At 49.2% G+C, this 71,023-nt stretch overlaps 1 protein-coding gene, 1 long non-coding RNA gene and 1 pseudogene across 6 annotated transcripts; 2 read left to right on the top strand and 1 right to left on the bottom strand.

Annotated features, from left to right (window-relative positions):
* Positions 1 to 312: 312 nt before the first annotated feature.
* On the bottom strand, positions 313 to 28,058 carry HDAC11 (histone deacetylase 11). Of its 5 annotated transcripts, none has more exons than XM_009200173.4 (10): positions 27,631 to 28,058; positions 25,911 to 26,059; positions 24,030 to 24,130; positions 9,960 to 10,076; positions 8,300 to 8,342; positions 5,900 to 5,976; positions 4,772 to 4,834; positions 3,727 to 3,823; positions 2,434 to 2,612; positions 313 to 2,238 (listed from the first exon to the last, which is right to left on the bottom strand). In XM_009200173.4, the coding sequence occupies exons 2-10, from the start codon at positions 25,975 to 25,977 to the stop codon at positions 2,023 to 2,025; spliced, it is 960 nt and encodes a 319-aa protein (XP_009198437.2). In that variant the 5' UTR covers positions 25,978 to 26,059; positions 27,631 to 28,058; the 3' UTR covers positions 313 to 2,022. The 5 variants fall into 5 exon arrangements, with proteins under 5 accessions (XP_009198437.2, XP_003894111.2, XP_009198439.2 ...); XM_003894062.5 differs by lacking the exon at positions 27,631 to 28,058 and adding an exon at positions 26,971 to 27,104; XM_009200175.4 differs by lacking the exon at positions 27,631 to 28,058 and adding an exon at positions 26,211 to 26,311.
* LOC103881899 lies at positions 27,896 to 30,342 on the top strand. Its single transcript, XR_643484.2, has 2 exons — positions 27,896 to 27,987; positions 30,232 to 30,342. It is a non-coding gene; the product is annotated as an uncharacterized LOC103881899 (long non-coding RNA).
* Positions 30,343 to 44,956: 14,614 nt separating this feature from the next.
* Positions 44,957 to 48,275, top strand: LOC110742470 (annotated as a pseudogene).
* Positions 48,276 to 71,023: the final 22,748 nt, after the last annotated feature.

The following is a 71,023-nucleotide window of genomic DNA, read 5'->3' on the forward strand; positions in this document are numbered from 1 at the left end:
GCCACCATCACAGCCCAGCTGTGCCTGCCCACCTGTTCCCAGGCTGTCCCAGACCCCGTGACCTTATCCCCCAGGGACCCTAGACCCGTCTCTGTCCAGAGAGTAACTCCCCCCCACCCCACCCCACTGCCAAGTGTGAGGCAGCTGAGAACTTTTACTTTGGAATCTGGCAGAGCTGGATTCAAGCCTGGCTCTACCACTGTTGAGATCTGCTGAGAGGTGTGGCCTGGGGCGAATTTCTCATCCCTGCCAAGCCTCAGTTTCCTCACCTGTGAAATCGGAATCATTACCAACTCCACGGGACTCAGAGGATGGAATAACACACTAGCATTTATTGAGCAGCTACCCACGTCAGGCCTTGCACTACAAGAACTTTCCATTTTCATTTCCTTCCACCCCCAGAAGGTCGGGATTCTTCACCTCCAGCACACACAGCAGCCTGGGCCAATCACGCCTCTAGGGTTCTCTAGGAACAGAAGCTCAACAGTGACAAATCATGTCTGTGGCTGAGCCCCAGAATTCGCTGGCCTGAGTTGGGTGTGAACGGATGTTAGGTGCCTCGAGTCAGCGACAGAGACCAACAGCAAGGGTAGGGATCTCAGAGTGCATTGTTAGAGCCTCGGGGTCTGGTCCAGGAGGCCAGCGTTGTTGACAATTTGTGATCTTGGAACCCTTTCCCTGCAGCAGAGGGAGCATGAGGGAGGGCGGGAGACAGTGGGAGCACCCCCTCACTGTGATGAACATAAGTCCTGTAAGGGGCTGATGGAGCAGGGACATCTCAGCGGACCCACTTTCCCTCCCCAGCCCCTGATTTGGTCAGGGCCACAGCTGCTGGCTAGCAGGGGTGGATGTTCCCCCGCCCACTTCCTGGAGGCCCCTGAATGTCCCCATGAGTAGGGCTGAGGAACAGGCCAGAGATCCAGCCCACCTGGGGGCCCTGGGCACGGACAGGGATCGGGGCCCAGGCACTTTGGTGAGGCCAGTGGAGGCCACAGTCCCACCCAGGGCCCTGCCCCGGCTACCTATGCTCACAACCCCCAGGGCAGATAGAGATCCTCACTGCCCTCTCTCCAGGAAACCCTGCCCCACCTCACCAGTACCTGGGTCCCTCCCTGGGCCTGGGTTCCTACAGGACCTGGCTTGGCCACCAGCCTGCATCTCTGATTTCCACCTGTGAGCCTGGCCTGCTCATGTCTCCCACCCTTCTTCTGCCCCCTCCCCACCTGGGTCAGCAGCCCCCTGGAGACAACAGGGCTGAGGCCTGTCCCTGACCTAAGAATTCCTCCCCTAAAACCTGCCCCTTGCACTGAACAGGCAAGACTACTGCTAAGGCAGTGATCCGGGGCTGCAGGCCTTCCCACCTTTAGCCCCAAAGAAGGGCCTGGGAAGGCAGGTCCAGACCTTGCTTTATTGAGGGAGAACTGCAGATGAGGGAACCCACCTGTACCCCTTCCTGACCGCCCCTCACCTCCAGGCCCAGGGTTTCCACCTGCTGCCTGGGAACCAGGTCCACCTGGAGGCCTAGCTGCAGCACCTCCCGGGCCATCCACACCAGCACCCGTAGCTCTTCAGCTCTGGGGCAAAGAGGGCAGCAAATCCCACGACCAAGGGGAGGGAGGGAGGCCAGTCAGGATGGAGGTGGAAGCTTCCTCACTCTGATCTGGGTCTGCCATTCTCAAAACCAGAACACCCCAAGCCCAGGGCCCTTGCTGTGCCTGGGACCTAGCCTGTCCTCTCCGATTCTCAGTGAACTGCCTGCCTCCCTCGACCCATGGACCCGTGACTCTGTGTGGGTCCCCCTGGGACACAGGCTCTGCCTTCTGCCCCCACCCATAGAGGCCTCGAGCCCCTCTGGCTTCCAGCAGGGAAAAGTGGAGGAAGGGCCAGCTCTAGGCCTCAGCCAGGGATGGCCCTGCCCCTCCATGCTCACTGAAGGCTGCCTCCACCACCCCATGAGGTTAGAAAACAAAAAGCACTAAGGGGCGGATAGGCGGGGCCAAGTGACAGGCGGGGCAGCGAGGGTCAGGGCACTGCAGCGGGAAGCAGCGGTGTGTCTGAGTTCTGTGCTGAGATGCTGGGTGACTCAGGCCCAATGAGCCCCAGGCCAAACAGATTAAGGATGGAGTCAGCAATGATGCGGGCTGTGCGCTTCTGGTACCCGCCTGAGGTCACCATAAGGATGGGCACGTGGCGGCCACGGACCATCCGGAACACAAGCTCATCCCGCTTCACAATGCCCTGTTGGGGGAAGAGGAGGGTGACTCAGGCAGGCCAGACCCCCATGGTGTCAGGAAGTCCTGCTGCAGGGCCAGCCCTGCTCCAAACTGCTGTTGTTTCAGCCCATCTCCTCCCTGACATGAGGCCGACCACCTTTCCTGCTGCCGCTGAGTCCACAGAGCAGACCCTCCCACAGTCCCCAGAGTCAGGACGTACCGCTGGGCTGATGGACAGCCCCCCAAGTCGGTCCCCCTCGAGGATGTCGGTGCCTGCATTGTACACCACCACGTCGGGCAGGTGCTCCTGGAGGGACTTCTCAATGTTCCTCCCCACCTTATCCAGGTATTCATCATCCTCTGTGCCCCACTCCAGCTCCACCTTCCGCCTGATGGCCTCTGGGAGAGAGACATGGATGGCCTCAATTTATAGAGAAGGGAAACTGAGGCTCAGGACAAGACTGTGGACACTAGACAAGACTGGAAACTGGTCTGTTGGATTCAGCACTGCTCGGTCTCATTCCACCCAAAACTAAGCTGAAAAGAGAACCAAGAGCTGCAAAAAGGGGGACTCAAAGGAGAGAAGGGGCATTGAAGCTGAGACAGTGCCCTGGGGGTGTGGAGATCTGTGTAGGCAATGTAAGATTTCACTGCCTCCTCCAGGCCTTCGCTACACATGTGGACGCCCTGCCCTGCCCTTAAGCCCAGGCTCAGCACATGTGAGCTTCTGTTCAGAAACTGGTTCCTTGGGCCATACTAGCTGCTGACTTATCCACACCAGACTCACCGCAGCTGGTGCAAAAATGTCCCCTACCTGTGGAGGTGGCAGCCCTGTCTTCAAATCTCATCTGAGAGTCTCTGCCTTTTCATTGATGAGTTTAATGCATTTTCATTTTAACAGTTATATGTGAATTTCTTTCTTTTCCTTTTGAGATGGAGTTTCGCTCTTGTTGCCCAGGCTGGAGTGCAATGGCGCGACTTGGCTCACCACAACCTCCACCTCCCAGGTTCAAGCGATTCTCCTGTCTCAGCCTCCTGAGTAGCTGGAATTACAGGCATGTGCCACCACGCCCGGCTAATTTTGTATTTTTAGTAGAGATGGGGTTTCTCCATGTTGGTCAGGTTGGTCTCAAACTCCTGACCTCAGGTAATCTGCCCGTCTCAGCCTCCCAAAGTGCTGGGATTACAGGCATGAGCCACCACGCCCGGCCTATGTGAATTTATTTCTTATTTCATATTTTCAAATTTATCCTATTCTTTTTTTTTCTTTCATCCTTTCTGGTTTTTTTGCCAGGCAGATGCATGTTTATTGGACAGGGTTATGTGATCTTGGGTGGGTCGAGTGACTTCTCCAGGTCTCGGTTTCCTCATCTGTAAAATGGAAAGGATCACCTCATAGGGATGCTATGAACCACCGCAGTGGCTTCTGCAGGGCCTAGCAGGCAGGAGACACTCAGGAGAGAGCCTCACCCACAAGGACACACTCAAGACGAGGGTAGGGGCAGCAGCTTACGCTTGGCAAAGCGGTCCCCGGGGTAGATGTGGCGGTTGTAGACATCCATGATGTACACACGCTTGTCATCCATGAAGTCTCGCTCATGCCCATTGCCCTGTGGGGAGGTCACAGTAGCCGCTCTCAGGCAGGTGCCCTAGGCAAGGCTGGGGCTCCACCACCCCGCCGCCACGCCTCAGGAAACTCATTTGCCAGGGCAGCACGGCCTGCTCTCAGGGACAGCAGGTCTCACGGCTGTTAAGGAGCAGAGCTGGGATTCAACCTTAAAACCAGGCCCCGACACCTTCTAGCATGGGCTTGAGCAAGCCCAGGCCTCTTAGGTTCCCTAACAGAGGAAGAAATTCGGCTCTGCTGCCCTCTCAAGTCTGTGGTGGGACTGGTTGGGATCAGGGATGTGAAAAGCAAACTATAAAGGACTGTCTACATGTAACCTGGCTTAGGAGTTCAGGGTCACAAGAACCCAAGGCAGCTCCCCAACTAGCACAAAGCCACAGCAGTAGCAGTGCGGGGGGTGCCTTCCGGAGCCCACCGGGTACCCCTCCTGTCTGACCAGAGGCACTGGCCTCATTAGCGGTCCTGAGGAGGGGGTAACCCTCTGCTTTGATGCTTTACTCCCTAGGTGCTGAGTTCTTAAATGGCGACCCCAGGTGCCCAAGCCAAGCCATGTGTGTGGGCATCCACCCGAGGGGCAGGTCGCCAGTGCTCAGCAGCTCTGGGCAGGGGGCAGTGCCCCAAATTATTCGTAAGCAATGGGGACCCACAGCAGAGCTCTGCACACGAGAGCAGTCCCATCAGAGTGGGCTTCAGGAAGAGCCTCATGTGGGGGCAGTTGGGAGGAGGAAGGGAGGACCCTCAGGAGCAATGAGGAGGATCTACTGTCCTGGACAGAGCAACAAAGACAGACCCTGCATTTGTAGCCCAAGAGATAGAAGACAGAAGCCGTGAGAGCCGTGGGGGCATGAGGAGGAGACTCTCCTGGCCCGGGGAGATTCTGGAACTGGGGGTGGCAGGTCCCCCAAGAGTCTAGCCCCTGCAGAGCACTCACCTGATGGGCATCAAGATCAATGATGGTAGCCCTGGAGATGCCCTCCACACGCTCAAACAGAAACTGCCAGGGAGGAGAGGGTAGATGTGAGGACCTTGGGAGGCCAGAGGACCCAGCCCTACAGCAACTCCCTGACGGGGCGGGGGGGGCCCTAATGCTTGTGGGTATCAGGCCACCCAGCAAAGATGTCACTTGCCAGGGAGAGCTGTGCAGCGCCAGCTGTGGGGCTCCACGTGTGCATGCAGGAGGTGGTCAGGGAAGTCTCCCTGGAGGAGGGAGCATGTCCTGTACCCTGAAGGGTCATAGGTCACGAGGTAAATGGGTCACTCAGGCCCTGCATTTTCCCAGATTCCCTAGGAAATGTGTAGGGGTTAAGGAGAGAATCCCCACAGCCCTGGGACTTCATTCCCCAACCTCTGCCTCATCCTACAAGGCCAAGTCCTAAATGCCCCCTCTTCCAGGAAGCCTTCATTCCCTCCTCCCCAGGAAGGTCTCCTGTGCTTCCCCCTTCTTCTAATGGCCTGCCTCCCCCATCAGTCTATGTGCCCCGTGAAAGCAGGGACACATAGGAACAGGTCAGCCTGTTCCTGATGCCCAGCACGAGGCCAGGCACAGAGTGGCAGGGGAGTTGTGGGGCCCCACAGATCAGAGGCCAGCACCAGTTCTGCCCCTGCTAGCTGCATGCCCTCACCTCTGTGGGCCCCGTCTGCCTGCGAGGATTCAGGGAGTAAGTCCTGGAGCACAGCGCGGGTTGGAGCATGCAGAAGTGCCAGCTGCTATCAGCACCATCATTCTTTCCACTCCCTACTCCCTTTGCCAGCCATGCCCTTCTTCCTACAACTTAATATGTGGCTATACAGCAGATCCTGGCCCTGTGTCGTCCCCTGGCTGTGGGAGGCTGGAATAACTCCCTTCCACCACAGGCAACCCTTCTAAGCAACATGGAAGAAGAGCAAGTGTCAGATCTGGATTCGGTTCCAGCCTGGCTGAGCAATCCAGACAAGCCCCCTCCCTGCTCCAGCATAGGCTCCTTGTCTATAATTCAGGGTGAGCACAGTTCATTTGGAGCTGTGGGGAGGATTCCAGGAGGGCTCTTGGAGGTGAGACCCCACATGCTCATAGACACACCTTGATGGCGAGTGTGATGTCCGCATAGGCACAGAAGCCCCCGCCACGGTCGCTGGAGCAGTGGTGGAAGCCACCCCCTGCAGAAGGGCAGAGAGCGGTGCTGCTCAGAGCCAGGCTCCCAGGCTCAGTCCAGGAGCTCCTCCATCCCTTCACCTCCCCCAGCATCCTCCCTGCTCAGCTCTCAGGGACCGGCACCTCGGACTCCGGGTTGGCAAACCGAGCTGAGTGCCGGGGCATGTCACCATCCCCAGGCCAGAAGGCAGCCACGTCTTCAGGGTGTCCCCAGCAAGTCCCCAGTGCCACTCACACCCCCAAGCAACAGAGAGCTCATCATTCCTGAGGCAGAAAGCTGCTTCTTGTCCCCACCAAGCTGGGCCTGCCTCCATGTGGCTCCCCAAACCAGGAAGGAGTGGTGGCATGGGGGCCACGCGGATACTGCCAGCGCCCAAAGCGGATGGTCAGAAAGGGCACCCTCTGCTGGTCATGACTGCCTACAACCACGAGGAGGGCCCTAGAGCCCGGGATCCATCACCCCTCAACCCTGAGACATAGCCTCAGAGTCCCAGGGCCCACAGAGACCCCTTCCCCTGCAGCCCCTGGGATAGCCTGAATTGCAGGGGCCCTCTGCAGTTGAGCCCAACAACTGCTCCATCAGACAGTGTGCAGCTGGCCCCATGGATACCAGGAATTTGCCTCTCCCACCACCCAGGAGGCTATTGTTGGCTCATAATGATGAGACGACAGCCACAGTGAACACCTGACTGAGCAGTGAGCTTGCTGAAGATTCCCTCCAGCCCTACAAGGGGCATTAGTATCACCATTCCCCATTTTACAGATGAGGAGAGTGAGCCACAGAGGAGCTCAGCAACTTGCCCAGGGTCACACAGCCAGGTAATGACAGAACCAGGATCAAACCCAGGGTGGAACAGGATCCAGGCTCTTAACCTCTACCAGGCAGTAACACCTGCCATGGGGAGGGCCATCCGGGCCCTCCTGGGAACCCTGCTGTAGACACGCAGGGCACAAATCACTCCCATATCTGACGTGGGATCCTTGTCTAAGGAGGTCCTCGGCTGGCTCCCCAGCCCCGCCTTTGCACACTTCCAGTGACAGGGAGCTTCCTCCCTTCCAGAGAGCCTGTGCCATCCCTGGGCAGCTCAGCATGGTCTGAAGCCTGCCTTGTGTCTTCCCTGAAGGACTCCACCTGTGTCCTGGGGCCCAGGACAGCCCACAGAGGCTTGGTCATGTTGGGTTGGGTGCAGCAGAGTACCATAACATCACCACTATGCCAGACCTAATGCTAACCAAGCCCCTAGAGAGTGGGGCTCCCCCTAACTGTGCAGTGGCCCAGGGTGGCCTCTCCCTTGCAGAGTTCACAGCCAAAGGCTGGGGGACCCTGCTTTAGGGCTCTACACAAGCCAGTAGGCATCTCTCCATGTCCATTTCCTCATCAGTGAGACAGGCCTGACAATTATGCCCAGCTCAAATAAGAGTCTGGGTGAAGGCCGGGCATGTTGGCTCATGCCTGTAATCTCAGCACTTTGGAAGGCCAAGGCAGGCGTATCACCCGAGGTCAGGAGTTCAAGACCCAGCCTGACCAACATGGAGAAATCCCATCTCTACTAAAAATACAAAATTAGCCAGGCGTGGTGGTGTATGCCTGTAATCTCAGCTACTCAGGAGGCTGAGGCAGAAGAATTGCTTGAACCTGGGAGGCAGAGGTTGCAGTGAGCTGAGATCATGCCATTGCTCTCCAATCTGGACAACAAGAGCAAAATTCCATCTCAAAAAAAAAAAAAAAAAAAGAGTCTGGTGAAAAAGAGCTTTCCAAACGTCAAGTGCTGTGCCTACAGGAGGGACAATGACAGGGACAAGGGAGACTCACGTGCAGCCCTCCCATGAGACAATCTTGTGGGAGAGTCAAGGGGGCTAGGGAGCATGGGCCCTCCAGACCCTTGAGAAGGTGGTGGTATTGACCCTGGGTGTGCCCACCCAACCCAACATGACCAAGCCTCTGTGGGCTATCTTGAGCCCCAGGACACAGGTGGAGTCCTTCAGGGAAGACACAAGGCAGGCTTCAGACCATGCTGAGCTGCCCAGGGATGGCACAGGCTCTCTGGAAGGGAGGAAGCTCCCTGCCACTGGAAGTGTGCAAACGCAGGGCTGGGGAGCCACCCGGGGACCTCTTTAGACAAGGATCCCACGTCAGATGGAGGCACTGGTCAGTCTCTCCCAGGTACTAGGAGGCTACATATCAACCTCCAGGCCACTTGACTAGGGGACACCAGAGCTTCTGAATTCACAGCTGCCACCTCCAGGATCCTCCTGCCCTCCTCCAGCCCCCTTTCAGGCCAGTTCTACCAATGGCTGGACATTTCTGAGGACATTCCCAGCACTCACCCACGTTGATGGCCCAGCCTCGCTCCACAGCCAGCTTCCCCGCCTTTGGAGACAAGCAGAGGGTGAGTGGGCACAGGCAGCCCATCTTCCACTCATTCATTCACTGATTCATGCACTCATTCCATAAACACTGCTTCTAGCCAGCTCCGGGGGAAGGATGAGCTGAGCTACAAGGTAGGGGTATAGAAGGAACTCCCTACCCCAAGCAACAGTCTAGGAAGTAAGTGCCAGGTTGGCTGGCATATGAGATGTACAGTGCATAAGCACCTTTGCAATTGTGCAAGGAAACTGGAAAACATAAAAGTACTTATCATCCATCACATATGAGCTGACAATAATTTTGACGTGGCTTTCAAAGGGAAAATAGGCAAAGTTTTGCTCATAGAAATATAGTAGACTGGGCCGGGCACAGTGGCTCACGCCTGTAATCCCAGCACTTTGGCAGGCCGAGGCAGGTGAATCACTTGAGGTCAGGAGTTCAAGACCAGCCTGGCCAACATGGTGAAACCCTGTCTCCACTAAAAATACAAAAATTAGCCAGGCAGGTTGGTGTGTGCCTGTAATCCCAGCTACTTGGGAGGCTGAAGCAGGAGAATCACTTGAACCCGGGAGGCAAAGGTTGCAGTGAGCCAAGATGACACCACTGTACTCCAGCCTGGGGGACAGAGCAGGACTCTGTCTCAAAAAAACAAACAAGCAAAAGAAGAAATAGAGTAGACTGAATACTGAAATATTCTAGGAAATCATAGTTTTGGGGATGGGCAGTAATATTCTACTAAGCTAAAAAAAGTACAAATTTACAAAGATAACAGAACAGTAGGGGATCAGTAGGTAGTGATCCAGGGCTGGGTTAGATCCTCATACATTTGCATGTAAAACATTCCTCTATCTGCAAATAACTAGGCAGTCTGTGGCACATTTTTTTAAAAAAAACACACACACAATGTGAAACCTAATTTTGCTGCAGGGATTTTTTGTTGCCACACCCACGGTGGGGGAGAGGTGGAGCCTTATTCATCACTGAAGTCATGGAGGATCAGTTCTCCATCTTAATTTTGGGTGCATTAGGGCTGGGCGTGGTGGCTCAAAGCCTGTAATCCCAGTGGATCATTTGAGGTCAGGAGTTCGAGACCAGCCTGGCCAACATGGTGAAACCCTATCTCTACTAAAAATACAAAAATTAGCTGGGCATAGTGGTGCACACCTGTAGTCCCAGCTACTCAGGAGCCTGAGGCAAGAGAATCGCTTGAACCTAGGAGGCAGGGGTTGCAGTGAGCCGAGATCACGCCACTGCACTCCAGCCTGGGCAACAGAGCGAGACTCTACTCAAAAAAAAAAAAAAAAATTGGCAGGGGGAGGGGGGTGTGCATTAGAGCCATAGTGCTAGGGTATCCGCTTTGGTGGGTGGAGAGATATATTATATACTAGCAATTACGGTAACCAATAGGAGGTCATAGGAGAAGGAACGATGAGAATGCTAATGTCCCAAGATGTGGAAAAAAGGCTTTTGGAGAAAGGGTCATTGTTGCCGAGCCTTGAGGAATATTTAGGATTCTGTTCAACTACTAAGTGGGAGGAGGGCATTCCAGGGCAAAGGAAGTGAGAAGGACCATGCGGTATGGGAGCCCCCAGCCCGGCCGCGCCCCCCCACCCCACCTACCATTATGGTTCCTCCTGTCTGGGTCCGAAGGGGCCTCAGCACCTTCCTCTGCACAAGGAAGTTGGGGAGGAAGATAACAGGGGGGATTTCTGTGATGGTAGCAACAGCAAAGGACCACTGCGGAAAAAGACAGGGGCTGTTGGCCTCCGCTGCCCCACCCCGGGGCAACCCGTGAGAAATCAGATCCCCAGGAAATGCCTTGAGGACAGTTTCCAGGTACCCTTGGATGAACTCCCTGGTCAAGCACACTTCCTTTGGTAGAAATGAGAGCCAGAGCCACAACCCTACCAGGCTCCTGACAAGCTCTGGGCTCAGTAAAGAGCAGTTTGCACAATGCGTTTCTTAAAGCTAGTGGGCCAGGGTTCCTCAGCGTTCTGAGGCCCTTGGCTGCCCTCTTGTGCCCAGAACAGGAGCTGCAGAGGGCTCCAAGTCAGCAGCGCAGGCTGCTGCTTTGGGATAACAAATTGGTCTAGACCATCCACTGTACAGAAGGGGACACTGAGGCCCAGGCAGTGAGAATCTTCCCAAGGCCACACAATGAGTCACTGACAGAGCTGGGACGGGAGCCCTGGCCTCTTGCTCCCTCACACTGCATTGCCTCTTTGTCCATTGGGAATCAGACCTTCCTGGCAAAAGGGATGCACTACCCTCATCTCCAGCTGCTGGGGCTGGGGGGTCTAGGGTACCTGAAAGGTATCAGCACTAAGATCAGGACAGAGTGTGCCCTGTGACCTCCAAGTCCACCAGGTAAACATCCATAGCACTGGCTGCCCAGCTGCACCCAAACCCCAAGCCATCTCCTGGCTGAAAATGCATCCCTGCTCCCCACCCACGCGAGGCAGAGCCACTCACTTTGTAAATATTTACTAAGTGTCTGCTAGGTGCCCCAGGCGGGCACTGGCGGGCCCATTCTCATGCCAGGACACTTGCAGGCACTTATTTGCAGTGTGATGAGTGTGGTGATGAGGAGGAGAACTGGGTGGGGGTTATTAGAGAGGCTTTCTGGAGGCGGTGGCATCTGTGGGAGGTGAAGAGCGAATAGGAGTTATCCAAGTGCGGAGGTCAAGGGAAAAAGGTAACTGGGCAGAGAAGTGAGTCCATGATCCAGAGAAGGTGAGTGCAGCTGGAACAGGGCAGGCTGAGCTTATCACACAGGGCCTGGTCTGCTAGCACAGGCTCACACATTGTCGTCAGAGCAGTAGGGAGCCATAGATGGTGCTGTCTCAAGCTGCTCTAGCTGCAGCAAGGAGAACCAATTAGGGGAACAAGGATAGAGAAGCAGCAGCCCCAGGAAGGAAGTGTGAGATAAGAAGGGTCTAGGGTGGTAACAGGGGCAGGTGTTAGCCGGCAGCATGTGGGGACAAGGGGTGGAGGGCTCAGGTGTCGAGTCTGGGGCCTGTGAGGGTAATGGCACTCAGAGGTGAACCTGAAGCAGGGTAGAGATGGCACTAGGTTCTGCTCTCCATGGGCCAAGTCAGCCCCTGGGGCAGCCAGGTGAGACAGCTGAGGTTTAAGTGAGGCTGGAGCTCAGAACAGGGGTGGGAGAGTGGGAGGTGAAGGGCTGGATTGGGACTGCAGGATTCCCACGCTGAAGGGCAAGGCCCAGACAGAGAACCCCCGGGGACAATCAAGGGCTTCCCTGGGACAGGGTGAGGCGTGGAAAGACCTGAGGCGCAGTGCTCAGGAGGCCAGGTGGAGAGAGGGTGGCTGGGAGGAGCGGGTGGAGGGAGGCACCAAAGCTGCGGAGACATTCCATGAGAGGAAAGTGGGAAGTGTGGCCATTGCGTTCACCAACCAGGAGGAGGAGTTTTAGGATGAGAGAAACATGAGCATGTTCAATGACGGAGAGCAGGCAGCAGGGAGGGAGAGGATGGCTAGGGATGGTGTGATGGCAGAGTGGGGACAAACCTCAGAGGGCCAGGAGGTGCTGTAGCCAGGCTGCTTGGGGCCGGACAAGAGGCAGGACACACCCTAGGTCAGGCCCCAGGAGGGGCCTCATGGCTTAGGCCCTGGCCACCAGGGGAGGCCTCCTGTCATGGTCCTAGGGGTGCCAGGCACCAGGCTGCTGGGGAATGCCCGTGGCCACCGGCCTAGGCCTGTAAGGGCAGCTGAAGGCAGGGGAAGCTGGCATCACTCCCTTACTCTGGTAGAGAAGCCAGTGAGCAGGGTCCCACGCATGGTCGGGAAGGAGAGGTGCCCATGGGGCACCACTTCCACAAGCCCAGGCCCTCTGGCTGTAACATGGAGGCATCGCAGGGCCTGGGAAGGGGTGAGAGTGTAAGAGCTGGGACCAGCACAGCTGGACAGTTGCAGGACACACCCATGAGTGTGTGTATGTGTGTGCATGTGTGTTGTGTATACGTGTGTGCACAGGTATGTCCGTGTGTGTGTGCATGCATGTGTGATGCGGGACAGACCCAGAGAAGGAAGGTCCCTGCCCAAGGTCATCAGCTCCTCTTGTTCACCACACTCATCCCACTGCCCAGCACAGGTCCCACGTGTGGCCGACATGGAATCACGGTTTTCCATGAATGAATGAGCAAACAAACGAGCTGCTGAAGGAGCACATGGAGTCACAGCCTCCCTCCCTCCCTGGGAAGCCAGCAGCGGACAGAGACTGGAAGACAATGCAGCCGAGAGCCCAGCATGGACACCAACCACGAGAAAGGCATTCTCTCATGTGCTCCACAGTCACGGGTCTCGCACAGCACTCCTCGAGAAGGCTTCCACCGGCAAGTCGCTTGGGAAGCACCCACTGGCAAGTCGTTTGGGAAGCACCAGCTTATGCCACCTGCCTCCTGGATATTCGCAGCGCACCCTAGCATGCTAAAGGCTCTGAGAAGTTCTGCGGCAAATAATCCATTCTAACTTTGCTCCCCCGAGATGTCAGGAAGTCTGCCTGCCCTCTTTGCTTTTTAAGTCACACACACTAACCTTCTGCAAAACTGCAGTGGTATGGGACACACTTGAGAACCTCAAAGAGGTTCCTTGGTATCCTCCACAGACTGGGCCTGACCTGGTCCAGGGGCCAGGTGCAGCCACCCAGGAGCATGCGTGGGACTTGGCCAGCGGGACCAGCCCCCACAGGAGAAAGCATGTGTGTTTGCTGTGCCAACGTTCCTGGGAGATGAGCCCCTCGGCGGAGCAGCAGGCTTCGGGCAGTGAAGAGGAGGCTGGCACTTGGGCCTTCTCCTGGTGCAGCAGTGGTTTCTGCACAAGGCAGTGATGTGGTTACCAACACCCTAGACCTGAGCACCATCCAATCCACTGGCTGCCAACCACAGGTGGCTACTTACGAATGATTGTAAATTCATCGAAATTTTTAAAATTCAAGTTTTGTTCCTCAGTTACACTCTCCATATTTCAAAAGCCATGTGTGGCCAGTGGCGACTGGACTGCACAGAGCAGGTCTGAGCATTTCTATCATTGCAGAAGGTTCCACAGGGCAGCACTGCTCTAGGAAAAACCACCCATCAGTGGCCAAGGTGAGAAATAAACAGAGCGGATGGGGTGGACTAGTGGCGGGGCCCTGGGTGAGGGGAGGAGAGGGAAGAGGGCCTGGGCTAGAGCAGGCTCTGTATGGTCAGAGGAGGTGGCAGGTAGGAGGAGCTCAGGGCACCACCAGGTGACATCTGGAGATTCACTTTCTGACCAACACTTCCAGGAATAGCCCTGGAGGGAGCTGTGGATGGGGCGGGTGGGGGGTGCAGCGCTGCTGACAGATACCTTATCTGGGACGTGCAGCAGGCTGCGGTGGGACTGCCCAGATCTGCCAGCAGGTCGGGCTCCCTGATAGTCTCGCCCTGGGCAAGGGCACTGTGGGTGAGGCTAGGACTGGTGTGGACAGGCCCAGAAGTTCCCCAGAGTCAAACCAGTCCAAGTCTGGGTTCTGCCACTGGGTATGTGAATTTAGACTTCACTTCTCTGTGCCTCTGTCTCATCTATAAAATAAGGCTTTGGATGAGGACTTAGAGGTGGAAACCAGTCAGAGAGGCCTATCCTCGCCATTTAATCTAAAATGCCCCCACCCAGCCAGGCTTGGTGGCTTACGCCTGTAATCCCAGCACTTTGGGAGGCTGAGGCAGGTGGATCAATTGAGGTCCAGAGTTCGTGACCAGCCTGGCCAACATGGTGAAATCTGGACTCCATTAAAAACACAAAAATTAGCCAGGCATGGTGGTGGTTTCCTGTATTCCCAACTACTCAGGAGGCTCAGGCAGGAGAATCGCTTGAACTGGGGGGCGGAGGTTGTGAGACGAGATCGCGCCACTGCACTCCAGCCTGGGTGACAGAGTGAAACTCTGTCTCCATAACATAACATAACATAACATAACATAACATAACATAACATAACATAAATAACATAACATACCCCCACCCAGGGACCCCTGGAGCCCACACCTTGGCTTCGTCTTCCCAGATAGCACTTTTCTCCCTGAGGCTACAGACTGTCCTGATTAGTATCTATCTCCCTCAAAAGGATGCCAGCTCCAGGAGGACAGCATGTGTCTGCTTACTGCTGTGCAGACAGTGCTGAGGCCACGCCTGGCACACAGTAGGTGCTGGCCATGCATGCCATTGATTCCCTTTTCTGGCTGGTGCACCAGAGCCCTTCTCCTGATGGAGGCCACCTCACCTGCACCATCCCGGGAGAGCCATGACTGACAAGGGCCTGTAACAGCCAGGCCACATGCTTCTGGGCAGGGCAACCCTGTGGTGACAGTCACACCCCAGAGCTCTCCGTGGAATCAAGCTGAGGCCACATCTCCAAACCCACATCTGTACCTAGCTGCTCACTCTGCCCGCTCCACACTGCCTATGCCTCTTGCAGATTTCTTTTTTTTTTTTTTTTTTTTTTTTGAGACGGAGTCTCGCTCTGTCGCCCAGGCTGAAGTGCAGTGGCCGGATCTCAGCTCACTGCAAGCTCCGCCTCCCAGGTTCACGCCATTCTCCTGCCTCAGCCTCCCGAGTAGCTGGGACTACAGGCGCCCGCCGCCTCGCCCGGCTAGTTTTTTGTATTTTTTTAGTAGAGACGGGGTTTCACCGTGTTAGCCAGGATGGTCTCGATCTCCTGACCTCGTGATCCGCCCGTCTCGGCCTCCCAAAGTGCTGGGATTACAGGCTTGAGCCACCGCGCCCGGCCAGCCTCTTGCAGATTTCATCTGAAATCGCCTGCACCATCTCAGACTCTGTTTCCAGGGATGTGGTTCTCAGACCAGCAGCATCATAGCACTTGAGAATGTGTTAGAAATGCAGATTCCCAGTCTCTACCCAAGACAACCTGGATCAAAAACTCTGGGAGGGCTCCAGCCGTCTTCTGGAACAAGCCCTCCAGGTGTTTCGGATACTTGCTTGGGTCTGAGAGCCACCATCCTAGGGAATCCGACCTAAGGCAGTGCTGGGTGAATGAGCACACTATGTGAGCATGGGAGGTCTGCCCCAGACTGATGCCACCACCCGCCAAAGGGCATGGCCTGCATGTGGCCAGCTATCAGGGCCCCCATAACACGTCAGCCTCTGAGGGACCCCACAGAGAGCAGGACATGACTGGGGCTGGCCACACCTCTGGTACCTACTGCCCCATCCACTCAGCTCCACAAGCCTCCACCTTCCAGACATGTGGTTTCCTCAGGCGGACCCCCTACCCTCAGAGGTTCAAATCAAGAACCGCTCTCAGAGAAGAGCTAGGCTGCAACCCTTCTAGGGCCCCCACTGTTTGCTTTAGGTGGGTCCTTTCTACCAGTAGAAGGGGAGCAAAAGCAGAGAAGGGGAAAACACGATCTCCCAGTTGACGCACAAAAAGCCTTTGACAAAATTCAACAGCCTTTTGTGATAAAATCACTCAACAAACTAGGAACAGAAGGAAACTCCCTCAACAGGAAAAAAGGCATTAAAAAATTTAACCCCGCAGCTGACATTATATTCAACCGTAAAAGATGGAAAGCCCTCTGTCTAAGATCAGGAATAAGACAAGGATGCCTGCTCCATTACTGCTATTTAACATAGCACTGGAAGTTCCGATCAGAGAATTAGGCAAGAAAAAGTAATAAAAGTCATTCAAATTGGAAAGGAAGCTACCTCTCTTCACAGACAGTATGATGTTACATATAGAAGATCCTAAAGAATACACACACACACACACACACACAACTATTAAAGCTGAGAAACAGGCCAGGCACAGTGGCTCATGCCTGTAATACCAGCACTTTGGGAGGTGGGAGGCTGAGGTGGGCGGATCATGAGGTCAAGAGATCAAGACCATCCTGGCCAACATGGTGAAACCCTGTCTCTACTAAAAATACAAAAATTAGCTGGGCGTGGTGGCGTGCACCTGCAGTCCCAGCTACTCGGGAGGCTGAGGCAGGAGAATCGCTTGAACTGGGAAGGCGGAGGTTGCAGTGAGCCGAGATCATGCCACTGCACTCCAGCCTGGTAACACAGTGAGACTCCATCTAAAAAAAAAAGCTAAGAAACAAATTCAGCAAAGTTGTAGAATACAAGATCAACACACAAAAATCAGTTGTATAGCCTAGCAATGAACAATCTTAAAAGGAAATTGAAACAATTTCATTTATAATAACATCAAAAAGAATAAAATGCATGGGAATAGATTTAACCAAGAGGTGCAAGATTTGTCCATTGAAAGCTACAAAACATTGCTGAAAAAAATTAAAGACATACATAAATGGAAAGACATCCCATGTTCACGGATTGAAAGACTGATTACTGTCAAGATGGCAAAACTCCCCAAAGCAATTTACTCAATGCAATTCCTATCAAAACCCCAATGGCCTTTTTTGCAAAAAATGGAAGTTGATGCTATAATTCACATGGAATCTCAAGGGACCTCAAATAGCCAAAACCATCTTGAAAAAGAACAAGGTTGGCCAGGCACAGTGGCTCACGCCTGTAATCCCAGCACTTTGGGAGGCAGAGGCAGAGGTGGACAGATCACGAGGTTAGGAGTTCGAGACCAGCCTGACCAACATGGTGAAACCTCATCTCTACTAAAAATAGAAAAATTAGCTGGGCGTGGTGCCGGGTGCCTGTAATCCCACTACTCAGGAGGCTGAGGCAGGAGAATCACTTGAAACCAGAAGGTGGAGGTTGCAGTGAGCCGAGATTGCACCACTGCACTCCAGCATAGGTGACAAAGTGAGACTCCATCAAGAAAGAAAGAAAGAAAAGAAAAGAAAAGAAAAGAAAGAAAGAAAGAAAGAAAGAAAGAAAGAAAGAAAGAAAGAAAGAAAGAAAGAAAGAAAGAAAGAAAAGAAAAGGGAGAGAGAAAGAAAAGAACAAAGTTGGAGGCCTCACAATTACAAATTTCAAAATTTGCTCCAAAGCCACAATAACCACAGTAAGCCACAGTAAGAATACCAAAATAGTGTGGTATTGAACAGACATATAGATCAAATGAATAGAATTGGCTGGGCACAGTGGCTCACACATGCCTGTAATCCCAGTACTCTGAGAGGCTGAGGTGAGCAGATCACTTGAGGTCAGGAATTCAGGACTAGCCTAGCCAACATGGTGAAACTCCATCTCTACCAAGAAACACAAAATTAGCCAGGCATGGTGGCACACGCCTGTAGTCCCAGCTACCTGGGAGGCTGAGATGGGAGAATCGCTTGAATCCAGGAGATGGAGGTTGCAGTGAGCCGAGGTGGAGCCACTGCACTCCAGCCTGGGCTGTCGAGAGAGTGCAACCCTTTCTTAAACAAACAAACCAAAAAAATGAATAGAATTGAGAGTCGTCCAGAAATAAATCCATACATCTATGGCCAGTTGACTTTCTACAAAGGTACCAAGACCATTCAATGGGGGAAAAGCAGCCTAACAAATGGTGCTGGGAGAACTACATATCTGAGTACAAAACAATGAAGTTGGACTCGCCTCACACATACACAAAAATTAACTCAAAATTTATCAAGGCCTAAATATAAGTGAAAACTATAAAACTCTTAGCAGAAAACACATGGGGTAAACCTTCATGACCTTGGGTTTGGCAATGGATTCTTAGATATGACACCAAAAGAAAAGGAATAAAAGAAAAAAAAAAAGATAAATTGGACTTCAGCAAAATTAAAATTTTTTGTGCATCAAATGACATTATCAAAAAAAGACAACCCACAGAATGGGAGGAGTTATTTACAAATTATATAATATCCAGAATATATAAAGAACCCTACAACTCAACGAAAAGGCAAGCCAATTTTAAAAATGGGCAAAGGACTTGAATAAACATTTCTCCAAATGAGATATACAAATAGCCAACCAGCACATGAAAAGATCCTCAGTGTTAATTAGCCATTAGGGAAATACAAATTAAAACCATGAGATACCACTACACATCCAGTAAGATGGCCACACTGGGGAAAAAAAATAAAACAGAACAAACAAACAAACAAAAACACCAGAAAATAACAAGCATTGAAAAGGATGTAGAGAGACTGGGACCCTGGCACATTACTGGTGGAAATGGTGCAGCCCCTGTGGAGATCACCTTGGCGGTTCTTCAGAAAATTAAACAGAATTACCATGTGACCCAGTAATTCTACTCCTAGGTATATACCCCAAATAACTGAAAACAGGTATTCTAATAAATACACGTATGCACATGTCCACAGCAACACTACTCACAATAGCCAAAAGGCCTATAAACTAATGAAGGGATGAACAAAATGTAGTGTTTTTTATTTATTTATTTATTTATTTATTTTGAGACGGAGTCTCGCTCTGTCGCCCAGGCTGGAGTGCAGTGGCCGGATCTCGGCTCACTGCAAGCTCCTCCCGGGTTCACGCCATTCTCCTGCCTCAGCCTCCCAAATAGCTGGGACTACAGGTGCCCGCCACCTCGCCCGGCTAGTTTTTTGTATTTTTTAGTAGAGACGGGGTTTCATCGTGTTAGCCAGGATGGTCTCGATCTCCTGACCTCGTGATCCGCCCATCTCGGCCTCCCAAAGTGCTGGGATTACAGGCTTGAGCCACCGTGCCCGGCCCAAAATGTAGTGTTTTACAATGGAATATCATTCAGCTGTGAAAAGGAATGAAGTACTGATACATGCTACAACACAACACAGATGAACCTTGAAAACGCTGTGCTTAGTGAGATAAGCCAGACACAAAAGGTCACATACTGTATGACTCCATTTATATGAAATATCCAGGATAGGCAAATCCATAGACAGAATGCAGGTGAGTGATCACCAAGGGGACTTGGGGGAATAAATGGGGAGCAACTGTTTAAAGGACACAGCATTTCCTTTTGGAGTGATGAAAATGTTTGGGACTAGAGATGATGGTTGCACCACTTTGTGAATGGACTAAACACCACTGAACTGTACACTTTAAAGTGGTTAATGGCTAATTTTATTATGTAAATTTTACCACAATTAAAAAAAAACTTTTTTTTTTAAAGGAGAGAGGAGCCCCTCTCAGGGAAGAAGAAGAGAAAGAGAGTTGGAGACCAAGAGGAGCTCATTCCCCTAGAGACTCTCCAGGGTCCCTCCAGGTGCTCCATGGAGCTATGGTCTGTGTTGCCTCTCCACACTATACTGGAACTCATGGGAGATAGTTCTGCCCTGGGATCTTTGCACTTGCTGTTCCTTCTGCTTGGAATGCCCTTCCCCGGATGACCACATCACCCACTCCCTCACTCCCTTCCTGTCTGATTACACGTCACCTGTGATCACAGTAGTACGCCCTTTCCTGACACTGGTTTAAAACTGCCACCCTCTCACCAGCTCTCCCCACCCTCTTTCCTGCTGTCCCTTCCTTTCTTCACGACACTTAGCACCATCTAACATATTATCTCATTACTTAATTATTACATTTATTATCTGACTCTCTCACCTAAATGCCAGCTCCACCAGAAAAGGGATCTTGTCTGTTGCTCCATCCCATCCCTGCAGCACCTAGATCACAGAGGGGTGCCCTCTGAGCACTTGCTGGATCCATGGGTCCTGAGCACCGTCCAGTGCAGAGTGCACAGGGGCAAGATGTCAGATGCTGTCCAGCACTAACCCACACTCCATGGCAAACTGTCACCCAAGAATCAACCAAAGGCAAGAGCCCAGTGCTGGGGTGTTGGGGAGCTCAACCGCCACCCTCAGAGGGGCCAACCCTGGACCTTGCACACAGTAGGAGCTTGATAAACATAGGTTTCCCTGAATTGACGTCTTGCAAACATCAAGCTCCTGCTTCTCCTTCAGTGCCCTGTTTATTAAGTATCAAAGGCCACACCAGCACAGAGTCAGGCATGAGCCCTAGGTAGGGGATGAGGGCAGAATGGGATGAGGCAGGGGAGAGGGTGGATGTTACACAGTACACACAGAATGACCAGGGAAAAGCAGCCTGAGAAACCTGCAGGACTCTCCAGGGTACTCTCTGGACACCCACAGCAGAGGAAGGAGAAAAAACATTGCAGACGTCTGCGGGGAGGTGGGAGATGTTCCTGAGCTGCAGCCCTAGCTGCCAGATGATGTCTGAAATGGGCTTGGGTCCCACCTGGGCAGCAAGGGCATGTCACACCATATCACCCTCCTACTGAAAACCCTCTTGTGACTGTCCAAGGTCCCTGGAACAAAATGTACACTCCTCCCACGGCCTGCAAGACTTATGTGGCCTGGGGCTCTGGCCTCCCTGACTGTGCCATGTACAAGTACAATGTTTTATTCCCTTCCATCCAGCCTCCCAAGCATTCTTCTCCCCTTTGGGAGATCAAGTCCCCTCCACCCTCCAGGCCTGGGATTCTGAAACATTCTTCCTTCAAAGCTATACACGAGGGCCAGGAGTGGTGGCTTACACCTGTAATCCCAGCACTCGGTGAGGCCGAGGCGGATGGATTGCTTGAGGTCAGGAGTTCAAGACCAGCCTGGCCAACATGGTAAAACTCCATCTCTACTAAAAATGCAAAAATTAGCTGTGTGTGGTGGCAGGTGCCTGTAATCCTAGCTACTTGGGAGGCTGAGGTAGGGGAATCACTTGAAGCAGGAGGCAGAGGTTGCTGTGAGCCAAGATCACACCACTGTACTCCAGCCTGGGCGACAAAGTGAGATTCAGTCTCAAAAAAAAAAAAAAAGGCTCCACATGAGTATCACCTGCTCCTTTTAGTCTCAACTCAAACATTACCTCCTCTGGGAGACCCTCCCTGACCACCCAATTACCCTCTATTTTTCACTTTCTTCACAGCTCTTGGTGCTCTCTGAAATGCTCTTGGGTGGTCACTTCTTTAATTTTAATCTTCCACAACTCAAATGCAAATCCATGGTGACAGGGAGCCTTGCTGTCTTATACTCTCTGTACTCAGCACACAGTTGGCATTCAATACAGACATGTTGAATGACTACTTCTTCATCTTTTTTTTTTTTTTTTTTTTTGAGACAGAGTTTTGCTCTTGTTGCCCAAGCTGGAGTGCAGTAGTGCGATCTCGGCTCACTGCAACCTCTGCCTCCCAGATTCAAGTGCCTCCTGAGTAGCTGGGATTACAGGCATATGCTACCATGCCTGGCTAATTCTGTATTTTTAGTAGAGACAGGGTTTCTCCATGTTGGTCAGACTGATCTCGAACTCCCGACTTCAGGTGGATCTGCCCACCTCGGCCTCCCAAAGTGCTGGGATTATAGGCGTGAGTCACTGCACCTGGCCTACTTCTTCATCTTAATAGGTGCTATAGAAACCATTATGTTTCTCCTTTTGCTCTGGCTGCCAGGGAGCTCCAAGCCAAATATGCAGCTGGATCACCATCTTGGTTAACTTTCTCAGTGGACATATCTGAATTCTCCTCCTACCCTCGACCTCAGTTTTCTACTTGGGACTCTACCTGTTAATACTTTTATTGTTTTATTTTAAGAGACAGTCTCACTCTGTCATACCAGCTGGAGTGCAGTGGTACAATCATAGCTCACTACAGCTTCAAACTCCTGGGCTCAAGGTCTTCTGCCTCAGGCTCCCAAGTAGCTAGGACTACAAGTGCATGCCACTACACCCAGCTATTTTGTATTATTATATATCACATAGTAAGCTGCTTTCAGGCTTTTGGGGGACCAAGGCCAGGCATGCGGCCTGCCCTACACAGTTCCCCTGAAGGCCCCTCAAATGGGTGGGACCCTGGAGCCTAGGCCCCCGCCCCCAGCTGATTCACTCATACCCTGGCCCCATTCTGTTTTGGTTTCTCCCTGCCCCAGCTGAGCGCCTTCTGTCCCTGCCTTCCCCTCACCCACGGGACTCTGGCAGGCATGTCCTCCTGGCCCAGCCCTAGGCTGCGGACTGTGACCACGCATGCCTGGGCCCCAGGAAACCAGGGCAGCCAAGCACTGGGCTTCCTGCCAAGGCCTCACACCCCTCTCTCTCCTAGAAGCCAGGTTTCAACCTCTTCCTGGTAATCTTTCATGCGTTCACACTGTCGTGGCCCTATCTAGAATTCTCACAGCTCAGGCTGGGGTTGGAAAGCAGGGAGGCAGCAGCCCTGACTGGGAACCTCGAAGACTGGACTGGATGACCGTCCAGGGTCTCCCCTAGGCCCGGCCAACTTCCCAGGTGACCTTGAGCGAGCACAGTCTCTTTCTGGACCTAGGCTTTTCCACCTGTGGAGCAGAGAGGCCTGCTGGCCTCAGGCATCCACTGTGGCTCTGAGTCTAAGGTGAGCCCAGCCAGGGAGCCTGGGGGTCGGGGCTCCCACACTCTTGGGGCAGATAACCTGAGGCATCCCTGACCGCAGGGCAGGCTGGCAGCACCACATTCCAATGCAAGCCCCTGCCCCAACCTCCCCTCTGTTCCCACAAAGAGCACTGAACTGAATGCCTCAGCCCTCAGAACTTCAGCCACTAATGGGAGCTGTGTCCTCCCCTGGAAAGAGGTCACAAGCAGGCAGTCAGTGTGCCCAGTTCAGTCTACAGGTGGGCTTTTACAATCTTATAATGAGTGCCACATTAAGAAATCAGAGCCGGGTGTGGTGGCTCACACCTGTAATTCCAGCTACTCGGGAGGCTGAGGCAGGAAAATCATTTGAACCCAGGAGGCAGAGGTTACAGTGAGCTGAGATTGTGCCACTGCACTCCAGCCTGGGCAACAACAGTGAGACTGTCTCAAAAAAAAAAAAAAAAAAAAATCAGGAAATGTCACTTAATAATCTGGATTCCTGGCTTCTCTTTGAAGACCAGGTGCTCTGGCCATGCCGGGTCCACAGTGGAGCTCAGTAGCAGCCCCTTGGGAAGGGGCAGGAGTTCTCCAGTTCACCCCAGACTCTACCACCGGCCCTCCCACTTGTTTCTGTTCTCTGCTGAGCCCTGAGGGTTTCAAATTAGTTTTTAGACCAACAATTTCAACAAATCTTTAGCAGAGGTACTTAGATCAGTGTCTTAAACTTCAGCCCAATATAAAAAATCGGGTGGGTGCAGTGGTTCACGCCTGTAATCCTGGCACTTTGGGAAGCCAAGGTGGGCAGATCACCTGAGGTCAGGAGTTCAAGACCAGCTTGGCCAACATGGCAAAACCATATTTCTAATAAAATACAAAAAAAAATTGCCAGGCGTGGTGGCACACGCCTGTAAACCCAGCTACTCACTCAGGAGGGTGAGGCAGGAGAACTGCTTGAACCCGGGAGGTGGAGGAGCTGAGATCACGTCACTGCACTCCAGCCTGGGCAACACAGTGAGACTCCATTTCAAAAACAAAAACAAAAAATAAATGAACAAACAAACAAACAAAATAGGCCAAAGTGAAAGAGCTATGGTTGGAGGAGGACAGGGGCTGGGGTCTCTGAGGCCTGTCGACAGAGCACAGCTTGAAAGTCATAATGTAGAGCCTAAAATCCTATGAAGGCTTTCATATGCCCTGGAGAAGGGGAGGTCACCACCCTCAGAGTGGCCTGGCCCAAACTGAGGTCTGCCTTTTTATGACCTCTCTCCTCTTGGGGACCACAGACTCCCATGTTCCCCGAACACTAGGGACATGAACGGGTGCCCTGTGGGACTGTGCTTCCCCAGGCTGAGCCGCCTCCTGCCTCTGGACACTCCTGGCCAGCAGCCCCCTGCCCCAGGCCCGCAGCCCCCCAGGCCCGACATCCTGTACCTTGAGCTCATTAAGATAGCGCCTCGTGTGCACCACCAGCAGGTCCTCCTCCGAGGCCTCCCGCGCCTCCACCAGCATGCTGTCAGACAGAAGCTTCTCTTCTGAAACCACAGAGGGAGCACCCTGCTTCCCCACTGACCTCAAGGCCAGGGCCAGCCCCAGACCCTCCCGCAGGCTGCAGACTTGGCCTGTGGCAGCCCCTGCCCCAGGGGTAGGTGGGCACTGCTGGCTTCTGGGCCTTCTGAGAAGGGGCAGCCTCCACAGCCATTGTGGACGGTGGCCAGTCCCTCTGGCCAAGGAGCATTGAACATTGTACACACAGCGATCCCCATGTTTCCCAAACCACTAATAGTCACAAGGAGGGCTCAGGTGTGCCAGACAACCTTCAGGAGCAGGTGACACAAGGGTCAGGGATGTTGACCCTCAGAGTGAGAAAAACTCTTCTTAGGAATTCTCCCTCCACCTTTTTTTTCCCTTTTCTTTTTTTTTAATTCCTTTAAAGAGACAGGGTCTTGGCTAGGTATAGGGGCTCACGCCTGTAATCCCAGCACTTTGGGAGGTTGAGGTAGGTGGATTGCTTAAGCCCAGGAGTTCAAGACTAGCCTAGACAACATAGTGAGACCTCATGTTACAAAATATCAAAAACTGAGGTAGGAGGATCACTTAAGCCAGGGAGGTTGAGGCGGCAATGAGCCTTGATTCCACCACTGCACTCCAGCCTGGGTGATGGGAGTGAGACCCTGTCTCAATAAATAAATAAACAAATAAGTAAATGTGAGACAAGGTCTTGCTCTGTAGCCCAGGCTGGAGTGCAGTGGCACAACCATAGCTCACTGCAACCTCGAACTTCTGGGCTCAAGTGATCCTCCTGCCTCAGCATTTCAAGTAGCTAGGACTATAGGAGAATACCACCACCCCCAGCCAAGTTTTTTTATTTTTATTTTGTAGAGACAGGGTCTTGCTATGTTGTCCAAGCTTGTCTTAAACTCCTGGCCTCAAGTGATCCCCTAGCCTTGGCCTCCCAGAGTGCTGGGATTACAGGCATCAGCCACTGCACCCGGCCTCCCTCCACCTTCTGATGATATCACAGGAGGCTCAGTGAGGCATGGCCTCGCAACACCTGCCTGTGCTTTGCTCATCTTCTGTTCAAACCACCAATCAGTCTCACAGCCTGCAGGCAATAGTAACTAGCCTGGATTAAATTATACTGTTGTTTTCATTCCATTTATTTTTTTTACCATGACCTATTTATGGCAAGTGAAACTGCCTTTTCCCATTTTGATGACATAATGTTTCCTTTTAAAACACGTTTAAGTGAATTTCCCAGCTAAATCAGGCCCCTTGATTACAAACCACAGTTAAAATGATGTGCTCTTTGAAGCATCATTTTGCTCAGGGGGATGAGCCCTAAAGGTGGGAAGCCTGGAGCTCTGAATTTCAAACCCAACTCCGCCTCTTAGTCACTGTGTGACTGTGTGCACGTTTCCTAATCTTTCTGGGCCCCAATTTCCCCCATCTGTAATCAAGGGAGGTGCAGTGGAGGTGCTCTACCTCCTGACTCTCTGAATCTTAGGGAATGGACTCCTCCAAGCTTCACCTTCCCTGTGCCCATCAGTAATTAGCTGCCTTTCCACTAGGCCTCTTGGGCAGAGGCGGGACTTAGGTCCACAGCATGGGGAGCCAAGGAGAGTCTGAGCCAGGGACATCATATCATGAATAGGAATCTGTTCAAAAAATCCTTTTGGGCTGAAGCATGGTTGGAAGGCAGTCCGAGGGCTGAAACTGAAGATGGGAGAGCCTGAGGCTTATGTTGGGGATGAGGACGGAGAGGACAGGTGGGTTAGAGGAAGCAGATGATAGTCCAAGGGGGGCCTTCCATACCTTTTAGGAAATTGATCACTTTGCCCCATTTTCCGGCATCAAAGGGATGCAGCTTCTCCAGGCCCATGAAGGTGATGTTGTAGCGCGGCGAGTACACGATTGGCCAGCGTGTCTCTGGCACATGCTGGTACAGCTGGGTTGTGTGTAGCCTACCGTGTGGAAAAGGACAGACGCACAGCTGGGACAGCCTCAGCAGAAAGCAGCTCCCTCCCGAGCCCGCCTGTACTGACCCACCAGCCTTTGCCCAGCACCACTAGCCCCTCAGCCACAGACAAGGGCCGCTCAACAACAGCTGCTTACACTGGTTGTCTTTCCCTGAACCCAATTCCAATCCGGTCCTCACAGCAGCCCTGGGGGTAGGCACCACAATCGCACCAGAGGCTTAGAGAGCAGACCAGGTGTGCCCAAGGTCACAGTGCAGGTCTGTGGAGAAGCGGGCGTGCACTCAGGTGTGCCTGGCTGCAAGGCCTCCGCGCATCACCTCTGCACTGTAATAACTGCCCCCACAGCTGTGTGGCACAAGGCTTCGGCTGCAAAATGTGTGGCTGTTGTGAGGACTCAGAGAATGAAACTGAGGAGCCGAGCACAGCAAGCGCTCAGAAACGCAAATCGGGACCCAACCGGAGCCAGGGCGGGGGTCAGGGGTCCCCTGGCCCCGCTGCGCGGCTGACCCTTCCCATCACACCCTGGCAGTCGTCACTCAGAGACAGAAATCCGCCCCCGTGGCTGCCTCCGTGGGGGCGTCCGCGCAGCCAGGGGGCTGGGCAGCGCAGACGTCAGACCCGCGCACGTCGCCCGACCGCTCCTGGTCTGGGCCCGGGCCCGCGGCCGGCGCGCGTCCCTTGGACCACCGAACAGGGGCGCGGGGCTGGTCTGGCGCGCCGAGAGGGCCTGGAAGTATCCGTCCCGAGCGTCCCTCACCCGCAAACCTAGGCCTTCACCTGGCGCGCCCGCCCGGCCGTCCCCGCCCTCGCCCTAGCGTGCCCGCCCACCGGGACCCCTGGGAGCCCCTGGGGTTGGTCTGGGCGTCCCACCCCCGCCCTCACCCCGCAGCACTCACATCCCGGGGCCGGCCCTCCCAGCGCTGGCCGCGGCTCCGCGACCGGGCGGGGCGGGGCGGGGCGGGGCGCGGGTGGGACCAGCCCAGGACACGCCCCCGGGCTTAGTCGCGTCCTCTGGGGGCGGAGCTCTGGCCGACTTGGCCCGCCCCGCCAGTATCGGCGTCACAGAGGGCCCGCCCGCCAGAAGGCCACCCCCAACGCCCATCAAGCCCGAAGTCCCGCCTCCGCAGGCAAATACCCGGTGGAATCCCGCCTGGCTTGGAAGCTCCGCCCCCTGGCGGGAGGGCCGCGCGGGTTTCACACCGGCGTCGCGGAAGGGGCGCGATCACCCTAGGTCCTGTTCCAGCGCTCCCCAAGCTGGGCAGAAACAGCGAGAGGCTGAGGGTTAAAAACGCTAGGTTCCCGGCGGGCTGTGCCGGGGCTTCGCTGTGTGACCTTGGGCTGGCGTCCGCGCTCTCTGGGCCCTTGTTTCCGCGGGTTAAACGTAGGGGCGGGGGAGTTTCTCTGGCCCTGCCGCCTGTGACCTAAGGAGCCCCGTGACTTCATCGACCCGAGCCCACCCCCGGCCCAGTCTGCAGGAGCTCCGAGACAAGCACTTCCGGCAAAGGCATGTAGGCTCCCAGAGCCTGTGTTTCCCTCTGTAGAGCAGGCCTAATTACCGTCTTCAGGGTGCACGCGTCTTCGTCCCGGACCCGCACCCCCACCGCCGGGAGAAGCTGAGCCAGGCCAGAGGAACAGCTGGGGGTGTCCGCGGGGCTGCAACCCAGGAGGAGGCCCCAACAATGGAGCCCCAGAGGACAGAGACAATGGGCTTCTCTGTCGGCCCAGCTGTCCCCGCCAACCAAACAGAAGCAGCTGACGAAGGACTGCCGGGCTGGGATCCCTCGGCTCCGCAGGGGCGGCTGTGTGCCAGGGCGGGGCACAAGGGAAGCGCACAGACGTTTGAAGAGTGGCCCCCGTGTGCCTGCCGTGGTTGCATGATGGCATTTGAGCCTCACAACCTAATCCTGAGAGAGGTGACATCATCACCCCAACTTTATCATGAGGGAACTGAGGTTCGGGCCTGGGTTAAACCCAGACTCGGCCACCCGCCAGCATAGTGGCTTTGGGCAGTTTGCTTCAGCCTTCTGGTCCTTCATGTCTGCATCTGAAAATGAAGTACTGGGCCGGGTGTGGTAGCTCACGCCTGTATTCCCAGCACTTTGGGAGGCCGAGACCAGTGGATCACCTGAGGTCAGGAGTTCGAGACCAGCCTGACCAACGTGGCGAAACCCTGTCTCTACTAAAAATACAAAAAATTAGCTGGGCGTGATGAAGGGCGCCTACAATCGCAGCTACTCGGGAGGCTGGGGCAGGTGAATCGCTTGAACCCGGGAGGGGAGGTTGCCGTGGGGCCGTGCCATTGCAATCCAGCCCGGGCCACAAGAGTGAGACGCTGTCTCAAAAAAAAAAAAAAGGAAGAAAATTGCAATTCATTCTCTGGATTTCATGGGCAAGTCCAGAGAATTAAGAGAAAATAATGTTGATTATTATTCAGAGACCATCCGCCATGTGCTAAGTTCAAGTGCAAATGCTTTTTGCTCCTTGAACTCTTCTAACAGTCCTAGGAGGCAAACTATTGTCATCCCCATTTTATAGATAAAGAAATTGAGGCACAGAATGGTGAGGTAACTCACTCAAAGGTCAGGGATGTGGGCAGATGTAAACCATAGCCACAGAAGGAATAAGTACTATTTTATAAAGTGACAGAGTGCATTCAGTGGCCCTGTGGCATTCGTGAGAGACCAGCTTCCTCTCAGGGAACTTGCTCTGTAGTTTGGGAAGCCACACAGATGATCCTCTGGTTGGGAGAATAAGGATCTGGGGCAGCCTGGACCTGAAGCTGAAGCCAAAGAGAGTGGGATTGGTCTGGATAAGAGGGTTGTTTTTTGTTTTTTTTTTTGTTTTTTTTAATTACTTTTTCAGAGACACAGCCTCACTATATTGCTAAGGCTGGTGTCTAAGTCCTGGGCTCAAGCAGTCCTCCCACCTTGGCCTCCCAAAGTGTTGGGATTACAGACATGAGTCACAATGCCTGGCCAAGGATTTTTTAAGTTGTGTCCTGGTAGCTGATGAGTTAAGTGGTCTGGGGAGGCCTTGGAGCTTGGGAACACCTTCAAACCACCATGACAGCCTGGGCCAACCGGCCCGCATTATCACCTGTGGGAGAAATAAGTGTTATGCATGATGCTGTCTTTGGGGGCCTCTTTGTTACAGTATCATAGCATGTCTGCTCACTAAGACACAGCACCGGGGACACAGCTGCATGAGGTCAGAAAGCCTTTGTCAAGCTCATAGTTTAATGGGAGAGATAAGCCTTAACCTAAGAAAGAAAATTGTGATTACAAAATATGGTAACTGCTGTGAAAGGCATAGGCTGAGACTGTGAGAGAGAGAATAATGGGGTCCCTGATTTGGACAGTGGTCAGGGAAGGCCCCTTTGAAGAAATACATTTTTTCACTTTTTAACCATATGTATTTTATTTTTAAATGGCATTTAATGAAGCAAGACACTGACTTATTGAATATTATATACTTACTGTTTTTCCCCTTTCATGCAATATTGAAATATATTTCAACTTAAAACAAATTAAAAAATCCCAAATATAACACTTCTTTTGAAAAATACAGGCACGGCTGGGCGCGGTGGCTCACGCCTGTAATCCCAGCACTTTGGGAGGCCAAGATGGGCGGATCACCTGAGGTCAGGAGGTCAAGACCAGCCTGGCCAACATGGCAAAACCCCATCTCTGCTAAAAAGTACAAAAATTAGCCGGGTGTGGTGGCAGGTGCCTGTAATCCCAGCTACTCAGGAGGTTGAGGCAGGAGGAGCTTGAATCCAGGCGGCAGAAGTTGTGATAAGCTGAGATCGTGCCACTGCACTCCAGCCTGGGCAAGAGCAAGACTCTGTCACACACACACAAAGAAAAATACAGGCACACAAAGGATATTACAGAAATGCACCAAACATGAATTATTGGCACAGATATAATATTTCAAAACATTAGTTAATATTAGCTCGAGACATCCTATTACAATATTAAAACCATGCCCCTTTCAATTCAAGTGAGCACTTCTATTTCCATTCCAAGACCCTGTGATTTTATACACATTTAACACAACAGCAACAATAACAGTAATGCTAGCTACTATTTGTTATGCCCTTAATGAGTGCCAAGCTTGGCTAAATATGTAAAACATGTTTTGTTTTATTGGTGAAGAGATGATTTCTTAAATGACCAGAAGATACTGCAAGTTCAAAGTCCTGGAGGCCAGAAGGAGCTTGTATTCAAGAAACAGAAAAGGAAATATAAGAAAACATATTTTCTCAAGGAAATATAAGTTGTATTTCTATGTAACTCTATGCACCAGGAGGGCCCCAGCAAGAAAGAGGTCTCACTCCACAGGGATTTCTGAAAAAAGTCCCTGTGGGTGAGGTTAAGGGGACCAACAGGAGATGGTGCAGCACCTGGGCTGGCAACAGAGGGGAGGGAGCTCTCACCCCTAAACCTGAAGGGAGGAGAGGGAGTGGTTTCCTGGAACTAGTGAGAATAGCTAGCTATGGGCCACGGGGAAACCTGAGAGGAGATTTGAGGCCACAAAGTCACTGCCAAAACTGGGGGTACATGGGGGAAATATCCCAAATTTACTCTTCTCCCAGCCTCTGATGCCCTGCTGGCACTTCCCATTGGCTGGATCGAACTGGAACCCCAAGATCAAGGAATCCTCTGTGATGGCATCCATGGGGGTCCGCTTCGTAGGGGAGCACCGAGCAGGGTGGAAAACCCTGGTGAGTGGGTCTGCATGTTGGGGGTAAGCAGAGAATGACCACTGATGTTCTGAGTGACCTTGGAGATTCCTCCAGCCTCGTGAGCCAGCTCTATAACAGGAGTGAGCGGGCTTGAAAAATAACCCTGCCTCCTGTCCCCAGTACTGCCTGCAAAGGTCTTGTTGACCTGGGACACTCACATATCCTGTCACCATGGAAACCTGATACTCACTCTTGGCTATCTCTGCCTACCATCTATACCAAACTGTTGACCAGGTGATAGCCAAGGGGATCAGAAATCACTGCACTGCTAGAGCCCCTGTGAGAGGCCCCAGTCTTGGTCTCAACCAGATGAGTGGAGCAGGGCCTCTGGAGGCCAACTGGGATATCTGGACACCCTGGGTGGGTGAAATCATCACTCCCCGCTCTAGGCTCCTGGCAACAAGTGGTTTGCTCCAACTACGAGGACTGGCCCCAAGGGAACTCATTAGTCCACACCATTACCAATGACAAACCCAGCACACACACTCTGGGGTGTTCCGTCAGCTGCACAAATGGAGGGTGACACAGCCCACAGCTACAGGCACACACCCACGGTGCCAGATTCAGATGCACACACACAGGCATAGACAGAGACGCACCCCTACAGTGAGTGCTGCCACGCCCCAGCCCCATGCCTAGCCATCCCTGTCAATCTCCTAGTCTCCATCTCCCTGATTGTCCCAGGATAAAGCTGGGACACGCCAAAACACTGAGTGTCTTCACTGCTGTGTCCCTTCCCCAGAAAGGGAAGTTCCTGGAGCACAGATATGAAAGGAAGGCACAGATATAGATGTGAATCTAGATATACATATGCCAAGGACAGAGTCAGGGCTTGTCAGGCCTATTGTTCATACAATGAGGGAGGGACAGTTTTTTTTTTTTTTTTTTTTTTTTTTTTTGAGACAGAGTCTCGCTCTGTCGCCCAGGCTGGAGTGCAGTGGCGCGATCTCGGCTCACTGCAAGCTCCGCCTCCCGGGTTCACGCCATTCTCCTGCCTCAGCCTCCCGAGTAGCTGGGACTACAGGCGCCCACAACCGCGCCCGGCTAATTTTTTGTATTTTTAGTAGAGACGGGGTTTCACCGTGGTCTCGATCTCCTGACCTTGTGATCCGCCCGCCTCGGCCTCCCAAAGTGCTGGGATTACAGGCGTGAGCCACCGCGCCCGGCCGGGACAGTTCTTTTTAAACAAAGGCCAGGTATGGTGGCTCACGCTTATAATCCCAGCACTTTGGGAGGCCAAGGCGGTGGATCACCTGAGATCAGGAGTTCAAGACCAGCCTGGACAACATGGTGAAACCCTGTCTCTACTAAAAATACAAAAAACATTTAGCTGGGCGTGGTGGCAGCTGCCTGTAATCCCAGCTACTCAAGAGGCTGAAGCAGGAGAATCACTTGAACCTGGGAGGCAGAGGTTGCAGTGAGCTGAGATCGCGCCACTGCACTCCAGCCTGGGCGACAGAGGGAGACTCCGTCTCAAAAAAAAAAAAAAAAAAAAACTACAAATACAAAACTAGAGACCTTGGAAGGAGCCCAACTAAGTGAGGAGCCCCGGAGCTTAACAAGAAATCAGCTTCTGTCGCATGCAGGAAACAGAGAGATGATCCCACAATTACATGTGGGAGCACAGACACAGGCACCCCAGGCTCCTCAAACCACACACGCTAACACGCACAGACACAGGTATGCACACGCACACGCTCTCCGTGCCTCAGGCGTTCTCAGGGCAGCCTAGGGAGGCCTCTGTGCACCAACCTTCAGAGAGGCCCCTGCAGCCCTGGCTTAGACCTTAGATTCCCCCAGCTGCTTCTACACCCACAGGCATCCTCTGAGACCCTGCATTTTGCTGTTTCAGAGGAACCAACCCTGCTCCCCACTCCAGCTTTCTCACCCTTCACCTCCAGCCCCAGGACAAGATGAGCAGGAGGAGGGGCAGCTGCCCAACACTCACTGAGGAGTCAGCCTCTGGACCTCAGAGCCAGCAACACCCGCTGCACTCACACCCGCACCTCATCCTGCTGCCTTCTCCTGAGGAGGGGAAACTGAGGCCCAGAGAGGAGGGCATGAGCTCTAATTCGAGTCCTCTGGGATGACAGCCGTACCTCATCACATGCACACCGAGAACCAACACACATTTTTCTGGACCGCAGGATATTTTAAAAGGTTTTCTTTTTTAATACAGAAAAGCATAAAGACGAAAATGGTCTGTAATGCTGCCACACAGATAATCCCAGTGGTATTTTTTAAATAAAGTTAATGAATGCCCATGTTTGCAAAATTCAAACCATACCAAAGGATTATAAAATGAAAACTAAAACCTTTTCCATCACAGTCGCTCTCCCCAGAAACGATGCTGCTTTGTTTCCTTGCTGAAGACATTGGCATGCCAGCATTTTTTACCTATAAAAAGAAAATCACTCTGCCCACTATTTTGGACCTTGCCATTTTTTCACCTCAAACACATCTTGGCAGATCTTTCCACATCCACACTGCTAATCCGCCTCCTTCTTTCTAACGGCTGTGCTGTACTCTGTTGTATGATTGTGTCTTCCGTGGGTGTGTATTTACCGTATTTCCAGTTTCTTTGCTCTTACAATGAGCCAGCAGATCCCCGAGGTACCTGAATATACTGCACATATTTCCACAGGGCCAGGCACGAGCAGAAGCGCCAGGTCAAAGGATATGTGCATTTTTAATTCTTGGTGGGGCTCTCAGCTCACATCTGTAATCCCAGCACTTTGGGAGGCCAAGGCAGGTGGATCATTTGAGGTCAGGAGTTCGCGACCAGCTTGGCCAACATGGTGAGGCCCTATCTCTATTAAAAATACAAAACATTAGCTGGGCGTGGTGGTACGCACCTGTAATCCCAGCTACTTGGGAGGCTGAGGCAGGAGAATCACTTGAACCTGGGAGGGGGAGCTTGCAGTGAGCCAAGATCACGCCACTACACTCCAGCCTGGTGACAGAGTGAGACTCCGTGTCAATAAAACAAACAAAAATCTAAAATAATAATAATAATGATGAACTCGCAGCAGACCTGTTTGATCTGTATCTTCTTCCACTCCCACCTCTGGCCCCTATTCTGGAGCATATCTCAGATAACCTATCCTGAAATTCATCTTTAATCACTACTCTTTCCATACCAGAGGACATTTGTGAAAAGATGACATGTAGCTATTTAAGATAATGAGCACCCTAGAGCCCGCAGTTTATGACCTGTGGACACACACTCCTCAGAGTGGGAATTCATTCACATACAGACCTTTCTAGTCCCACAGGTTGAGATAAATGTGAATATGTTTGCCAGCCGCAGTGGTTCACACTTGTAATCCCAGCGCTTATGGAGGCAGAGGTGTGAAGGTCGCTTAAGCCCAGAAGTTCAAGACCTGCCCAGGCAACACAGCGAGCTCCTGCACTCCACAAAAAAAAGACAAAAAGATATATGCATATGTTTATAAGTGTATATTAATACACATATATTTCTTCATGTTAAGGAAATATGTGTCTATTCTGATTCTACTAAGGACTTGATTTAATCAAGGAAAGGATGTTGGATTTTGTCAAATAAATTTTTTTTAATCTGTTGAGATAATAGTTTTCTCCCTTTGATTATTTAATATGCCATATTATAGTAATAGATGTCATCTAGTGAGCTCTCCTCATATTCTTAGGGTGAACTCCATGAGGCCATTTAAAGAACTACTGAATTCCATTTGCCAGTATTTTATTTTGGATTTTGGCAATATGTATGAGATAGGTCTCTACCTTTAATTTGTATCCTATATTGGTAGAATTTTGGTATCAGTGTTAATATTGGATTTATAAAAATAAATTAAATCATTTAATGTTCTGGAAAAGCTTAAATAACATCTGCATTTTTTGCTCTTTGAAGTTAGAAAGAATTCTCCACAAAACTATGTGGGCCTGGAACTTTTTGGGGGAGGTTTTAATAGCTTTCTCAGTTTCTGGGAAATGGTAGATTCAAATGGGATCTTCACATATGCTCTTCCAGCCACCACAGCTGTCCCTGCAACACCGTAGCTAACCGGCTCCTTCTTATCCTTCAGGCCTTGGGGTAAATGCCACCTCTGTCTTAGTGTGAGCTCCCCAACAATGAGGCCCTGAGACACAGATTTGATGCAAAGAGTTGATTTGGAAGGTGATTCCAGAAGTACTGGTGAGCAAGTGTGAGGGGGTGAGAAAGGGACAGAAGGGAGCCAGTACGAGGGATGTCAACAAGCAGAGGACAGCTGTGGGCACGCAGGGCTCCAGTGGCTGGAATATTCATCCTCTTAACTCCTGTCCATCATTGGCTGAGGGCTACTGCCAGGGGTGTTAAACCCCCACAATTCTGATTTGCCTCACACTGGCCAAGCATGCCTCTGAAGCCAGAGGAAGCCCACAGGCTGAGTCACAGGGACATGCAGTCAGAAGCCACCAACAGTGAATGCTGAAGGGTGGGGACTGCATGCCAATAACTGTGCTACGTGACTGGAGAGGTCTTCCCTGGCCACCAAATGTAAGCAGGACCCCTCCATGCCTGGTGTTCTCCATTGCTGCATCCGTTCATGCCCTTCAGAACATTCACCAAACTTTGTACCATTACCCACCCATACACAGGCATATTTGTTTACTCACCTGTTAGCTCACTTCCTCCACTAGGTTGAAAGCTCGAAGGGGGCAGAGGTGACACCTCTGTTCACTGCATGTACCCAGCACAGTGCCTGGCACCAATCTGCATCCACTAAACACTCGTGCCTGTTGAACACAGCCTGCATGGGCTTCATCTTCATTATTTGTTCTTATGTCTGTCTCCACCACTAAGTGTGACCTTTCAGAGCCCAGGATCCAGATCCAACCTGCCTATGGATCCAGACCTAGCTCAAGACCTTAAAGATGGCCGGGTGCGGTGGCTCACACCTATAATCCCAGCACTTTGGGAGGCTGAGGAGGGTGGATCGCTTCAGGTTGGGAATTCAAGACCAGCCTGGCCAACGTGATGAAACCCCATCTCTACTAAAAATTAAAAAATTAGACAGGCGTGATGGCACATGTTTATAATCCCAGCTACTCAGGAGGCTAAGGCAGGAGAATCGCTTGAACCCGGGAGGTGGAGGTTGCAGCGAGCTGAGATCGTGCCACTGCACTCCAGCCTGGGTGACAAAGTGAGACTCTGTCTCAAAAAAAAAAAAAAGAGAAAAAAAAAAAAAAAAAGACTTTGGGTTTGAGAATAGTTAATCCTCAATAAATGTTTATAAGTGAATGAACTCCCATCTCCCTCCAGCCTGGTCTAAAAAGAGTAACAAGTTGTCTTGGGCAAACGTGGCTGAACCTTGCAAATCCATTTCTATAATCAAAAATAGTTGTTTCCCACTAGTAAGGGACCGAAACGTGATGACTTTCTTCTTTTCTTATTTCTCTGAGATGCCTCTGGTCCCCAGAGGCAGACCCGGCAGTGGTCTGCCCGACATCCCTTCTCCCTGCCCCTTGCTGATGGCACCCCAGCTTTGTTCAGGCCGGCACTGAGACTTGCCTAGGGGACACCCCCGTGTTCCCAGCCTCAACTGCACACAATTTTGCCCAAAAAGGCCTAAGCAGAAGTCTGCAGACACTAAGGAAAGCAACATTCTAAGACAGGAAAAGCTGACCCACAGCTGCCCACCTGCAGTTGCACGAAGAAAACAAACCCCTGTGCTGAAACCTCAAGAAATGGGCTTCGGCCAGGCGCAGTGGCGCACACCTGTAATCCCAGCACTTTGGGAGCCCGAGGCAGGTGGACCACTTGAGGTCAGGAGTTTGTGACCAGCCTGAGCAACATGCTGAAACCCCATCTTTACTAAAAATACAAAAATTAGTCAGCCGTGGTGGCAGACACCTGTAATCCCAGCTACTGGGGAGGCTAAGGAAGGAAAATCATTTAAACCCAAGAAGTGGAGGTTGCAGTGAACTGAGACTGTGCCACTGTGCTCCAGCCTGGGTGACAGAGCGAGACTCCATCTCAAAAAAAAGAAAGAAAGAAAGAAATGTCCTTCATGTTACTCTTTCCCAGCTGATGGAACCTACACCAAAAGCTGTGTGAAATAAGCCATCCATGGACTGGACATTGCAGCTTCAGTGACAAGTAGGAATGAATTTGGCAACATAGGAGGGTAAGGGAAGCATTCGAAAATTTAACAAGATTTGGCCACCAGTGTCTGAGTTTTAACTGTAGTAAAAACCAGCCAGGCTGGGCGCGGTGGTTCACGTCTATAATCCCAGCACTTTGGGAGGCCGAGGCTGGTGGATCACCTGAGGTCAAGAGTTCGAGACCAGCCTGGCCAATATGGTGAAACTCGGTCTCTGCTAAAAAATACAAAAATTAGCCAGGCGTGGTGGCAGGAGCCTTCATCCCAGCTACTTGCACAGCAGAAGCAGGAGAATCGTTTGAACCTGGGAGGCGGAGGTTGCAGTGAGGCGAGATTGAGCCATTGCACTCAAGCCTGGGGGACAAGAGTGAGACTCCTCTCAAAAAAAAAAAAAAAAAACCCCAGGCACAATGACTCATGCGTGTAATCCCAGCACTTTGGGAGGCCGAGGTTGGCCAATCACCTGAGGTCAGGAGTTCAACACCAGCCTGGTCAACGTGGTGAAACCTCATCTCTACTAAAAATACAAAATTAGCAAGGTGTGGTGGCGGGCACCTGTAATCCCAGCTGCTGGGGAGGCTGAGGCAGGATAATTGCTTGAACCAGGAGACCCAGTGAGCGGGGTCGCACCCAGTGCACTCCAGCCTGGGCAAAAAAGAAGGAAACTTCGCCAGGCCTTGGTGGCTCCATATAATCCAGCACTTTGGGGCGGCCGGGCGGATCAGAGGTCAGGAGATCGAGATTATCCTGGCTAACACAGTGAAACCCTGTCTCTACTAAAATACAAAAATTAGCCAGAAGCGTGGTGGCGAGCCTGTAGTCCCAGCCAGGAGGCTGAGGCGGAGAATGGGCGTGAACCTGGGAGGCAGACTGCGGTGGCGAGCCGATATTGTGCCACTGCACTCCAGCCTGGGTGACAGAGCGAGACTCTGTCAACAACAACAACAACAAAAATGAACTTTACCATATTAACCATAGGTAAGTATACAGTTCAGTAGTGTTAAATATCATTGTGCAATAGGTCTCTAGAACTTTTTTTTTTTTTGAGACAGAGTCTCACTCTGTTGCCCAGGTTGGAGTTTAATGGCATAAACTTGTCTTACTGCAACCTCCACCTCCCAAATTCAAGCGATTCTCCAGGCTCAGCCTCCTGAGTAGCTGGGATTACAGGCACCCACCACCATACCCGGCTAATTTTTGTATTTTTAGTAGAGAAGGGTTTCACCATGTTGGTCAGGATGGTCTTGAACTTCTGACCTCAGGTGATCCACCTGCCTCAGCCTCCCAAAGTGTTAAGATTACAGGCTTGAGCCAGCACACCCGGCCCTCTGGAACTTTTTCATCTTGCAAAACTGAAACTCTGTTCTCCTTATACACTAACTCTCTTTTTCCCCTCCCCTTTGCCCCTGGAACCCCCTATTCCCTTTTCTGTCTATGAAATTGACTGCCCTGGGTACCTCATGTAAGTAGAATCACGCAGTATTTTTCCTTTTGTGACTGGTTTATTCACTTAGTATAATGTCCTCAAGGTTCACCCATGTTGTAGCATGGCTCAGAATTCCTTTCCTTTTTAAGGTTAAGTAATATTCCATCATATGAACAGAGTACATTTTCTTTATTCATTCACCTGTCAATAGACATTTAAGTTCTTTCCACCTCTTGGCTATTGTGAATAATGCTGTTATGAACATGTGTGTGCAAATATCCATTTGGGTCTCTGCTTTCACTTCTTTTGGACATGTACCCAGAAGTGGGATTGCTGGATCATATGGCAATTCTATGTTTAATTTTTTGAGGAACCATCATACTGTTTTCCACAGTGATTATACCATTTTACACTCCCACATCAGAACAAGGGTTCTGATTTCTTCACATCCTTGCCAAAAGCTGTTATTTTCTTTTTTTTTTTTTAATAGTGGCTATCCTAATAGGTGTGACATTTCACTTCCTAATAGAAGTGACGTTTCACTGTGGGTTTTTAAAAATTTGCTATTATTATAAACATATTTTTGAGACAGGATCTCGCTCTGTCACCCAGGCTGGAGTGCAGTGCAGTGTCTCCATCCCGGCTCACTGCAACCTCTGCCTTCTGGGTTCAAGCAATTCTCCCACCTCAGCCTCCCCAGTAGCTGGGATTACAGGCATGCGCCACCATTCCCGGCTAATTTTTGTACTTTTTGGTGGAGATGGGGTTTGACCATGTTGGCCCAGCTGATCTCAAACTCCTGACCTTAGGTGATCTGCCCACCTCAGCCTCCCAAAGTATTGGGATTATAGGCATGAGCCACCACGCCCAGCCTTCATTGTGGTTTTGATTTGCACTTCCCTACTGGTTAGTGATGCTGAGCACCTTTTTGTGTGCTTGTTGGTATTTGTATATCTTTTTCGGAGAAATGTTTATTCAAGTCCCTTATCCATTTTTTATTGTATTGTTGTTAAGTTGTAGGAGTTCTTTATATATTCTGATTTTTGGCCTCTTGTCATATATATGATTTGTAAATATTTTCTCCTATTCTGTAGGTCACCTTTTCACTCTGTTGATTCTTTTGAGGTGCAGAAGTGTTTAAGTTTGATGTAATTCCGTTTGTCTATTATTGCTTTCGCTGTCTGTCCTTTTGGTATCCTATCCAAGAAATTATTGCCAAACCCAATGTCATGAAGATTTTCCCCTGTATTTTCTTCTAAGGGTTTTATAGTTTTAGCTCTTACATTTAGGTCTTTCATCTGTGTTAGCGTATGCTGTCATTATTTAAATACACACTGTATGGTCAAACAGTCTGTAGGCTGCAGGGAAATCATTGAGACTCGAATTCAGCCAAGTTTAAGCTTAGACATGGTTCTCTTCAGGTTATTGGGTGATGGGGTTCATGAAGCTTTAGTGGGCTCTGGGCCCCTTCCCAGCACCAGAGGACATGTCCATTGGTCCCCATTTTACAATATTCATTGTCCTTATAATCTTCGATGTAACCAGTCTCTCATCACACAGGTTTGCATCATATTGGCATCAGTTATGAGGCCCATCTCCTCAAATGCTGCTGGGAAGACAGGCCAGGAGTGATGCTGTTTTTGAAGCTAAGAAAAATAAAGCTTCCAGGCATTCTCACATAGCAAGTATGACTCTAAATGCAGAACCGTTTCCACTACACTGAAGTTATTTCTCTCAGAAAAAAAAAAGTTTTAATGGATGACATGTAAGGACCCATCCTCAGAGAACTGAGCTGAAAGAAAGAATGTAAGAGAAAGCTTAAATCATTGTATATAAAAGGTCTTCCTATCTATTTTGTTTGCAGAAGCAACAAAACTGGAATGGACCCAAATGTCAAAGGATAAGGAAATAGTTAAGCCAACAAGTAGAGTACTTTGCAATTAAGAGAAGTAAGTTCCCGGATGCCTCCAAGGAAATGGAGAAATGTGTATCTTAACCAACAAAACTAAGTGTAGCCCAGGTTTATAAGTAAACACTGACCCTTGTTACTTATAAAAGCCATACATAGCCTGCTGGTCAACTGCCCACAGGCACTCGGGTCCATTTCCGCCCTGCCCTTGTCCTCTGGCTTCTCATTCAGTCAGTGGCCACTGGTGCTAGAACTCTTGAGAGTGGGAAGAGAGGATAAGCCAGGGCATTGCTCCCCTGGGTGCCCTTCGACATCTCCAGGCCTTCTCCTCTGTGGCTTCAGCGCTTCCTGGTCCCCCTGGGAATTTCGGTGGTCCCATCTCCTACCAGAAAGGCACTCCCCATGGCTCTAGCTCCTACTGGGTGCCCCAACTCCTGGGTCACACCTATAACCTTATCTTTGTTCCTAGGAATGGGAGTGGCCTCCTGCTGAACTAATCCCTCTAACCTCACTGCCACTGCCTCCCCCACCAGAGCAACCAATTCCCTGTATGAAATTCCATGAGAGAACTTTGTGTTTTCCTGGCTGGCTGCAGGCTGATATTTGCACTCACGGATAAAAATAAGAAGTTTGTTCGTTTGTTTGTTCTGAGACAGAATCTTGCTCTGTTTCCCAGGCTGGAGTGCAGTGGCTCACTACAACCTCCACCTCCTGGGTTTAAGCGATTCTCCCGCTTCAGCCTCCTGAGTAGCTGGGACTACAGGGGCTTGCCACCATTCCCCGCTAATTTTTGTATTTTTAGTAGAGATGAAGTTTTGCCATGTTGGCCAGGCTGGACTTGAACTCCTGACCTCAGGTGATCTGCCCACCTCGGCCTCCCAAAGTGCTGGAATGAGCCACCATGCCAGGCTGCATCCTCGGCAGATGAAAATGTAATCTTCATGGCAGCCAGCAAAGACCACTCCTGAGGCCCGGATGGTACCGAGGATACCTCAGTGCAGGCTACTGACCCCTCCCACCCATGACTTAGCACCACATTTAATCCCTCGAGAGTGTAGGTGCATCCCGGAAATGGGAAGAGGGGAAATATTGAGTTGCCACCCTACAGGAATAGGATCTGGAAAGAGAAATTAAGATAGGATATAAAAGCTAAAGAAAGGTGCACACCTGAGTTTATAGACTAGAATTCAAATCCACTACAACTGAGAGAATAATTGGCCTTCAGTGGAATGCAAAGAGGGTGATAAAGACACTAGAACGCAGTGGAAAATATTCCGGCATTGGAGGGAAAGAATCCGCCCGCTCCCTGGAATTGCCCACTTCGAAGTCAGCAGGGTCCTTCAGTATTAAGCAGCATGACCCCTCATTTCATAGTCAAAAAAACCAGATGTCCACAGAGGCTCAATGGCTGGCCTGATATCTCACAGTCAGCTAATGTGGGGAGCAAGAACCCGAGCCTGTGGTTTTCTCTGCTACACTTGGGTGGCTGCTGGGGCTTGCTGCAAACACCCAAATTGCTTCTTAATTGGAGTCTCCTGCTTAATTAGCTGCTTCCTGAGCAGCCCGTGCTCCCTGTCTGGAAATCTCAATCAACACTGTCTTCTCTAAATTGCTATGACCTCGCTCTTCTCCTCTCCTCCATGCAGGGATTCACTTCTTGGTTTTGCCCAGTGGGACAGCTGGGGAGGGAATGGGCCAGGCGGACAGCCTCTGCAGAGAGAAAGCAGCTGTTCTTACCACCACGCCCTGCTCCAGGGACTTCAGAGGGCTTCACAACTACCCCAAGAGGGTCAAGACTGGAGAACAAGAAGACTGGGTCCAATCCTGGATTTGCCACTAACTCCCTGTGTGAAACCTCTGTCATTCTAGGGGCTTCAGTGACCATTAAATTATGGTTTCTCCTCTAAATTAGGGTTACTAGGTTTAGCAAGTAAAAATGCAAGATACTCAGTTATGTTTGAATTTCAGTAAGCAATACCTTTTTTTAGTATAAGTGTGTCCCATGCAGTAAGCGTATTTGAGATATACTTATACCAAAATTTTTTTTTTTGGTATCTGAAATTCAAATTTAACTAGGCATCTTGTATTTTATCTGACAATCCTACCCCACATGGAAAAATTCTGTTCCCTCTGCTCTGTGGAGGCAACCTGATGAAGCACACACAGCACAGCTTGAGAGTGAGGCAGTCCTGAGTGTGAATCCCAGACCTGCCACCCAGCCTGTGTGATCTTGGGCAAGTCAGTTTGCCTCTCTGAACCTCAGTTGCCCAGAGTAGAAAATGGATGTATTAATCACTGACTGGTCATCTCTCAGGACTAATTAGTTCTCTCTCAAGACTAGCGAAAGAGACTGGAGGCAGTGGCTCACACCTGTAATCCCAACACTTTGGGAGGCAGAAGCAGGAGGATTGCTTGAGCCTAGGAGTCTGAGGCCAGCCTGGACAGCATGGGGATACCCCGTCTCTACCAAAAAATACAAAAATTAACCGGGCATGGTGGCACAGGCCTGTAGTCCCAGCTATACTCAGGAGGCCGAGGTGGAAGGATCCCTTGAGCCCAGGAGGTCAAGGCTGCAGTGAGCTGTGATCATGCCATTGCACTCCAGCCTGGGCGACAGAGCGAAATCCTGTCTCAAAAAAAAGATTAGTGAAAGGACATAATTAAAATCCCTTTATAGACTGCAAAGTATGCAATAAACTTGAACATTTATTAAGAACCTACTTATACAACACATTCTACCAAATATTACGGGAAATAGAGATAACGGTGCAATTGGAAAGACATTTGTAAGAAAAGCCCAAGGCTGTCTGTTTTTCATAGAATCCTTCCATAAAGTGAAATCCCATCAAGAATCTGAATTTGGACTGCTATGAACTGATAAGGAATTTGATGTTTCAGGAAAAAAAAATTGTGCAGTCTTGGGAAACAGTCATGCCTGGGATTGACGCCAGAAAGAGCTGGCACGATTCCCTTAGACCGGCTGGACTTTCACGTTCCTACCTGCAAGTATCCCATTTGAGAGGAGACCTGGCTGATGTAGGGAGATCAAAGTCATCAGCTTAGGTGAAATCTTTCTCATCTTGGCTTTGTCCTTGGAGATGTTCTGCAGCCAGGGATGAGCAGACTTCATTTGGTTCCCATCATCCAGAACCCTAGAATGGTGGGGGTTGGTGGAATTGCCAGCCCAGCACCCATCCTCAGGGAACCAGCTGTTCCCCTCAGTCCAGGAGGTTCTCCAGGAATGGGTATTTAATCCACACGTGGCCACCACAGTGAGTCAGAAACAGGCATGTGAGGAAGACAGGGTCCCAGTCTTGTTTGAGCTGGGCCTGAAGCCAGTTCCCTGAGTCAGTAAACTCTCTTTGTACCAGTTTGAGCTGGATTTTCTGTTACTTGCCACTGATGGACACATTGCTTCAATATGCTCCCTGCTTGGCTAGCCCCAAAGAGAAAAAACCGCATGAGTTAAAGTATGCAGGGAAAGCTTCGGAGAGAAAGGCCACCCAGGGGCTCAGCCCAAAATTTTCGAGGGATTCATGCACGATTTTCACACAATCAGCACCTACTGTCTGTGATGACAGGCGGTCTCCACCTATGTTTAGGACCCAAAAGCCACACTTTTTTGGGCAACCTGAGTGGGGCTTTAGTGGATATGCTGTCTCCTGTGTCCTCCCCTCCTCACCAAGCTCACCCCTCATGATATCACTAGAGGCTCATCATAAGTTAGCACCCCCCAACCCAGTTCTCTAGTCCAGAGCATCCCCCACCACTGTACACGTCAGCCACACTCTCTAATCCCCAAGAAACTGGTTGTGCTTCCAGCCTCCCCACCTGGCCTCCTCCTATTACCTCTGCCTGACAACCTCTCTGTGCTATTCACCCTCATCTTGAACTTGTTAAATATCTACAGGCACAAAGCTCCTGGTCGCCCCTCAGAACCATGTCCCTGTTTCCCCTCCCCTGATTGGTGCTTATCCCACTCCGACAGCCTCCAAGAGCCCTTGGTCTGAATCTCAAATGGAGAGCATTCTGCCATGTCTTGGGTGGGAGGGCCCCAGCCTGAGTCTAAGCTGAGTTTGCCCCTGGGGATCAGAGCATCTGATGAGCCAACAGGACTGGGAAGAGGTCACTATGTGACCATTCTCAACTCAAAGCTAAATATAGGCTGTCTCTGAGCTTCAGTTTCCACATTTATAAATAGCAGGCAGGAAAGAATACTACCTGCCTTATTATGAGATTAAATGGCATAACACATCCATGACTACTATGTCCCACATTACCAGGTACTTGCAGGAATTATCATATGGTCATTTAACTTGCAGCAAATCAGACTTTGAGAGTGGAGGGAGATTGGCTTTTTTTTTTTTTTTTTTTTTTTTGAGACAGAGTTTTGCTCTTATCGCAATGGTGCGATCTCGGCTTACAGCAATCTCTGCCTCCCAGGTTCAAGCAATTCTCCTGCCTCAGCCTCCTGTGTAGCTGGGATTACAGGCATGCACCACCATGCCTGACTAATTTTGCAATTTTAGTAGACACGGGGTTTCTCCATGTTGGTCAGGCTGGTCTTGAGCTCCCAAACTCAGGTGATCCGCCTGCCTCAGCCTCCCAAAGTGCTGGGATTATAGCCATGAGTCACCACGCCTGGCCTTTTTTTTTTTTCGTTTGAGACAGAGTCTCACTCTGTTGCACACGCTGGAGTGCAGTAGTGGTGTAATCATGGCTCATTGCAGGCTCAATCTCCTGGGCTCAAGTGATCCTCCCACACCAGCCACCCAAGTAGTTAGAACTACAAGTGCTCACCACCATGCCCAGCTAATTTTTTTTAATTTTTCATAGAAACGGGTCTTGCTATGTTATTCAGGCTGTTCTGAAACTCCTGGCCTCAAGCGAGCCTCCCTCCTTGACCTTCCAAACTGCTGGTATTACAGGTGTGAGCCACCGCGCCCAGCTCAGGTACGACTATTATGAGCCCCTTAGCCTCCCCTTGTTGCCTCCATTCAGACTAGACCTTGGTCTTCACTGTCCCAGGGAAACTAGACCATAGCCAAGTAGAAAAGAAGAAAAAGTTATTTTTAGCTTTTGAATTCCCAAGGACCCTAAATTCTATTAATTCAAGGCCATTTAAGGAATTTTCACAGGCAAATTGACTATAATGTAAATTGGGTTTAGGCTTTAGCACCTAAACTTCACATAAGGCAGAAGTCCCTTTACATCTCCTTGAGCCTCCTCCTCCAAAACACTGGATTCAGGACCTTGGGGGCTCACTCAGTGCAAAGGGGCCAGCCAGTGCAGGTTGCTAAGGCCAGGCGGAGAGGCCCACCCTCAAAGTCTACAGCCTCGCTGCTGTCGCAAGGGGGCGCTGCAGAACATCGGTGCTGGGAAGTCTGGGGGACCTTCCTCCTCTGCTAAAGTGACTCCCTGTGGCGGGAGGCCCGAACAATTCTGGGAAGATAAATGTGCACGTGGTGGTCAAGGCATGGGGAACAAACCTCAATTGTTTACAGTGATGGGTGCTGTGATGATGGGTAATCATTTATTTGGTGTTGCAGGTATACAATTAGAGAGACTTGAGGGTTTGGTTTTAAGTAAAACAAGTGGTATGTTACTTCTTTGTCTAGGTGAACTAAAAAAGTCACTGTAGAGCAAATTGTGATTTTGAGAAGAGTCATTAACTGGCTCCTCCAAGGTAAATACAAAGCAAGTGTGGAGGGGCACCCATGGCTGTGGGAAAAGGAGATTGTAATGGGACCTGCTAGCTACTCAGAGCCAGTGGCTGGGGAAAAGTTGGCAGTTTTGCACTGAGGTCAAATTACCTCTTGGACATAAAGTAATCAAGATCTCAGCCCATTCTCCTTTGAGATTCCACTACAGTAAGCCTGTCTGACCGATTGGGATGTTTGCGAGAATGGACTTCTAGAGCTACCAAGAGAGAAATCACCTTGGGACGTAGAGGCTCATGCTCAATGCCAGCTCTATGTATGTGGAAAGGGGAGCTGTACACTGTGCCCAAACTAGTAACCCTGACGTGGTATGCACCATCTGGGGGCAATGGCCGAGCATGAGATTATAAACCAAAGCCAGAAGCAGTGTGGGCAACACCATGGCCAGCCTAAGGGTCCAGACCAGTGAGAGCATTAGCACAGCCCCAGCTTACATGGGACTGGACATAAGTCATTGCAGCCAAAACTGCGCCCTGCTGGAGGCTTGGTCCAGTTCCTTCATTAAGAGCTCCTCTGGCCAAATCCCCCTGCAACCTTTGCTGCTGCCATAATGCCGAAACGAAAGAAGCAGAATCAGCAGCAGCCCCCGACACAGCAGCAGCCCCCACTGCCCAAGTAGGAAGAGACTGGAGATGAGGAGGATGGGAGTCCTATCGGACCACCCCGCCTTCTGAGCCTCCCGCCATGGTCAGTCGAAAACCTGATGACCCTAAGTCAGCTCCTCACAGAGGTCCTCCTGGAGCAAAGGGACCGCTGATTCCACCACTGCTGAGCCTCCCACCTCCCCCTCAGGGTAGAGGCCCAGGGCCAGGAGGCCTTGGCCCCAGGCCTAGCCAATATGGTTGTGGTTGGTGGGGAGTCAATGCTGAACCTCCTTTTCCAGGGCCAGGCCATAGGCGTCCCGCCAGGTGAAGCCTTCACAAAGAACAGAGAAACCCTCCAAGCCTCCAAGTGTCTTATCAAGAATACCTGCCCACTAGGATGACCCCTAGGTTATGGAAGACAAATCCCACCGCCCAGTCTGTGGACATTTTGCCAAAAGGGGCCACTGTCCATATGAGGACCTTCTACCACCCAGGTGTCAATAGCCCTCCACTGTGAGACTGTGTCCTCCCATCCAGGGTGGAAGGAGCCGTCTGTGACCAGCGGCCATGTATTTCCCTGCGGCCCTGTGATGGCTACTGTGAGGCTCTTCCAGCACGCCCAGCCAGTGACACACCCACCCTATCCACTGCTTCCCCTGTGTGGGGTCCAGAGTTGCGTTGCATCACTGGGGCAAGGTGTGCGCACTTTCTTCTGACACAGCCTCTAGAGACTTCCCTTTGGGACCAATCCTTGCTCCCTTCAGCTGCCTCCTGGATCTTCCCTTCATCAAATGACTGCTGAACAGGAAACTTCTTTGGGACTGTTTCTGTCCACATGTTCCCAGTATTTCCCTCCATTCCCGAGAGCCCTGGAGCAGCTTCCTACCCTTCCCTTCTTCTAGCTGCTTGTTTTAAGTCCTATTCATGTGACACCACTTACCCCCAGTGTTATCAGCTGCTCATGGAACTCAGCCAGGTTGTTTAACCTGGGGTCAAGTTTGAGTGACTGATACAGAGTTACTTCCTAAAAGGCCACTCTCCCTGCTTTTGGATTTCATAGTTTCTCTGTCAGTAGCACGATCCCCACTGCTACAGCCTGTGATCACTGTGCTTTGTGAAACTCTGCATCTCCTCACAGCCTTTCTCGGTGTCTGTGGCACGTCTGTGATTTCCCAACACTAGAGTAAGTTTTTCTGCCACAATGAGTAAGGCTGTTGGTGCCCTCTAGACTTTCCACCTCGCCACATTGGGGAATTGTGACTTCTCCAATGGACTGCCTCCCTGGTCCTCCCCATTCTTCCCATTCTTCTCTTGGTGTTGGTCATTCTGGGTCTGATACAGGCCCATGAGATGTCTTGTAAAGCCTCGGATGGATTTACCCTACCTAGATCCTTTCCAGCCCATTTTAGTTAGACTATGTCATTGGGAGGCCACCAGTCCCTTCATTTGAATTCTGTGAATCTCCACCTTGCTTATATTTGGGTGGAACCTGGAAAGTACTGTCGCCCTTTTCCAACCCTCTTCCCCTACATCCCTGGCACTGATTGTTTTCTGTGAAAATGGCAGAGAACAGGTTCAGTTTCGAACTGGCTCTGAGGAAATGGGTCAGGAGTTGAATGGGCAAGAGGGAGGGATGAGAGCTGTTGGAGAACTGAGAATGAGTTTTTTTTGTTTTGTTTTGTTTTTGCTTTTGTTTTATATTAGTAATAAATGCAGTGGAAACAAACAAACAAACAAACAAAAAAAGAGTTCTGGCTCCGAGCACAGTGGCTCCCTCCTATAATCCCAGCGCTTTGGGAAGCTGAGGCAGGAGGATTGCCTGAAGCCAGGAATTTAAGACTAGCCTGGGCAAACATAGCAAGACCCCTTTTCTACAATAAAACAAAACAAGAAAAAGTTATCTGGGCATGATGGTGCACACCTGTACTCCCAGCTACTCAGGAGGCTGAGGTGGGAGGATCATTTGAGCCCGGGAGTTCCACACTGCACTTCAGCCTGAGTGACCGAGCGAGACCGTGTCTCTAGTAAAAACTTTTAAGAAATGAAAAAGAGTTCCTTTGAATTGCTGGACTGAATGATTCCCCTAAGCTGTCCCAAAACTTGGGAAGAGAAACAACACTTGTCTAGTATGTGCAGCCTCAGGCCTGTTGTAATTTGCAAACTTGGAGGTGAGCTCGACTATCCCCCCAAGCTGCTAAATAAAACACAAGCAAGTTTCCCTTCATTTTGTCTTTCCTGTCCTTTCAGTGAAGGCCCCATCCTTTAGACACAGCACCTACCTGGGGTTTCTCTTTTCCTTTTCATGTTTGCTCCCAAGCCTGTGGCTGTGACTGCAAAGCCATGGGCCTGATTATCAGGATAAGGTTTTTTTGTTTTGTTTGTTTGTTTGTTTGTTTGTTTGAGACGGAGTCTAGCTCTGTCGCCCAGGCTGGAGTGCAGTGGCCGGATCTCGGCTCACTGCAAGCTCTGCCTCCTGGGTTTACGCCATTCTCCTGCCTCAGCCTCCCGAGTAGCTAGGACTACAGGCGCCCGCCACCTCGCCCAGCTAGTTTTTTTTTTTGTATTTTTTAGTAGAGACAGGGTTTCACTGTGTTAGCCAGGATGGTCTCGATCTCCTGACCTCGTGATCCACCCGTCTTGGCCTCCCACAGTGCTGGGATTACAGGCTTGAGCCACCGCGCCCGGCCCGTGATAAGGTTTAATTGTCTCCCACGTAAAATGAAAAGAGTAGACTTGGCCAGGTACACATCTTAGATAATTAATTCCAATTTTTTTTCCAGCCTCAACGTCTAGACAGGAGCATGAAGTTCATCCTCAATATAAAAGGTGATGCCAGGTGTGATGGCACTTGCCATAATCCCAGCTACTCAGGAGGCCAAGGTAGGAGGATCGCTTGAGCCCAGGAGGTCAAGACTACTGCAAGCCATGATCGCGCTACTGCACTTTAGCCTGGGTGACAGAAGGAGGCCCTGTCTCTAATACATAAGTAAATGAAAATAAAGTTGAGGTCACTGATACTCGAAGAGGTCAATGCAAACTGGGAATGTCCCACAGTTTAGGATCCAGGTGTGGTGGATCACTTGCAAAAATGGTCCCAATCTTCCACCAGTTATATCCATGCCTGTTTTTAAATTTTCTTTTCATTTTGGTAAAATACGCATAACATTAGTTTACCATCTTAAGCATTTTAAAATTAATCTTGTCTAATTGAACTGAAACTTTGTACCCTTTAACCAACACATCCCATTTTCCCCTCTGAGGCATTTTTGTGTCAACTTCAGTGGCGTGAAGTACATTCACATTGCTGTGCAATCATCACCACTATCCATCTCAGAACGTTTTTATCTTCCCAAACTGAAACTGTTCCCACGAAAACACTGACTCCCATCCCCACTCCTCCAGCCCCTGGAACCTACCATTCCACTTTACGTCTCTGAGTTTCACTATTCTAGAGACCTCAGAAAAGTGGAATCGGCCGGGCGCAGTGGTTCACACCTGTAATCCCAGCACTTTGGGAGGCCAAGGTGGGTGGATCTCAAGGTCAGGAGTTCAAGACCAGCCTGGCCAATATGGTGAAACCCCATCTCCACTGAAAATACAAAAATTAGCCGGGCGTGGTGGTGGGCGCCTGTAATCCCAGCTACTTGGGAGGCTGAGGCAGGAGAATCACTTGAACCCGGGAGGTGGAGGAGGCAGTGAGCTGAGGCACTGCACTCCAGCCTGGGCAATGGAGTGAGATTCCATCTCAAAAAAAAAAAAGTGGAATCATACAGTATTTGTCTTTTTAAGACTGGTTTATTTCACTGACCATGTATTTAAGTTTCCTCCATGTGGTAGCATGGGTCAGAATTTCCTTTCTAAGGCTGAATAACATTCCAGTGTATTTATACACCACATTTAGTTTATCCATTCATCTGTCAATAGACACAGCAGACACCTCTTGGCTGTCATGAATAATGCTGCTATAAACATGGGGGTTCCAATATCTGAGGCCTTGCTTTTCATTCTTTTAAGTATATACCCAGAAGCTGAAGTGCTTAATTGCGTGGTAATTTTTTTTTTTTTTTTTTCCGAGACCAAATTTCACTCTTGTCACCCAGGCTAGGGTGTAGTGGCACGATCTCGGCTCACTGCAACCTCCGCCTCCTGGATTCAAGTGATTCTCCTGCCTCAGTCTCCTGAGTAGCTGAGATTACAGATGCCACCACCACGCTCAGCTAATTTTGTATTTTTAGTAGAGACGAGGTTTCACCACATTGGTGAGGCTGGTCTCGAACTCCTGACCTCAGAAGATCCGCCCACCTCAGCCTCCCAAAGTGCTGGGATTGCAGGTGTGAGCCACCGCGCCCGGCCAGTAATTCTAGTTTCTTTGAGGAACCGCTATACTGTTTCCAGAGCACTGCACCATTTACATTCACACCAATAGTGTGCAAATGTTCCAATTTCTCCACATCTTCGCCAACAGACTTGTTGGGTCCTGTGTTTTTGATAATATCCGTGCTGGTGAGTGTGAGATGGTATCTCATTGTGGTTTTAATTTGCCTTTGCCTAATATCCATGCCTTTCCCGGTGTGACATGGCAGCTCCTCCTGTCAAGCAGTGACATCTGTGGTGGCTTCATGCCTTGCTTTGGTCTTTAGAAAGTGATAGAGTAAGGTTGTACTGTGAAAGGAAAATAAATCTCCAGAAAATCACTAAGCCAGAGGGAAAAGTCAAGCTGGGAACTGCGTAGGGCAAACCTGCCTCCCATTCTATTCCTAAATAACACAGTTACAGATGTTTTATTTATTTTATTTTATGTATCTATTTATTTATTTTGAGACAGAGTCTCTCTCTGTCACCCAGGCTGGAGTGCAGTGGCATGATCTCGGCTCACTGCAACCTCTGCCTCCTGGGTTCAAGCAATTCTCCTGCCTCAGCCTCCTGAGTAGCTGGGATTACAGGTGCCCGCCACCACACCCAGCTAATTTTTGTATTTTTAGTAAAGACAGGGTTTCACCATGTTGGTGAGGCTGGTCTCAAACTCTTGACCCCAAGTGATCCACCTGCCTCAGCCTCCCAAAGTGGTGGGATTACAGGCATGAGCTACTGCACCCGGTCAAGATTTTAAAAAGCTACATACCGCCCTTACAATTTACCCACAAGGGAATTCCTTGAGGACGAAGAACAGGCAATACTCAAAGTCATCCCTTTGCTCATGTGAGACAAATGCGTATCTGATTGCTTCCTCTGCCCTGTTGGTTCACTAAACCAGACTGAGGCACGTGACTATTCCTGTAAATTGTGCATTCAGCGAAAAGCTAATCAGAAACTCGAAAGAATGCAACTGTTTGTCTCTTATCTCTCTATAACCTGGAAGCCTCTTCCCTGCTTCAAGTTGTCTCGCCTTTCTGGGCCAAACCAATGTATATCTTACATATATTGATTGATGTCTCATGTCTCCCTAAACTGTATGAAACCGAGCTGTGCCCTGGCTACCTTAGGCACATGTTGTCAGGACCTCCTGAGGCTGTGTCCCAGGTATGTCCTTAACCTTGGCAAAATAAGCTTTCTAAATTGATTGAGACCTGTCACAGACATTTTGGATTACAGTACCCATTACAAACCTCGGCTTTGGGAGGCCCTGCGTGCTTCTACTCTCATGGGAAATAGAGTGCCATACACTACCCTAGGATCAAGCCCAGGCTATCCTGCTGGAGGGAGGGAGACACGGCACCACCCTAGACATCAGCTAGCCAACTGGCAGAGGTGTGTGAGGCTGTGCTAGACCTGCCAGTCCAGCTGAGCTTCTGGATGACTGCAGTAGGGAGCCCAGCCAGGGTCAGCTAAACCTGGCCCAGAGCAGAACCACTCAGCGGATCCATAGAGTCCTAAACAATAATAAGTCACTGTTTTCTTAAAGCAACAAAGTTTGTGGTGGCTTGTTATGCAACAATTGTTAAACGATACATCAGCTCCTGCTCCAGGGTTTTTTCCACATCCCATGGACAGACTCCTGAACTGAGACAAAGCAGGCAAAGCTCTCACTAACTCCTGGAAGATGTCAGAGCAACCCCTGAAGTGGTGTGTGGGACACAGGTGGAATGACTCTCTCAGAATCTAATTTTTTTTTTTTTTTTTTTTGAGACAGAGTCTCACACCGTCGCCCAGGCTGGAGTGCAGTGGCGCGATCTCGGCTCACTGCAAGCTCCACCTCCCAGGTTCACGCCATTCTCCTGCCTCAGCCTCCCGAGTAGCTGGGACTACAGGCACCCACCACCACACCCAGCTAATTCTTTTGTATTTAGTAGAGACGGAGTTTCACCGTGTTAGGCAGGGTGGTCTCGATCTCCTGACCTTGTGATCTGCCCTCCTCGGCCTCCCAAAGTGCTGGGATTCCAGGCATGAGCCACCGCGCCCGGCCTGAATCTAATCTTAAATACTGCTCTTCATGGGACACTGTTAGTACAATCCTCCTGTAGGCCTGTAGACCCTCTGACCCCCATCACACCCCAACCTCCTCTTCTTCCCTAGGAGGCAGGTGGAAATTAACCAAGGTGAGTAAAGTCCATGCAGCTCACATGTGCCCCTTTCCAGAAGATGAATGCAAGTGAGGAAGGAGAAAAGGCTGCCACGTTCCTCTCAGAGGCTTCTGCTTTCCATTTTTGAGACTCTCCACACAGGGATCTGGGAATCTTTACTTTCTTTTTTGTTGTTGTTGAGACAGAATCTCACTCTGTCACCCAGGCTGGAGTGCAGTGGCACGATCTCAGCTCACTGCAACCTCTGCCGCCAGGGTCAAGCGATTCTCCTGCCTCAGCCTCCCGAGTAAGTGGGATTACAGGTGTCTGCTACTGCGCCCAGCTAATTTTTAGAGTTTTAGTAGAGATAGGGGTTTCACCATATTGGCCAGGCTGGTCTTGAACTCCTGACCTGGAGATCCAACCGCCTCAGCCTCCCAAAGTGCTGGGATTACAGGCGTGAGCCACCATGCCCGGCCGAAATCTTGACTTTCAATATGCTCCCCAGGTGGATCCAAGGTGCAGTCAGGTCTGGGCACTGTGGCAGAAGGCCATGGGGAGTTGTGAAAAGTTCAAGCAGGTGAGGTGCCTGGTCAGACTGTCACAAAACTCAAGCCTGTCTGCTTGCCGAATGGAAGCCAGATACGAGAAGCAAGATGTGGTGAAAGGAAAACAGTTTTAATAATCAAATGCTAGAATCTGGGAAATGGCCAGGCTCATACCTGCAAAAGACCATTTAATATTTTGGGTTTGGTACAGTATTTAAGAAGGGAAACTTGATATGAGAAGCATGCAGGAGTGTGCAGGATATACGGTCTGTGTGTCTCATTCTGGTGGCTATCTTGAGTTATTGTCCACCTGGAGCACAGGCTGGGGCCATCTCAACACTGGCCAGGTTGTAGATTAACTGCCTTGAGGCCATCTCTAGATGGAAAGGATTCTGCAACTGTTTCTTCACCCCTGGTTCGTTTCAAGATTAGCCCCTGGAATTTCTCTTTTCTTTTCTTTTTTTTTTTTTTAGATGGAGTCTTGCTCTGTCGCTCAGGCTGGAGTCAACAGCACATTCTCTGCTCACTACAACCTCTGCCTCCTGGGTTCAAGCAATTCTCCTGCCTCAGCTTCCCAAGTAGCTGGGACTACAGGCACGCGCCACCATGCCCAGTCAATGTTTGTATTTTTTGTAGAGACAGGGTTTCACCATATTGGTCAGGCTGGTCTCAAACTCCTGATCTTGTGATCCACCTGTCTTGACCTCCCAAAGTGCTGGGATTACAGGCATGAGCCATTGCACCTGGCCTATTCTCTGGAATTTCTAAGCAAGCCCATAATTAGATAAACTAGCCCAGTGCAGTGCAGGGAGTGTCTAGTGGGAAGGGAGAGAAACAAAGTTTGAATGTTTCAAGGTTAAGACTGGAGAAAGGGAGAACAAAGGTTTTAAAATGCATTTTGAAGCTAAGCTGATTGGTTATGAGACCATGTTGTAGGGTGACCCCTGCCCCTGCCCCCAGTGGTCCTTAGCTCACTCTCATAACAGAGTTTCTCCCATACCCACTCCCATCCTCCCAGGTGGAGTTAAGGCCTTGCCCCATCCATCCCCAGGGACTAGGCATACCCTGTGGTCATCACCACCCCACACACTGTCTCCTCCTCTGGCCTGTGGGGTCTATGAAGGCTCCCAGCAGTCAGCCCAGGGCCCAGAACAGGTAGCACTGGGATCAGGAGCACAAACCCCTGAAGGCGAATAAGTCCCTTATTCTTCTTCATCCTGCAAACATTGGGCAAGTGTAGCTCAGGTATTTTGCATTTGTGTTTTATCATCTAAACAATCAGAATAGTAATAGTACCCAATTAAGGAGGTGTTGGGAGGATTCAATGATAGCCACACACAGGATGAGTCAGTAAATTGGGACATAATGGGTGTGTCCATGTCCAAATGTGTTTAGTTGATTATCACATTTTCAAATCCAAAAGAATTATATTTTAGTGAAGGTATAATACGCAGGTCTCAAGTATATACCTATGTGCTCAATCTCCAAATCAAGATATAGAACCTTTCCTTCGCTGCAGAAATTGTCTCTTTCCAATGAATTTCCGTCCCCACTAGAGGCCACCACTGCTCTTATTTCTAATGTGATCGGCTAGTTTTGCCTGTTATTGAACTTAAAATAATGGACTCTTAGAGTCTGCATTCTTTCTGCATCTGGCTTTTTTCATTCAACAGTGGCTAGGGATGGTGGTGTGAACCTGTAATCCCAGTGCTTTGGGAGGCCGAGGCTCCTGGGACCATCGCTTAAGCCCAGGAGTCTGAGGCCGCAGTGAGCTATAATTTCACCACTGCACACTCCAGCCTGGGCGGCAGAGCAAGACCGCCTCTAAAAAACAAAACAACCATTACGCCTACAGGATTTGTTCATGCCTTCAAGTTTATTAGTAACTACCGATACTCCATAATCCTTTTTATTGCTGACTGACCAGTATTCATTTTATGAATATACCACAACTTATCCATTCTCCTGGTTTTTTTTGTTGTTGTTTGAGACAGGATCTTGCTCTGTTACCCACGCTGGAGTGCAGTGGTGCAATCTCGGCTCACTGCAACCTCCGCCTTCCGGGTTCAAGCAATTGTCCTGCCTCAGTCTCCCAAGTAGCTGGAACTACAGGCGTACGCCACCACGCCCGGCTAATTTTTGTATCTTTAGTAGAGACGGGGGTTTCGACATGTTGGCCAGTCGGGTCTTGAACTCCTGACCTTGTGATCCGCCCGCCTCGGCCTCCCAAAGTGCTGGGATTACAGGCGTGAGCCTCCAGGCCCGGCCGCATTCTCCTGTTGACGGAGATTTGGGTTACTTCCAGTTAGGCTATTATGAAACTGCCCTAATGAGGCAGGGCAGGTTCTTCGCTTGCCTAGGAAGACCTGAAGAGCCAGCCGGAGGTAGAAGAGAACAGCTTTGCTGAGGCGGCGGCGGCACTGTTACACCTCCAGTGACGACTGCTCTGGCACACCAAAACTACCCCCACATTAACTGTGCAGAGCGTAGCACCGTAGGGACAGTTTTGTAGGCGTCTTTAGGGCCACTTTAAAATACATGCTAATTAAGAGGCGGGTCATTCAGAATTAGCTAGAAAGTAGGCGGGAACTTCCGGTGTTGCCGCAGCAAGGGGCAGTAACTTCCGGGTGTTGCCACGGCAATGGTAAACTGTCATGGCGGTGGTGGGCGTGTCTTATGGAGAGGGACTTTAAGCGCCACTCGCCAGTTTCCGCCAGTTTTCAATCTAATCTTGAGTCCCGTCCCGGCTGCCTGCTACCTTACAGTGAACATTTGTTTGTGCTCAATATTTTTTGGTAACGTATCATTTTACGTGGGTAAGTAGCTAGAGTTGCTTAAGTCATAGAATTTCTTTAACTTTTTAGGAAACTGCCAAACAGTTATCCAAAGCAGTTGTACAGATTCAAACTCACGCCTGCTGGCCGGGAGCAGTGACTCACGCCTGTAATCCCAGCACTTTGGGAAGCCGAGGTGGGAGGATCACTTAAGATCAGGACTTCCAGATCAAACTCACGCCTGCAGTGTATGGGAATTCCAGTTGTTCCACAACCTTGGCAGCATTTGATGCCACTCTTCATTTGAGATGGTGCTGATAGGTAGGAAATGGTGTCTCATGGTGGTATTACTTTGCATTTCTCTGATGACTAATGATTGAATTTCATGTACTTAATGGCCATTCGGAGATCTTTTATGAAGTGTCTGTTCATTTTTAACCACTTTTTTTTTTTTTTTTTTTGAGACAGGGTCTTGCCCTGTCACCTAGGCTGGAGTGCAGTGGACTGATCATGGCTCACTGAAGCCCCAACCTCCCTGGCTCAAGCAGTCCTCCCACCTCAGCCTCCCAAGTAGCTGGGACCACAGGCCCACACCTCCACTGCCCAGCTAATTATTTTAATTTTAGGTTTTTTTAATTTAAAAAAATTTTTTAGATAGAATTCCGCTCTTATTGCTCAGGCTGGAGTGCAATGGCGCGATCTTGGCTCACTGCAACCTCCACCTCCCGGGTTCAAGCAATTCCCCTGCCTCAGCCTCCCAAGTAGGTGGGATTACCCTGTGCCACCACGCTTGGCTAATTTTGTATTTTTTCAGTAGAGATGGGGTTTCACCATGTTAGCCAGGCTGGTCTCAAATTCCTGACCTCAAGTGATCTACCCGCCTCAGCCTCACAAAGTGCTGGGATTACAGGCGTAAGCCACCTCACCCAACCAATTTTTTTTTTATATTTTTTGTAGAGATGGGGTCTCCCCATGTTGCCCAGACTGGTCTTGAACTCCTGGGCTCAAGCAATCCTCCTGCTTCCACCTCCCAAAGTGTTAGGATTTCAGGCATAAGCCACTGTGCCCTGCGTTTTTCCATTTTAGCCATCTTAATTGCTACGTAGTAGTAGCACATAGTGAGTTTAATTTGCATTTCTTTTCTGTTCTTTTTCTTTTTTTTTTTTTTTTTTGTGAGATAGAGATCCACTCTTGTTGCCCAGGCTGGAGTGCAGTGGTGCAATCTCGGCTCACAGCAATCTCTGCTTCCTGGGTTCAAGTGATTCTCCTGCCTCAGCCTCCCAAGTAGCTGGATTACAGGCATGTGCCACCATGCCCAGCTAATTTTGTATTTTTGGTAGAGACAGTTTCACCATATTGGTCAGGCTGGTCTTGAACTCCTGACCTCAGGTGATCCGCCTGATTTGGCCTCCCAAAGTGCTGGGATTACAGGTGTGAGCCCCCATGCCTGGTGTAATTTGCATTTCTATGATGACTGATGACGTTGAGTATCTTTTCATGTCACCCATGTGATTCTTTCTTTCTTTTTTTTTTTTTTTTTTTTTTTGAGAGGGAGTCTCTCTGTCCCCCAGGCTGGAATGCAGTGGCGCGATCTCGGTTCACTGCAAGCTCCGCCTTCCGGGCCCGGGTTCACGCCATTCTCCTGCCTCAGCCTCCTCCTAAGTAGCTGGGACTACAGGCGCCCACCACTCCTGGCTAATTTTTTTATTTTATTTATCTTTTTATTTTTAGTAGAGACAGGGTTTCACCATGTTAGCCAGGATATGACCCATGTAATTTTCATAGTGAATATCTGCTCAAATCTGTTGTGCATTTTTCATTTTTCACTTTTTTATTTTTATTTTTTAGAGACAGAGTCTCTCTCTGTCACCCAGTCTAGAGTGCAGTGGTGTGATCGTGGCTTACTATAACCTCGACCTCCTGGGCTCAGGTGATCCTCCCGCCTCAGCCTCAGAAGTAGCTAGGAATACAGACATGCACCATTATGCCCAGACTGGCCTCCAAGTCCTGGGCTCAAGCAGTCCTCTTGCCTTGGCCTCCGAAAGTACTGGGATTACAGCATTAGCCATTCACCTGATGTGTTGTGCATTTTTAAATTCGATTTTTTAAAATTGAGGTTTGAGAGCTCTTTATATATTCTGGATGTAAGTCCTTTATCAGGTGTATTATTTGCGAGTATTTTCTCCAGTCTGTTTGTCTTTTTATTCTCTTATCAGTGTTTTCAAAAGAGCAGAAATGTTAAATATTGGTAAATTTCATTTTATCCGACTTTTCTTGCATGGTTTTGTGACTTAGAAGAAGGCCAGGCACGGTGGTTCAGGCCTGTAATCCCAGCACTTTGGGAGGCGGAGGCAGGAGGACCACCCTGAGGTCAGGGGTTTGAGTCTAGCCTGGCCAACATGGCAGAAACCCCATCCCTACTAAAACTACAAAAATTAGCCGGGCATAGTGGTGTGCACCTGTAATCGCAGCTACTCAGGAGGCTGCAGCAGGAGAATTGCTTGAACCAGAGAGGTGGAGGTTGCAGTGAGCCAAGATCGTGCCACTGCACTCCAGCCTGGGCGACAGAGTGAGACTCCATCTCTAAATAAATAAATAAATAAATAAAATAAAATTTAAAAAAAGAAGAAATCTCTGCCTACTGCAAGCTCACAAAAATATTTTCCTTGCTTTCTTACGGAAGATTCATGGTCTCAGCTATGCTGTATCTCAAATTATTATTATTATTTTTTGAGACGGAGTCTCGCTCTGTCCCCCTGGCTGGAGTGCAGTGGCGTGATCTCGGCTCACTGCAAGCTCCGTCTCCCGGGATCATGCCATTCTCCTGCCTCAGCCTCCTGAGTAGCTGGGACTACAGGCGCCCGCCACTGCGCCTGGCTAATTTTTTTATTTTTATTTTTATTTTTAGTAGAGACGGGATTTCACCATGGTCTCGATCTCCTGACCTTGTGATCCGCCCGCCTCGGCCTCCCAAAGTGCTGGGATTACAGGCGTGAGCCACCGTGCCCGGCCAAATTATTTTTTATGTGTGGATTTGGTTATCCAGTTGTTGTAGGACCACTCATTGAAAAGCCTTTATTTCCCAATTGAATCATCTTGTCATCCTTATCAAAAATCAGTTGACTGTATGTAAGGGTCTATTGTCTGACTCTAATTTGTTCTGTAGATCTATTTGTCTGTTTTGCTCTTGTTGCCCAGGCTGTAGTGCAATGGTGGGATCTCAGTTCACTGAAACCTCTGCCTCCCAAGTTCAAGCGATTCTTATGCCTCAGCCTCCCAATCAGCTGGGATTACAGGCACCCCCCATTACTCCCAGCTAATTTTCCTGTATTTGGTAGAGACAGGGTTTCACCATGTTGGCCAGGCTGGTCTCGAACTCTTGACCTCAGGAAAGTAAGTCCTCCAAATTTATTGTTCTTCAAAATTGTTCTGGCTATTCTAGACTCTGCATTTTCAAATAAGTTCTAGGGCCAGGCACAGTGATTTATGCCAGTAATTCCAGCACTTTGGGAGGCCAAGGCAAGGGGATTTCTTGAGCCCAGGAGTTGAGACCAGCCTGGGCAACATGGTGGAACCTTGTTTCTACCAAAAATAGAAGAAAATTAGCCAGGCAGTAGTGGTGTACATCTGTAGTCCCAGCTACTTGGGAGGCTGAGATGAGAGGATCATTTGAACCGAGAAGGTCAAGGCTGCAGTGAGCCATGATCATACCACTGCACTCCAGCCTCAGCAACAGTGAGACCTTGTCTCCAACAAATAAATAAAAATTTAGGATCAGCTTGCCAATTTCTGCTAAATAGCCTGCAGGGGTTTTAAATTGAATTTCTGTTGAAACTGTAGGTGAATTTGGGGAAAATGAACATCTTAAAAATATTTAGTGCAGGCCAGGTGTGGTGGCTCACGCCTGTAATCCTAGCACTTTGGGAAGCTGAGGTAGGTGGATCACCTGAGGTCAGAAGTTCGAGACTAGCCTGACCAACATGGAGAAACCCTGTCTCTGCTAAAAAAAAAAAAAAACAAAATTATCCGGGTGTGGTGGTGCATGCCTGTAATTCCAGCTATCCGGGAGGCTGAGGCAGAAGAATCGCTTGAACCTGGGAGGTGGAGATTGTGGTGAGCTGAGATCACGCCACTGCACTCCAGCCTGGGCAACAAGAGTGAAACTCTGTCTCAAAAAAAAAAAAAAATTTAGTCCTCCCATTCATGAACATAGTATATCTCCACATTTATTTAAATATTCTTTAATTTCTGTCAGCATCGTTTTATAGTTTTCAGTATAGAAATTATGCACTTATTTATTAAAAGCTGATTATTTTTATGCCATTACAAATGGTGTCTTATATTTTTCCAGTTGCATGTTGCTAGTATATATAAATATGATTTTTTGTCATATCGATCTTGTAGCCTGCAGCCTTGCTAAGTTCGCTTACTAATTCTTGTATGTTTTGTCTTTTTTTGAAATAAAATTCTATCTTTATTTTGGAATAAAATGAAATTTTGAAATAAAATAATATCATCTTGCCTGCAGATAGAAACATTTTTATAGCTTCCTTTCCAATCTGTGTTTTTTTTTCTTACTTTGTAGCATTGGCTGAAACTTTCAGTACAATGTTGAACAGTAGTAGTAAGATTAGATTTCCTTGCTTTATTGCTGATGCAAGGGAAAGATTTCAATGTTTCACTAGTAGGCATGTAGTTAATTATATATATCTCATGGATGCACTTTATTAGATTGTGGAGGTTCTCATTTCCTTGAAAGTTGTTAGTATGCATGGGTGTTCATGGCCTCAAATGTTTTGTCTGTCTCAATGAGATGGTCATATAGTTTCTCCTTTTATCTAGTTAATGTGATGATATATATTGATTGAGTTTTTCTTTGTTTGTTTTCTGTTTTTGTTTTTGTTTTTTTGAGATGGAGTCTTGCTCTATCACCCAGGCTGAAGGGCAGTGGCTCAATCTTGGCTCACTGCAACCTCGACCTCCTGGGTTCAAGTGATTCTCCTGTCTCAGCTTTCCAAGTAGCTGGGACTACAGGGGCATGCCACCTCACCCGGCTAATTTTTGTATTTTTAGTAGAGACAGTGTTTCACTATATTGGTCAGGCTGGTCTTAAACTCCTGACCTCAGGTGAGCCACCCGCCTCAGCCTTCCAAAATGCTGAGATTACAGGCATGAGCCACTATGCCGAGCTATATTGATTATGTTTTAAATGGTAAACCATTTTTGCATTCCTGGGATAAGCCCTACTTGGTCATAATATATTCTTTTTTTTTTTGAGATGGACTCTAACTCTGTCACTCAGGCTGGAGTTCAGTAGCGCGATCTCAGCTCACTGCAACCTCTGACTCTCAGTTTCAAGCAATTCTCGTGCCTCAGCCTCCCGAGTAGCTAGGATTACAGGTGCCCACCATCATGCTCGGCTAATTTTTGTATTTTTAGTAGAGACAGGGTTCACCATGTTGGCCAGGCTGGTCTCGAACTCCTGACCTCAAGTGATCTGCCCACCTTGGCCTCCCAAAGTGCTGGGATTACAGGCGTGAGCCACCGCACCAGGCCCATGGTGTATTGTATTCTTATATTACTGGATTCTGTCTCCTGATATTTTGTTAAACATTGTTGTGTTCAAGAGGGATATTGATTTGTATTTTTCCATTCTCGTAATGTCTTTGTCAACATTTGGTATCAGGGTTCTGCTGGCCCATTAAAAAGTAGAGAAAGCCAGGCATGGTGGCACATGCCTGTAGTCTCATCTACTAGGGAGGCTGAGGCAAGAGGGTTGCTTGAGCCCAGGAGTTAGAGGCCAGGCTGGGCAACATAGTGAGACCCTGTCTCTTAAAAAAAAAAAAAAAAAAGAATAGAGGAACATGTCCACCTTCTCTATGCTCTGAAAAGGATTGTGTAAATTTGTATTATTTCTTCCATAAATGTGTGATAGAACTCCCCAGAGATGTTATCTTGACCTGGAGTTTTCTTTGTGGCAAAACATTTGATTATAAATTTAATTTATTTTTTACAGATAAAGAACTATTGATATTTTGGCCGGGCGCGGTGGCTCAAGCCTGTAATCCCAGCACTTTGGGAGGCCGAGACGGGCGGATCACAAGGTCAGCAGATCGAGACCATCCTGGCTAACCCGGTGAAACCCCGTCTCTACTAAAAAATACAAAAAACTAGCCGGGCGAGGTGGCGGGCGCCTGTAGTCCCAGCTACTCGGGAGGCTGAGGCAGGAGAATGGCGTAAACCCGGGAGGCAGAGCTTGCAGTAAGCTGAGATCCGGCCACTGCATTCCAGCCTGGGCGACAGAGCAAGACTCCGTCTCAAAAAAAAAAAAAAAAAAAAAAAAAGAACTATTGATATTTTAAATTTCTTTTTGTGTCTGTTTGTTAAATTATGGTTTTTTTTTTTTTTTGAGATGGAGTCTCGCTCTGTCATCCAGGCTGGAGTGCAGTGGCACAATCTTGGCTCACTGCAAGCTCCGCCTCCCGGGTTATGCCATTCTTCTGTCTCAGCCTCCTGAGTAGCTGGGTCTACAGGCGCCTGCCACCATGCCCGGCTAATTTTTTTTGTATTTTTAGTAGAGACAGGGTTTCACTGTGTTAGCCAGGATGGTCTCAATCTCCTGACCTCATGATCTGCCCACCTTGGCCTCCCAGAGTGCTGGGATTACAGGCGTGAGCCACCAGTGTTCGGCCTAAGTTATGTTTTAAAAAGTATTTGTTAATTTCATCTAGGTAGCCAAATTGTTAGCATAAAGTTAGTTGTTCATAATATTGAAGATTTTAACACCACCCTTCAATAGAAAAAAAGTACATGAAACACTAGCAAGCATATATTAATAGAATATTTTTAAAATACTATCAAGAAACTTGTCCTACTTGATATTTGTAGAATATTACACTGAACGGTTGTAGAATACACATTATTTTCAATTGATCATAAAATATTTACTGCACATCATCACATCCTGGATTATAAAACAAGTCTCAAAAATTGCATTAAATTAGACAATAACAAAAAATACACTCTGTGATGGTTAATACTGAGTGTCAACTTGATTGAAGGATGCAAAGTATTGATCCTGGGTGTGTCTGTGAGGGTGTTGCCAAAGGAGATTAACCATTTGAGTCAGGGGGCTGGGAAAGGCAGACCCACCCTTAATCTGAGTGGACACCATCTAATCAGTTGCCAGCACAGCTAGAATATAAAGCAGGCAGAAAAATGTGAAAAGACTAGACTGGCCTAGCCTCCCAGCCTACATCTTTCTCCCGTGCTGGATGCTTCCTGCCCTCGAACATTGGACTCCAAGTTCTTGTTTTGGGACTCAGACTGGCTCTCCTTACTCCTCAGCTTGAAGATGGTCCATTGTGGGACCTTATGATTGTGTGAGTTAATACTAAATAAACTCCCCTTTACATATATATCTCTATCCTTTTAGTTCTGTCCCTCTAGAGAACACTGACTAATACACACTATACTTCACACCCATTAGGATGATTACTATTTTTTAATTTGTATTTATTTATTTATTTTTATATTTTGAGACAGAGTCTCACTCTGTCACCCAGGCTGGAGTGCAGTGGCGTGATCTCAGCTTACTGCGACCTTCACTTCCCAGGTTCAAGCAATTCCCCTGCCTCAGCCTCTCAAGTAGCTTGGATTACAGGTGCGCACCACTGCCCAGCTAATTTTTTGTATTTTTAGCGGAGACAGGGTTTCACCACATTGGTCTAGCTGGTCTTGAACTCCTGACCTCAAATGATCCACTTGCCTTGGCCTCCCAAAGTGCTGAGATTACAGGCATGAGCCACCACGCCCGGCCCAACTACTATTTTTTTTTTAAAAAAAGAACGAACAGAAAATAACAAGTGATGATGAGGATGAGGAGAAATTGGAACCCTTTTCACTGTTGGTGGGAATGTAAAATGGCGCAGCTGCTGTGGAAAGCGGTATGGTGGTTCCTTAAAAAGTTAAAGATAGAATTACCATAGCAATCTCACTTCTGGGTGAGATTTCCTTCAAAAGAAAGGAAACAGGGTCCCTAAGAGATATTTGTACACCCATGTTCACAGCAGTATTATTCACAAGAGCCAAATGTGTAAGCAACCCCAGTGTCCATCAGCAAATGAATGGATAAACCAAATGTGGTCTATCCACAAGATGGGATATTATTTAGCCTTAAAAAGGAAAAAAATTCTGTCACATGCTGCAACCTGGATGAAACTTAAAAACATTATGCTAAGTGAAATAAGCCAGTCACAAAAGTATCAATACTGGATGATTCCACTTACATGAGGTACATAGAGTAATCATATTTATAGAGACAGAAAAAAGAATACCAGGGGCTGGGAGGCTGGGGGTTGGGAGTTTGTTTTAATGGATATAGAGTTTCAGTTTGAGAGGATGAAAAGTTCTGGAAATGGATGGTGGTGATGGTTACATAACAATGTAAACATGCTTAATGCCACTGAATTGCACTCTTAAAAATAGTTAAGGCCGGGCACAGTGATCCATGCATGTAATCCCATCTCTTTGGGAGGCCGTGGTGGGTGGATCACTTGAGGTCAGGAGTTCCAGACCAGCCTGACCAACATGGTGAAACCCCATCTCTACTAAAAATACAAAATTAGCCAAGCGTGGTGGCACACGCCTGTAATCCCAGCTACTCGGGAGTCTGAGGCAGGAGAATCACTTGAAACCGGGAGGTTGAGGTTACAGTGAGCTGATATCACACCATTGCATTCTAGCTTGGGTGACAAGAGCAAAAACTCCATCTCAAAAAAAAAAAAATTATTAAGATGGGTTGGGCGTGGTGGTGTGCCCCTATAGTCCCAGCTATTCAGGAGGCTGAAGCTGGAGGATCTCTTGAGCCCAGGAATTCGGGGATGTAGTACACTATGATCACACTTGTGACTAGCTACTGCACTTCAGCCTGGGCAACATAGTGAGACTCCATCTCTTAAAAAAATATAAATGGTTAATATGGTAAATTTTGTGTTATATGTGTTTTACCACAATTAAAAATAAAAAGCTATTCACAAAATCCCCAAAACATTTGAAAATCAAGCAAACCACTTATACATAAAAAATTCAAAAACAAAGTCACAAGGGAAATTTGAAATATTTTGAACTGAATAATAGTGAAAACACAGCGTTTCAGAATGTGTGGGAAGTCAAATGAGCAATGCTTAGAGGAAATGGATGGCTCTGCTGATGGTGGATTGCATGTGTCAATTTGACTGGGCCACGGGTACACAGACATTTGGTCAAACATCATTCTGGATGTGTCTGTGAGGGTGTTTCCGGATGAGGTTAGTATTTGAGCCCATAGACTACATAAAGCAGACTGCCTTCACTAATGTAGGTGGGCTGCATCCAATCACCTGAATACTTGGATAGAATGAAAGGCTGAGCAAGAGCGACTCCTCCTGCCTGACTGTTTCAGCTGGGATTTTGGTCTTCTCCTGCCTTCAGACTGGAACTTGGCTCTCCTGATTCTCAGACCTTCACACTCAGATTGGAGTCTGAGCACTGAGACTGGCTCTCCTGGGTCTCCAGCTTGCTGACTGCAGATTTTGGGACTTTTCAGCGTCCATAATCAGGTGAACCCATTTACTAAATCTCAATCTCTCTTTCTTTTTATACAGTCACATGTGACTTAATGCAATGCTTCACACATTGTTCAGCAATTCTGTTGCTATGGGAACCTCATAGCGTGTACTTACCCAAACCTGGATGGCAGAGCCTACCATATGAGGTTATGTGCTATGCCCTTTGCTCCTAGGCTATAAACCTGTAGCGCATGTGGCTGTGCTGAATACTGGAGGCCGTTGTAACACAATGCCAAGTATTTGTGTGTCTCAACATAGAAAAGGTACAGTAAAAGTATGGTATCATCTTAACGGAACCAATGCAATGCATGACTATACATACATCTATACGTACATATGGATTCTGTTTCTCTGGAGGACAGTGACTAATACAGCCCTAAACATTTACCTCAGAAAAGATTCAAGGAGCATAATCAACTCTCTAAGGACAGGAAGGAAGTTGGGATTGCTTGGTCAAGGTCTCATGGTGAGTGAGGGAAGGTGCCAGGGCTTGTGTGCTGCCACCACCATATGGCTACCTCAGGCTTGCAAAGGACCAGCACTCGGAAGGGCAGTGATCAGGCTGACTCTGTGTGGTGCTCTTGAGGGTAGAACTTAAACCAATGGATGAAGAGGAGCTAAGGCAGATTTTGGACTGACATAGGGCAAAACGAGTGGACAGGCTTGCTGACATGCTAATGAATCATTTGTCCCTGGAGGTGTTCAACAATGAAGTCAAACAATAACTTTTCTTTACTCCCAGTCAAAACCTATAACTAATTTTATGTTCAAACCAGATAATTAATTAATACTCTTCAAGAAGCTATCATGGCTGTGCACGGCGACTCCTGCCTGTAACCCTAGCACTTTGGGAGGCTGAGTTGGGTGGAACACCTGAGGTCTAGAGTTCGAGACCAGCCTGACCAACATAGTGAAACCTCGTCTCTACTAGAAATACAAAAATTAGTTGGGCATGGTGGTGGGAGCCTGTAATCCCAGCTACTTGGGAGGTTGAGGCAGGAAAATCACTTGAACTTGGGAGGCAGAGGTTGCAGTGAGCTGAGATGGTGCCATTGCACTCCAGCCTGGGCAACAGAGCAAAAAAGAAGCTATCATGGTCATCCTAATCGGTCATTTTTTTTTTTAATGGTCATTTTTCATAAACCATACTTTTCTGGTCATGAAACCATGAAGGTATTTTAAATAGGAACATGATTCATTTCCCTATTTGCAAAGGAAAGAATTAAATGAAAAAACAAACAGAACCTTCTTGTCCTCAGGAGTATGGAGAAGGGATTCTTTTTTTTTGCTCTTGTTGCCCAGGCTGGAGTGCAATGGCGCCATCTTGGCTCAATGCAACCTCCGCTTCTCGGGTTCAAGCGATTCTCCTTCCTCAGCCTCCCAAATAGCTGGGATTACAGGGATGTGCCACCACGCCTGGCTAATTTTGCATTTTTTAGTAGAGACATGGTTTCATCATGTTGGTCAGGCTGGTCTCAAACTCCTGACCTCAGGTGATCCACCCGCCTCAGCTTCCCAAAGTGCTGGGATCACAGGCATGAGCCACCGCTCCTAGCTGGAGAGGGAATTTTAACCCAATCTCAGTCCCCCAATACAGGAAAACACATTGTGCCCAAGTTCTGGGTTGGGCTCTATGGGATCATGGGCAGTGTTACTCCACCTTCCCAGGCCTCAGTATCCTCCTCTGGAAGATGGGCATTGTGTTAATAAAAGTGTGCACTTAAACCAGGCACAGTGGCTCATGCCTGTAATTCCAGCACTTTGGGAGGCTCGGGGGGCGGGGGTGGATCACCTGAGGTCAGGAGTTCGAGACCAGCCTGGCCAACATGGTGAAACCCCGTCTCTACCAAAAAAATACAAAAAATTAGCTGGGTGTGGTGTTGTACGCCTGTAATCCCAGCCTCTTGGGAGGCTGAGGCAGGAGAATTCCTTGAACTCGGGAGGCGGAGATTGTAGTGAGCCAAGATCACGCCACTGCACTCCAGCCTGGGTGACAGAGTGAGACTCCGTCTAAAAAAACAAAACAAACAAACAAAACTGCACTTGCTAGGTCTCTTCGAAGCACTTTCCCAAATGCTGTGTCTTGTGCTCCGGTTCTTGGTGAGGATAAAAGATCACAGATGCAAACAGCATCTGAACAGTCAAATGCTGAACGCACATGGAGGGTGTAATTTTCTTCTGCCTTGGAGGAAGAGAGCCATATCTTTAATTTCAAAGCTTTTCAGGATATCAGCTCTTTTGCATCCAAATGTAGCCCACTTTTGCTGAAAAACACACTCAGTCTGTGACAGGCAAACTTCTCACCTTAGGGATCAGATTGGAATTTGAGAACATCAAACCCTTCACAGCAGTTCCCAGGATAAGCTTTTTATTTTTATTTTATTTTATTTTACTTTTTGAGACAGAGTTTCACTCTTGTTGCCCTGGCTGGAGTGCAATGGCTCAATCTCTGCTCACCGCAACCTCTGCCTCTCCGGTTAAAGAGATTCTTCTGCCTCAGCCTCCCAAGTAGCTGGGATTACAGGCATGTGTCACCATGCCTGGCTAATTTTGTATTTTTAGTAGAGATGGGGTTTTTCCATGTTGGTCAGGCTGGTCTTGAACTCCCGACCTCAGGTGATCCACCCGCCTCGGCCTCCCGAAGTGCTGGGATTACAGGCATGAGCCACTGTGCCCAGCCACAAGCTATTTTTTCTAAACTATAGCATTCATGTAAAGTTAGGCAAAAAGCAAGAGCATCCTATTTCAAAGTTTTACTATGAATTTAATATGGGTGTCAAAGAAAATTTGGAAAATTTAAAACAAAAGGAAAAAAAATCCCTAGGGTTACCACCCTAACACAACAACAATTAGCAAGTTGGTTTATTCTGTTTTCAGTAAGTTCCTTTTTTGTTACATTTTTAGAATTTACCTTAATTTTTTAAAATTTATTAGATTTTTAGAACTTAAAAAGATATGGGCCAGGTGTGGTGGCTCACGCCTGTAATTCCAGCATTTCAGGAGGCCGAGGTGGGTGAATCAAGAGGTCAGGAGATCAAGACCAGCCTGGCCAAGATGGTGAAACCCTGTCTCTACTAAAAATACAAAAAATTAGCCAGGCGTGGTGGTGGGCACCTGTAATACCAGCTACTAAGGAGGCTGAGGCAGAGAATTGCTTGAACCTGGAAGGCAGAGGTTGCAGTGAGCCGAGATCACGCCACTGCACTCCAGTTTGGGCGACAGAGCAATACTCTGTCTCAAAAAAAAAGATACGGAAAAATACATGTAATAAGAAACATCTGTAGTGCCCAAACTCAGATTCAGCGACCACTATTATTATACGTGCTTTGACTTTTTAAATAAATCAATTGATTACAAAGTTGGCTGTAATTACTAATATGCCTTGGTGGGACCCCTTCCTATATACATAATATATAGGTTCTGCCTGTCAGCTCTCAGCTCTATTTCCAACCTTCCCTGCTTGTGGCAGCATCTATGGGGCCGGAAGTCTCCAAACTACTGACTCCCTTTCCTGCTAGTTTCCAGGAGGCACTAGTGGGAAATGTTAAGGCAGGAGAAAGAAAGAAACTATCTTTTCATCATAGCATCATCTCCAGCAGATTGGTGGTCCTTTTTGCAGCAGCAGCAGCAGAAGTGTAGCCTCCTGCGTTCATGGTCAGGGTCAGATCAGTAGGAAGTGTGAGCTTCTGGCTTCAGTCTAGGGGTAGAAGAAGCCTCTTGATGTCTGGGTAATAGTTCTTCTTGCCTTTGCTTCCTTCGTGACATACTTTTCTGCTTGAAATAGCTAGAATGACTTCTGTTTTCCTGACCAGACACAGATGGATGCAGTACCATTGATTGGCATGCTCCTAAAGTTTATATAAACAGCATGATGCTGTATATCATATTGCACATTTCCTTTTGTTTTTTAAAATAAAGTTAATTATAAATTACAAAGATACAGAAAAGTGTTCAGTTTTACAAAAGGTTGCAAAGTGAACACTCATGAAATTACAACTCAGGTTAAGAACCAGAATATTAATGACACCAGAAATCCCAGTATCTCCTTACAATGTGCTTTTTTGTGCAACACTATGATTTTCTGATAAAATCTGTCCCCTTGGCTGGAGTGCAGTGGCACGATCTCAGCTCACTGCAGCCTCCACCTACTGGGCTCAAGCAATCCTTCTGCTTCAGCCTGTCTAGTAGCTGGGACTACAGGTGCGCACCACCACACCTGTAAAGATGGGATCTCACTGTATTGCCCAGGCTGGTCTCAAACTCCTGGGCTCAAGTGATTCTCCTGCCTCAGCCTCTCAAAGTATTGAGATTACAAGCATGAGCCACCACACCTGGCCTCTTCCTTTTTGTTGTCAAATAATAGTCCGTTGTATAACTGTACCACATTTTGTTTATCCATTCATTAGTTGGTAGACAACTGGGTTGTTTCTGCTTTTTGGCTATTATGAATACTGCTGCTATGAACATTCATGTACAAGTTTTTGTGTGGATGTATGTTTTTATTTCTTTTTGGTATATGCCTTGGAGTAGAATTGTTGGATTATATGGTAACTCTATGTTTAACTTTTTGAGGAACTACAAAACTGCTTTTCAAAGTAGCTGCACCATTTTACATGTCCACCAAGAGTGTATGAGAGTTCAAAATTCTCCATATCCTTGTGAACACTTGAGCACTTGTTATTGTCTGTCTTTCTAAAAATTGTAGCCACCGTAATGGGTGTGAAGTGGTATTTATTGTGGTTTTCATTTGCATTTCCCTGATGGCTGATGATGTTGGACATCTTTCCATGTGCTTATTGACCATTAGTATGTCTTTTTCAGAAAAGTATCCATTCAGATCCTTTGGCTATTTTTTTTTTTTTTTTTTTTTTTTTTGAGATGGAGTCTCACTCTGTTACCTAGGCTGAAGTGCAGTGGTGCGATCTCAATTCACTGCCACCTCTACCTCTCAGCTTCAAGTGACTCTCCTGCCTCAGCCTCCTGAGTAGCTGGCATTTTTGTATTTGTATTT

Source organism: Papio anubis, chromosome 2 (genome assembly GCF_008728515.1).
Source record: "Papio anubis isolate 15944 chromosome 2, Panubis1.0, whole genome shotgun sequence".
NCBI lineage: Eukaryota > Metazoa > Chordata > Mammalia > Primates > Cercopithecidae > Papio > Papio anubis.

Bases quoted from the DNA above. Each gene is read 5' to 3' on its own strand.
- HDAC11 (XM_003894062.5), bottom strand. The intron at 10,077-24,029 runs GTACAGGATGTC...CTTTTTCCGCAG, and splicing joins GCTATCTTAATGAGCTCAAG to TGGTCCTTTGCTGTTGCTAC. The intron at 2,613-3,726 runs GTAAGCTGCTGC...TCTCTCTCCCAG, and splicing joins CGGGGACCGCTTTGCCAAGC to AGGCCATCAGGCGGAAGGTG.